Source organism: Procambarus clarkii, chromosome 29 (assembly GCF_040958095.1).
Source record: "Procambarus clarkii isolate CNS0578487 chromosome 29, FALCON_Pclarkii_2.0, whole genome shotgun sequence".
NCBI lineage: Eukaryota > Metazoa > Arthropoda > Malacostraca > Decapoda > Cambaridae > Procambarus > Procambarus clarkii.
Window position 1 is genome coordinate 20,795,924 of NC_091178.1, and position 72,089 is coordinate 20,868,012.

General features: G+C 42.6%; 1 protein-coding gene across 1 annotated transcript; it reads left to right on the forward strand.

The window, feature by feature from the left end:
- The first annotated feature begins 13,381 nt into the window (after positions 1 to 13,381).
- LOC123765118 (clumping factor A-like) lies at positions 13,382 to 49,275 on the forward strand. The gene is made up of 24 exons (XM_069333060.1): positions 13,382 to 13,507; positions 14,316 to 14,483; positions 14,697 to 14,751; positions 15,777 to 15,983; positions 16,218 to 16,379; positions 16,434 to 16,577; positions 17,172 to 17,279; positions 17,316 to 17,441; positions 17,730 to 17,873; positions 18,000 to 18,125; positions 18,252 to 18,377; positions 18,972 to 19,079; positions 19,170 to 19,277; positions 19,368 to 19,493; positions 19,945 to 20,069; positions 20,310 to 20,348; positions 20,809 to 21,150; positions 21,361 to 21,850; positions 26,474 to 26,574; positions 46,841 to 46,946; positions 47,103 to 47,387; positions 47,688 to 47,918; positions 48,191 to 48,517; positions 48,731 to 49,275. Exons 1-24 carry the CDS (start codon positions 13,382 to 13,384, stop codon positions 49,273 to 49,275), a joined length of 4,425 nt encoding a protein of 1,474 aa, XP_069189161.1.
- The last annotated feature ends 22,814 nt before the right edge of the window (positions 49,276 to 72,089 follow it).

A 72,089-nucleotide genomic window follows, 5' to 3' on the forward strand; every position in this document is an offset into this window, starting at 1 on the left:
GAAATCATCGATAGATACAGCGATAGCAGGTGGCTAGATATCTGCGAGGCACTACACATTAAGAAGTCGACACCAGCAATCAACAGCCAATTAATGCACAACTATATTCTACCCACTTCAAGACTCCACACCAATATAGAAGCATCAAGCAATATGGGCCAATAGGCCCTTTGCAATTACTTCCATTCTTCCCTTTAACTTACAAAATATTATACCCATTGTTTCGTGTTTTGTCTTGTGTAGAAAGTTTGTATTCACCTCATCCAAAACTGTGGTAACATATCACCTCACCCAAATGCAGGTATATAAAATCGAAGATGTTTAAGCTCTGTTCAGTTATAGTTGTGTCTGTGTAAACTAAAGTCTTTGAAAATGTAATAAGTTTTACGAAATGCGCTCAAGTGTCGCGTCAGACTAGAAATATAAATGAATTTTGGAGAATTGATTTTTCAGTTACCATCAACAGTGAAGAAAAATATAAGAAACATTGAGAAAATTCGTGTTAGAATTATTAATCTTACTTTTTCGGTCATATTTAATAATATATATATATATATATATATATATATATATATATATATATATATATATATATATATATATATATATATATATATATATATATATATATATATATATATATATATATATATGCACAGACTACCCTATTCCAGTAGCTGAAGTTTATAACTTTTTAGACACTCAACCCACCAGGGGTCTCGAACACTGGCCAACAAGGTGGCAGTTGCACGCTGTATCCACTACACCATACTTCAAAGCCATAAAGAGAGGTAGGAATTCTGGGGTATTTAACCAACCAGAACTCCAATCCTCTCCCAGGCAATGAGATAGTGTGGGACCCCCGGTGCTCTTTCATCGGGCCCTGTTATATGTGAAAAATATTAGAGGGGCTGGTGCCAAACCTGCACACAGAAATAACATCACATGAGACCAGAAGACATGGCAGGAAGTGCAGAATACCCCCGTTGAAAAGCAGAGGTGCAACAGATACTCTGAGAGAGAACTCTATCAACATCAGAGGCCCGAGACTGTTCAACACGCTTCCACTACACATAAGGGGCATAACTGGCCGACCCCTCACAGTGTTCAAGAGAGAACTGGATAAGCATCTCCAAAGGATACCTGATCAATCAGGCTGTGACTCATATGTCAGGCTGCGAGCAGCCGAGTCCAACAGCCTGGTTGATCAGTCCGGCAACCAGAAGGCCTGGTCGACGACCGGGCCGCGGGGACGCTAAGCCCTGGAAGCACCTCAAGGTAACCTCAAGGTAACCTCAAGGTAAGGTAAAGATAAGAAAATACAAGGTGTGTTAGATTTATATCAGTAAGGGGTCAGGTGAAGACAAGTAGATCTATACAAACAGGACAAGAATAAAGGAAAAGGTAAGGCGTTAAAGAAAAAGAGGCAAAAATAGGGAACGAAGCACATACAAAGATTAATCAGGTGTTGTTGGGCATAGCATGTTGAGCAGTGTCTTCTATGTTGGCATCTTCATGTTCTTCACTTATTATAAAAAAAAATATATTAAGTGTAGTACTTTCCACAGTTTTTTATTTCTTTTTCTTTACCTCGAACAAAGATGACCTTTGAAAAACTCTTCTTCCAATTAAACCCAAGATGCTAAAATACTAGTCAGAGTGATAGAAGCCCTAAACAAGAAAATAATCAATACAGAAGCTGCCACGTATGAGCCAATAGCCCCCTCTCCCATTTCCTTGATTCTTATGTTCTTATGTTCCTCTGATGCAAGTTGTCTTCAAATTTCTAATTCCAATCAAGAATAGCCCAGTTAAGAACGCATTTTTTCCCCGACATGATTGTATGACTGTTCCTGCTGTGAGCCGAAGGATGCCTTAAATTTTCTCCAGGACTTGTTTGTGGCCTTAGCTACCACCCGGCAACAATAACCAAACCATTGCAGATCAAAACGCTTTATCACATTTTGTAGGTGATGAATATAGTATTCTTATAGAGGAGGTATAGTATGCGACTGCTAAAGACGTTGGCTTTTCTGTTCACGTCTCCTTAAAGTAAGGTATTCCATTTATATGTTCCTAGTTCTGAGTGGGAGGATGGCTTGAATCAAACCCATTTTGTTTTATTAGATTCTTCACCTTGATCTGTTGGGACAGCCACTGCTGTGAAGATAGCCTAGTTTTGTAGCGAAACAACATATCCCAATCTCTCTCTCTCTCTCTCTCTCTCTCTCTCTCTCTCTCTCTCATATGGCATAAATTTGATTGTATGAAGAGGAATGACACGAGGCACAAATAAATCACTGGGAAATATTTACGTTTGGAGGTAAAATGTGGCTGACGAGGATGAGGCTGCGTCTCCCAAGGTAACACATGCAGATACTTGCCACACACACGTATACTCTATATAGATGGGGGGCCACATAGGTTTACATATATGGGGCTACACCCGGAGTTAACAGTCTCATTCATAGGTCATACTCAGAGTTGCTCATAAATTCTTTACACAGAGAATAACTGATGACATTGACTGTCACTCACTTTAGCATTTAAATAACATAATAACAAAAGGTGTCAAATATGAGTAAATAAGCAATGTTTTGGGTATCATGTAGGAGGAAGAGGAGTTACCTTCGTGTCAAACATGGAAGAGTTTGGCCACAAACATGTTGAAGATAATTCACACCTGGATTCAATCACTCTACACATATGTCACACTTGGATTGAAATGAAAAATAAAAACATGTTTTAAAGAATACACTGGCTGTATACTCACACAAGTAACTAGACAGTTCACACGAAGAGTTAAAGTCGACCACCAGGCTGTTTGTGTCGCACGGATTATTAGTCTTATTGATCCTAGTGCCGATCAGGTCCAGTTCTGTGAGGTTATACGCAACTACGCTCATACAGCTGTTTTCTATGGTGATCCCCACAACCACACGGGTAAGGTTATTTGTTCCGCACACTGTAATAATAAAGGAGGTGATATAAAAACATTTATTTATAATAAACTACCTTAGGTGTTTAGGTTCTTTGGATTTCGGATTTGATGTCCAAAAGGCTTGGAATGGATGTGCACACAATAAATGAATATAAAATTGTAATATATTGTACAGCCTCCAGCTGTATACATTGTAAGCCTCCCTTTCAGAGTTTTTTCTTAAACTGTTGTGTAATATTGTAACTTAAAACAGAGTCAAGTTTGAACATACCAGTACTGGGATGGGGCGAAAAGCATTGCCAATTGCAATGGCTTTGTGGAACGGAATTTAATTGAGTCTGCGCTAATTAGTCAATGTCCAAATCTTCTCAATGTTAGTACTGGTATGTACAAACTTGACCCTGTTTTAAGTTACAATATTACACAACAGTTTAAGAAAAAACTCTGAAAGGGAGGCTTACAATGTCTCATTGCAATTTTATATTCATTTATTGTGTGTTCATGAGGCTTTTCTTTAACCTTTCATCCTTATTCTCTGACCGCTTAATCCTCTTTGACCTTTCCTGTTTCTGGTAATCCTCTCCCTAGAGATGGGTTGGTCAGGTTCCAGGTGTTGGCCTGCATCCTCTCTCTCTTTCTCTAGTCAGTCTGGTGTTGACAAAGGCTCTAACAGACCGAAACGTTCACCTCTCTTTCCCATTTCTTTGTGGTTTTTCCGCATTATATATATATATATATATATATATATATATATATATATATATATATATATACATATATATATATATATATATATATATATATATATATATATATATATATATATATATATATATCTGCAGGTAATTCAGCCTACAGTTATAACTCTATAAACTTCAGCATAAGTAAGTGATAACCAATCACCCTAGCAGTCCTAGAACAAATATATATATATATATATATATATATATATAATAATAATAGGGAAGGGAGCTAGCTATCAAAGAGGTCACTGATAGTCTGACAAGCGAGCTAAACATCTGGTACCTGGATGATGGCACTCTAGCTGGAACTCCGGAAACCATTTTGGGGGATATAAGGAAAATCCAGGAGCAGGGAGCAGCCTTAGGCCTCATTCTCAATGCATCCAAATGTGAAATAATCTCCCGCAACCCAGACATCACTGGGCAAATACAAAATGCTCTTCCAGACATTCTCGTTGTCGAGCCACCGGACTGCACTCTCTTGGGTGCCCCCATTGGCCCACGAGCAATCGAGGAGGTCCTGGCTGCAAAAATCACTGACCTAAAGAGAATGCAGGACAGGATTGACAAGATTGATGCCCATGATGCTCTCTTTCTCCTTACAAGATGCCTGTCTCTCCCTAAGTTGACCTACTTTCTGAGATGTTCTCCATCCTACAGCAGCCCTAAGTTAAATGTGTATGACACCCTTCTGAGGTCCATGCTGGTGAAAGTCCTGAACCTGCCATTGGACGACTCTCAGTGGGAGCAAGCAACCCTTCCTGTAAGACTCGGCGGCCTTGGTGTCCGCACAGCCTCCCAAATTGCTCTACCAGCCTTCCTTTCCTCCTCTCATGCATCGCACGACCTCGTCAGAGATATTTTACCTGCAACCCTGAGAGATTCAGCAGGAATACACGATCCTGCTTTCACTGAATGTTCAAATCAGTGGAATGTTCTTGCAGCCCCAGCAACCATTATAGAGCCAACAAAACAACACAAACAGTCCGGCTGGGACCACCCTCTAGTGGAAAAAGTAGCTGATGCCATGCTAAGCGTCGCAACATCAGACAAGGAGAAAGCCCGCCTCAGAGCAGTTCGTGCCCCCCATGCAGGAGACTTCCTCCTGGCAGTACCCATGTCTGCAATGGGCACGCGCCTAGATCCAGAATCCCTTCGTGTAGCAGTGGCCCTCCGCCTTGGTGCCCCAATTCACACTGAATACAAGTGTATTTGCAACAGGGTGGAAGCAGACCAATACGGACTGCATGGGTTGCATTGCGGAAGCACAAAGGGCTGGCATGCAAGACACAACGAGGTCAATGACATCATCAAGAGAAGCCTCGTCTCAGCTGGGTGCCCAGCGGAGAGAGAACCTCGCATCCTAGGGGTCCAAAACCCGGATTTCCCAGCACTTCGCCCTGATGGCATCACCATATACTCATGGAAGGAGGGTAGACAGTTGGTGTGGGACTACACATGTGTATCCACCCTGGCTGACACCTATGTACACTTCGGAGCTGATCAAGCAGGTGGGGCGGCCAACCACAGGGAAACAGCAAAATCACTCAAGTACAGGCGACTGGAAGGTCAATACCTCTTTGTTCCCATAGCGTCTGAGACGCATGGCCCCTGGGGCAAGAGTGCCTTGGGATTTCTCAAGGAATTGGGGTCCAAGCTCATTGACGTCACCAGAGACCCAAGGGCTTCCAGTTTTTTATTTCAGCGTCTCAGTGTGGCGATCCAGAGGGGGAATGCTTGCTGCGTCCTCGGTTCCTGTCCAGAAGCGGAGGAGCTTCAAGAGATCCATAACCTTTAGGCATTTGTCTTGTATGTTTTGTAACCTTTAAATACACAATAAAGGAAATATATATATATATATATATATATATATATATATATATATATATATATATATATATATATATATATATATATATATATATATATATATATATATATATATATGTATGTATATCTATGCAGGTAATCCAGCCTAAAGCTGTAACTCTCTGTAAACTTCAGTACAGGTATTCCTTGGCATAGAAATGATAATTAATCATCCACCTTTCACTGCGTCTTGCATGCTAACGACAATCAAGTACTCTACCAACTTCCTACAAGTAGTCAATAAGAACTTCCTTCCCACATCTGCATGTTCACTACCCTGACATCATCAGGTTCTTCGAGGATCCTCTGTAGCTCTTCCAGGTTGCTGCACCACGAAGTTCTCCTTGGACTCCAGTGATACTCCACTACCGTTTCCACAGACACATGTGAGACTTCACTGCTCCTCTTCTCACATTATGAGGTCCAATTCCTCACTATGGGGCTTGCTATTCCACAGAGTACATCTACCCCTACAGGCTTGAAGTTCCAACCATCAACTTCTACTCTGGCCTCAGAGTACTCCCACCAACTTCTTCCTCAGGACAAACCTGCAACCCATCGATATGCCAATAAAAATGTTCCTCTATAAACACACAAACGAAATAAACCACACAATTAATGTTTCCACCCACCATCTCTCTGTCTCCCGAGTATCGTGGGTGTGGACTCTCCCACGTTTGGGCTGGTCTATCCTTCGCCCGGCCAGGCGGCCCTCGAGACAGCTGGCTGCCAGCACTCAGTTGCCCTCAGGAGCTCGGCGTGGAAAGACAGCCGCTCGTTCCTCAGCTGTCTCTCTCACTTCTACTTTCTTATTTAGGCTTTCTGCCTTAACAAAATGTGTCTAATATATCAACAGACACTTGCTACGATCGCTGGGCACACGATCAACTTTAGGCAATCACTATTAACTAGTCAAATTTGGGCTTACCACAATATTGACTCTTGCCAGGGCACTCCTCGATGACGCCTGACCAGGGCGCTCCCAAGGCTGCCCAAGAAAATCTTACAGGATGGCTTCACAACTCTTCCTGCCGTCCAGGACTTGAGACGACACGTTCCCAGCTTGACTCCACAACTGAAACGTCAGCACACTTCCTTCCTCTTGAAGGTATATCAACTAGGGGTTCCTCTCTAACAGCTCACATGGAGCGCAGCTTCCCCTCACGATGTCTGGTGCTCAAGTGGGGCCAAAGCCCTCCAGACGCGAGCCTCACACTTCCAGCAAACTCTCCACATCTATTGACCAGTCGTTTACTTACATTCTTGATCACTGCCCATATTCTTAAACTGTCTGTTAACTTTACCCAATTGTTTTACGCATGTATCTTCATGTCTATATTTCTTTGACCTCTTATTTAGGTCAGGTCTTGCAGAATAACTCTCAAGGTAGACTCGTTTTTCAGCTACCTGGGATCATAACACCTGCCAACCAGGCCTCTTGCTGCAATATGTACCAGGCATGGTGGGGATGCTTGTAGTTGACACATTTATGTATTATAGGTGCAAGCTTAGCCACTCTCTCCACAAACTCTCCACAAACAAGCCAAAAGCATACTCTCATCACAAGCGGTGGGCAAATGAAGAACTACTATTTAAAGGTGTAATACTTGAATGGGTTGATCACTACAGGTACCTTGGCGTCATTGTCGGCTCTAACAAAGGGAAGAAAGAGGAGCTCAACCAACTCATAGGAACATGCAAAATTCGACTTAGGGCACTGAAAGCAATGACCTGGAATGGACATGGAGCCTCTATTGCTGCCCTTAAAATGATGTACACAGCCTATGTGCGCTCCGCTAGAGGCTATGCTGCACCAGTTTTATGTACCTACTCCCAAAGCGTCATGAAAAGGCTCGAAAACATACAAAATGAATCCATGACAATCATTCTTGGAGTTCCAAGAACTGCCAAATCGTCTAATCTACGAGAGGAGTTGTCCCTCCCCAGTGTTAAAAACAGAATTAAGGAACTGAATGCTAAGCTTGTATTAGGATAGCCAGAGACCCCTATTACAATGATATTGCCAAGAAAAACTGAGTTCTGTGTTACTTACAGGAGGAAACAGGAGAAGCAAAAAATGGCATCACAGATCAGTCTGCTACCTAGAAGAACATCACCTGCTCGAGCAAGAACGTGAGCTACTGCCTGTAGAGGTTACCTCCCTGCGAGGATGACTCATGCAGGATTATCATTAATGAAATGGCATGGAAAAAATCCAACATGATATAACAAGAAATGAGGCACAAGTATCTCGGGGAAATTTATAAAGAAGCCGGAGATGACCTACATCAATCTGTCAATGGCAGGGCTGGTGCAGCACACACTGTAATTAGGAATAATGCCTTTCGAGGCAGAAATGAAGAGAAAGTACGTATTGAGAACTCTGCCTCTTCAACGCAAGCAGAGCTAACTGCCATTGTTATGGCGTTAAGATTCCTTGAACGAAACACTAATTGCGCAGTGATCTGCACTGACTCAAAAGCAGCGCTTCAAAGCCTAAGTAAATATCGGGCCGAAAGTCTTGCGATAGTCGCTGAAATTACGAGAGCTGCGAGGGTACTAATCAACCAGGGAAGAGTCAAGTTTCTGTGGATCCCTTCCCATGTTGGAATATGTGGGAATGAACGAGCAGATGTGCTGGCTGCTGAAGGCGCTCAAGGAGACCATATTGAATACTTCATACCCAAGTCTCTTCTACAAATTAGAGGTATTGTCAGGCTACATCACTGTGACACGGTAACTAAGGAAAGGAGGATAGCAGCACAAATCAGCGAATCTGTATGATGGTACAAGATGGTTGCAGCTGGCAATCCCAATCATTATGGACGAAGAGGAGGAAGCTGCAGGAGAGAATCAATAAAAGCAAGAATCCGTCTTGGATACAAATATCCGTGGAGATTCGGAATGGAAACGACAGATGATCAGCAGAGTTGCAGAATCTGTGGTGAGAGTGACGGACACCGCCTTGACCACTATCTATGTGAATGTGAACACCTGAGAGACATTAGATATATGTGTAGAATAATAAACCCCTCATTGTTTGAGTTTGGAAAACACTATTTATCAAATATTTATACTGTTCTTAAAAGATTTCCTCATTTGGCACCCGCAAGATACCATAAGATTTTAAGGGTTAACAAATGTTAATCTTTTTGTTTGATAAGCTGTTCACTTGAGACAGTTAAGCAAGTCCCAGCAGTGTCTGGGTACAAGTGACAGGATGAACAACCCAGCGGGTTTTCTTCCTATTAGGAAGTGTTGTACATGCTGCTATGGCGGTATGTCCACTCACAGGATGAGTGGCGCTGCCCAATAAACTCGCTCCTCGGGGCAAAATTTTAATTTATCATATTCTCCAGACACTGATAAAGTTTCTGAAGAATGGTACCAAAATCCAACTACTGTATTTCTATTATTAGGGCACAAAAGCTAAGATTTATATCACCAAATCTTAATAAAAAGAATACCAGTGCACGCAAAACTTAACGTGAAATGTAAATATCTCTAACATGTGTACAACAAATTAAGTATTAAGGGTCTTAAGCCTATCAGCCTATTAAGTTTGTAGCATAATAACTACAGTACAAGTTGACAGAATAGATTATATTGACGAAGTTGAGTGTCTTAAGTAATTGATTTATTGGATAAATAATAGGAATATCAAATACCAAAAATATCATAATACCTCGAATTTTGACTAGGAACATCAAAAATATTTATTTCTGGGTTGTGCTCATGGGTTCTATTACATAAATCAAGGAAGAGTTTTAGAACAGGACTAGAATTGTGGGATAAATTAAAAACAGGGCTAATAACTGCGTGCAAACACCATCCTGAATCGTACGTAGGGCTCTTCTTACCGAGTACTCAAGAACCTTTGTAGCACAGCTTCTTGGGAATAAATACATGGCGATTTGTGAATCTAGGTCCAGGACACCACTACCAGTCACCACGACAATCTGAGTTGTCGTGGTGACTGAATAATGTTTACTGAATAATTAACTGAAAAACACACCGCTTTTGTTCGAACCACAACGCAATAAATACTTCACCCACGTACTACAAATACAAATAATCTGGAGTTCCACCTGAGCAGCCGTAGGGTGAAGACGTGTCGTCTGACCGCTCCGGCAGTTTGGGGAGGTTGCAGTTTTCGCCAGCAGGGGGTGTGGGGGTCCTCTTACCCTCCCTGACCAGTGTTGTTGCCTGCCTGGCTGCGTGCTGACGTGGCCGTTTTGACATGGGGGGGCCTGGCAATTCCTCCTGTTTTGCGGGTAAATTCCGTGGGCCTGGAATTCTCGTGTAAGGCTGGTTATCCGGCCATTGAGTTAGTTATGTGCGACATGCTTCGTGTCCCGGTGGAAGCTGTGTATGGAGTTGAGGTTGTTACGGCCCACCGGGTGATTGTCAAGTTCATGGGGGAGGAGGAGTATCGGGACTTCCTCCGACGGAACGAAGGGCGTTCGTTGCAGTTGCCGGATGGCGCCGGCTCCGATACGATCTCGAACCGAAGTGGTGCCCTGACATATGTCAGTGTGCATGGTGCGCCCTGGAGTTCCCTGACGACCTTCTCTGGCGCTTCTTCAGGAGGTATGGTGCTGTCAACAGTGTGCGGGTGAACAAGCTTTCCTCGGGGAAGTATGCTGGGAAGCAGATGAACGTCCGTACCTTAGGTATGCGCCTACGGTCGGATATCCCATCTTCTGTCCGGCTGCTGGGTTACTACGTTCGGGTGTATTATGCCCGGCAGCACCGTACTTGTTTCCGGTGTGGCCAGTTAGAGCATCAGGCTGCCGGGTGCTCTGAGGCCCCTGCTGCACCCGTTAATTTATTCCGGGAAGAGGATTTCCCACCGCTTCCTCAGGGCGTGGATTCCGGGGATGAAGAGGAGCAGGTCCCAGTCGCTGCTGATGTGGCCCCCCCTGTGTCACCCGACATGCCCCCGGTGCTTGTTGCCCCTCAGCCGAGTGCGTCTGCGTCTTCCTCGACTCCTGCTGCTGCGCCTGGTCCTGCACCCTCGCCAGGTGTTACGGCTGTGCTGGGTGTTGGGGGGGGGCTGCGGAGCATCCTGTTGTGTGCGGCCCGGTTCCCCATGTGGTTGAGGCTGCTGCAGTACTGCGACGGGCGTTGGTTCGCCCGGTTCGTGAGGCCCGTGGTTCTGGGTCCACCTCCGGCTATGAGGATGTGCGGCCAGTGCCCAAGCGCTCTAGGCGCTCTTCTACTGCTTGGGCTGATGTGGAGGACTACGACGCGGTGGAGCTTCGGGAAATGGTGTGGCGATTCCGGGTGCTTCGTGCTCTACGACGCTGGTGGTGGCTGATGTCCATGTGTCTGCTGTTAACGATGGTTGTGCGTCCGATTTACCTCCTGTTCTTTCTCCTGCAGAAGGTTCTACGCAGTGGGAGGTGGTTGCTCCTACAGACGTGGATGGTGTGGGTCCTGGTGCGAGCCGAGGCATCAAGCTGGTGCTGAAGAAGGATGCCAAGTGTGGGGGGTCCCAGCAGGTACAACGTTTGGTGGTTGACGAGGGGCCCTGTGAGGCAGCCGAGGAGGCTCCCAGTGCGCTGCCCTTTGCCCGGCCTCATGGGCAGGAGCCTCTCCCTCTCATCTTGGCCTCCGGAGTGGCGAATGATGCTAACCATCCGTTGCGTTTTAACATTGATGACCGTGTGCGTCCTGTTCCGTGGTGCCCTTCTACCATCTGGATTCGTCGGGCTCAGTGTTTTATTGTAGGTGTGTCTGAGTTAATGCCTGATCCTCGTACGCTCAATAATGACCCTGTTTCGGAGGACCTTATGTTACTTTGGGAGGCGTATTGCATTCGATTCTCCGCGGAAGAGTGGCCGGACAAGTATGAGATCTTTTCGTAGCCTGTGTGCTTGCTGTGTGTTTGGTGTGTGCTTGGACCTGTGATTTGTTTGAACTGTGTTGTACCTATTGTGCGCCCTTCAGGCTGGTGTTATGTTTGTTCTCTTGATCGTTGTTTTGTTGTATTTTTCATTTGTTTTTGTTGTCGGCCCTTCAGGCCGGTGTTTAGTGTCTTTATATGGATGTGTATTGATTTGTTTTGTGCTGAAGTGTCTTGTTCTGTTTCTTGATGTACTTTGTTGTTTCATTCTCGGTCCTTCAGGCCAGTGCATGTATGTTGTTGTGTTTGTGGCTGTTTTGTTTTCAGGTGTGCGTGGTTTGCTTGTTTATTGTTATTGTTTATTTTGGCCTCGCCTTTTGTTTACGGGGCGGATGGCTTGGTGTGTGTTTTTTGTTAATGTATTGTTTTTATATTGCTTTACCTGTTGTACGTGTTTGTTCTTTATGTTTTGTTTGGACAGTATTGTGTTTCTCCTGTTATGTTTCCTGCTATGCCTCTTGATGTATGTTTTGTTTTTTCTGGAGGTGTTGTTTTGTGATGTTACTCTGATGTATGCTGTATTTTTCATGTTTTTCTTGTGTATGTGTTTTGTTGTGCTATGCTGTCGGCCCTTCTGGCCGGTGGTCTATTGTTTTCCTTTATGTATTCTGTATTTTTATTGTATTTAAATTGCATGCTTTGCATGTAAAAAAAAAAAATTAAAAAAAAATACAAATAATCGCAAAGAGAACCTAAACATCTAACCTATGCATATATTTGCACAATATGCTAATATATTATAATATTAATTTATATTTGAGAAAATTCTAGTTTTGAATGAACAGCATTTAAAAATTTATGAATGCATCTGTGGGGTCGACCGCTGGATGTAATGGACTTGAGTCGAGGATGGGTTGTTCGCTCACATCTTCTGTTCGAACCACAGTTCATTAAACAGCCCGTCCTCTAAACAAAGACCCAAAGTTCATTGGGCCTTTGGAATACTTTTGTTGCAAAAAGATTGCAATTCTTTTGACCATGTTGTGGCCTAGTCGTCTAGAGCATGCATTTGGGAATAGCCAGCGCATAGGTTCGAATCTTCATTATGGCTCCAGTGGATTTTCTCATTTATATATCACTTTTCTGTGATTTCTCCAGCCCGTCCTTGCATACAAAGATCCACGTTGGTTAATCCAGCCGACAATCCAACTGTTTACGAATAAAAAGTGGTTTACACACAACTCACAACTGATGACATCTGAACATTTCCGAAACAAGGGCTTCGCTCACGTCCTCTGTTCGAACCTCAATTCCAAAAATGCTTTACCCACGTACTTCAAATCACCCGGTCCTCCAAACAATGACCCAAAAGGGATTCTGTGCACCCGCCAAATCCCCTGTTTATGAAAGAAAAACGGTTTACACACAACTCACAACTGACGACGTTCGAACAGTTCCACAACAAGTGCTTCACTGACGAATTTCGTTCGAACCACAGCGCTGTAAATGCTTCACCCACATACTACAAATACATATAACTGCCAACAGAACCTAAACACCTAACCTAACCGTAGCCTATATATGCACAATATGCTAATATATTATAATATTAATTTATATTTGAGAAAATTCCTGTTTTGAATGAACAGCATGATCAAATTTATGAATGCGTCTGTGGGGTTGACCGCTGGATGTAATGAACTTGAGACTAGGACGGGTTGCTTCAAATACAAATTATCTCCAACAGTTCCTAAACACCTAACCTAGCCTAAGCTCACCTAACTTAACCTATGCTTAACTATACATGTAATTTTTATGTATAATAATATTAATTTATGAATGAGAACAAACCAGTTTGTAATACACAGTATGTAAACCAGTTTGTAATACACAGTATGTTAAAATTGATGAATGCATCAGGGGAGGACGGCCGCTGCTTTGAACAGCCTACTGTGAGGCCGGATTAGATTTCTGTGCGTAATGTCCTTTATGCTAAATGTGAGGCATGGGCAGTATATTGCTCCTCCAGTTCCAACCTTCATGCACGAAGAAACAGGGCACTACTCGCGACCTTCCTGCCTGCTTCTAGGCACCAGTGGTAGTACCGTATAGGGAGAATCGAACACAACTGCACACTGGGAGAATGGGAGACAACTGAAAGATTTGAGGAGAATTTCTGCTCCCTAACTGACCCAGTCATCCAGTATGCTGAAGTTGACGCCAGGGCGAGGCTGTACCTGGGAACGTGATCGTCCACTGTACTCACAGAGAACTGGGAGAACCCTGATGCTCTGATGACCAGAGCATCTGGGGAGCCGGTCGGCCGAGCGGACAGCACGCTGGAATTATGATCCTGTGGTCCTGGGTTCGATCCCAGGCGCCGGCGAGAAACAATGGGCAGAGTTTCTTTCACCCTATGCCCCTGTTACCTAGCAGTAAAATAGGTACCTGGGTGTTAGTCAGCTGTCACGGGCTGCTTCCTGGTGGTGGAGGCCTGGTCGAGGACCGGGCCGCGGGGACACTAAAAAGCCCCGAAATCATTTCAAGATAACCAGGCAAGAACTCGTCAAACAAATGAATTCCTTCTGTGGGAGGGAATTATCAGTGGAAAGCGCCAAGTCTTTGCGACTATATAGCACCTGGAAGGGATCAGGATAAGGATTTGGGATGGGACGGGGGGAAGGAATGGTGCCCAACCAATTGGACGGTCGGGGATTGATCGCCGCCCTGCATGAAAAGAGACCGTCGCTCTACCGTCCAGCCCAAGTGGTTGGGCATCTTTCTGTGGGTGCCACCAGCTATAAAACACCAATTCCCATTCTTCTTCTTCAATAAATACGAGAACCTTCCCAAATCCGCGGAAATGTGCTACACTCCCAGATTCCAAGCCTGAGCGGGATTCTCCTGTCCCCAGGTCTCACAGATCCATTATCCTGTCTCCATGCAACGGAAGTTTAATGGTTCAATACCACCTGCTATAGTTGGTGGAGACTTCAGACCTCTTACTGGAAAGCTGCGAGTTTCGCTGAGGGATGAGTATCACAGACCATCTGCTCAAATTAGAACATCGTATCAGGCACATGTAACGGCAAGAAACGAAACATCCTTGCAGAATTCATAGCTTGTTTTTTGGCTTCTAGATAATCCTAAGGTTTTAGGATTATCTCCCGTCCAATCTTGACAGAGGTTCTGCAGAGTTCAATATGGCAATTTTCAGCCAGGTATTATTCAACAGGTTGTTAAACTTGTTGTTGTTGAAGATGTTGTAGCTGTTGAGGGTCTTATGATTGTTTAGGGTGTTGTGGTTGTTGAAGGTGCTGAGGTTGATGAAGGTGCTGAGGTTGATGAAGGTGCTGAGGTTGTTGAAGGTGCTGAGGTTGATGAAGGTGCTGAGGTTGATGAAGGTACTGAGGTTGATGAAGGTGCTGAGGTTGATGAAGGTACTGAGGTTGATGAAGGTGCTGAGGTTGATGAAGGTGCTGAGGTTGATGAAGGTGCTGAGGTTGATGAAGGTGCTGAGGTTGATGAAGGTGCTGAGGTTGATGAAGGTACTGAGGTTGATGAAGGTGCTGAGGTTGATGAAGGTACTGAGGTTGATGAAGGTGCTGAGGTTGATGAAGGTACTGAGGTTGATGAAGGTGCTGAGGTTGATGAAGGTGCTGAGGTTGATGAAGGTGCTGAGGTTGATGAAGGTGCTGAGGTTGATGAAGGTACTGAGGTTGATGAAGGTGCTGAGGTTGATGAAGGTGCTGAGGTTGATGAAGGTGCTGAGGTTGATGAAGGTGCTGAGGTTGATGAAGGTGCTGAGGTTGATGAAGGTGCTGAGGTTGATGAAGGTGCTGAGGTTGATGAAGGTACTGAGGTTGATGAAGGTGCTGAGGTTGTTGAAGGTGCTGAGGTTGATGAAGGTGCTGAGGTTGTTGAAGGTGCTGAGGTTGATGAAGGTGCTGAGGTTGTTGAAGGTGCTGAGGTTGATGAAGGTGCTGAGGTTGATGAAGGTGCTGAGGTTGATGAAGGTGCTGAGGTTGATGAAGGTGCTGAGGTTGATGAAGGTGCTGAGGTTGATGAAGGTGCTGAGGTTGATGAAGGTGCTGAGGTTGATGAAGGTGCTGAGGTTGTTTAAGGTCTTGAAATTATTGAAGGTATTGTAGTTATTGGGAGTGTTATGATTGTTGATGTTGTAATTATTTAAGTGTAGTGACTATCGAAGAATGAATTGTGGTTGTTGTAGGGATTGTTGCTGTTGTAGGGGTTGTGGTTGTTGAAGGTGTTGTGTCTGTTGAAGGTGTTGTGTCTGTTGAAGGTGTTGTGGTTGTTGAAGATGTTGTGGCTGTTGAAGGTGTTGTGGTTGTTGAAGGTGTTGTGTCTGTTGAAGGTGTTGTGTCTGTTGAAGGTGTTGTGGTTGTTGAAAGTGTTGAGGGTGTTGAGGTTGTTGAAGGTATTGTGGTTGTTGAGGGTTTTGAGGTTGTTGAGGGTGTTGAGGTTGTTGAAGGTGTTGTGGTTATTAAAGGTGTTGTGGCTGTTGAAGGTGTTGTGCCTGTTGAAGGTATTGTGGCTGTTGAAGGTGTTGTGGCTGTTGAAGGTATTGTGGCTGTTGAAGGTGTTGTGGTTGTTGAAGGTGTTGTGTCTGTTGAAGGTGTTGTGGTTGTTGAAGGTGTTGTGTCTGTTGAAGGTGTTGTGGTTGTTGAAGGTGTTGTGTCTGTTGAAGGTGTTGTGTCGGTTGAAGGTGTTGTGTCTGTTGAAGGTGTTGTGTCTGTTGAAGGTGTTGTGTCTGTTGAAGGTGTTGTGTCTGTTGAAGGTGTTGTGTCTGTTGAAGGTGTTGTGTCTGTTGAAGGTGTTGTGGTTATTAAAGGTGTTGTGTCTGTTGAAGGTGTTGTGGTTGTTGAAGATTTTGTGGTTGTTGAAGATTTTGTGGTTGTTGAAGGTGTTGTGGCTGTTGAAGGTGTTGTGGTTGTTGAAGATGTTGTGTCTGTTGAAGGTGTAGTGGTTGTTGAAGATGTTGTGTCTGTTGAAAGTGTTGTGTCTGTTGGAGGTGTTGTGTCTGTTGAAGGTGTAGTGGTTGTTGAAGATGTTGTGTCTGTTGAAGGTGTAGTGGTTGTTGAAGGTATTGAGGTTGTTAAAGGTGTTGTGTCTGTTGAAGGTGTTGTGATTGTTGAAGGTGTTGTGTATGTTGAAGGTGTTGTGTCGGTTGAAGGTGTTGTGGCTGTTGAAGGTGTTGTGTCTGTTGAAGGTGTTGTGGTTGTTGAAGATGTTGTGTCTGTTGAAAGTGTTGTGTCTGTTGAAGGTGTCGTGTCTGTTGGAGGTGTTGTGTCTGTTGAAGGTGTTGTGGTTGTTGAAGGTGTTGTGGTTGTTGAAGGTATTGAGGTTGTTGAAGGTGTTGTGTCTGTTGAAGGTATTGAGGTTGTTGAAGGTGTTGTGTCGGTTGAAGGTGTTGTGGCTGTTGAAGGTGTTGTGTCTGTTGAAGGTGTTGAGGTTGTTGAAGGTGTTGAGGTTGTTGAAGGTGTTGTGTCTGTTGACGGTGTTGTGTCTGTTGAAGGTGTTGTGGCTGTTGAAGGTGTTGTGTCTGTTGAAGGTGTTGTGTCTGTTGAAGGTGTTGTGGTTGTTGAAGGTGTTGAGGTTGTTGAAGGTGTTGTGTCTGTTGACGGTGTTGTGTCTGTTGAAGGTGTTGTGGCTGTTGAAGGTGTTGTGTCTGTTGAAGGTGTTGTGTCTGTTGAAGGTGTTGTGTCTGTTGAAGGTGTTGTGTCTGTTTAAGGTGTTGTGTCTGTTTAAGGTGTTGTGTCTGTTGAAGGTGTTGTGTCTGTTGAAGATATTGAGGTTGTTGAAAGTGTTGTGGTTGTTGAAGGTGTTGTGTCTGTTGAAGGTGTTGAGGTTGTTGAAGGTGTTGTGTCTGTTAAAGGTGTTGTGTCTGTTGAAGATTTTGTGTCTGTTGAAGATTTTGTGGTTGTTGAAGGTATTGTGTCTGTTGAAGGTATTGAGGTTGTTAAAGGTGTTGTGGTTGTTGAAGGTGTTGTGGTTGTTGAAGGTGTTGTGTCTGTTGAAGGTGTTGTGGCTGTTGAAGATTTTGTGGTTGTTGAAGGTGTTGTGTCTGTTGAAGGTGTTGTGTCTGTTGAAGGTGTTGTGGCTGTTGAAGGTGTTGTGTCTGTTGAAGATTTTGTGGTTGTTGAAGGTGTTGTGGTTGTTGAAGGTGTTGTGTCTGTTAAAGGTGTTGTGTCTGTTGAAGGTGTTGTGGCTGTTGAAGATGTTGTGTCTGTTGAAGGTGTTGTGGTTGTTGAAGGTGTTGTGTCTGTTGAAGGTGTTGTGGTTGTTGAAGGTGTTGTGTCTGTTGAAGGTGTTGTGTCTGTTGAAGGTGTTGAGGCTGTTGAAGGTGTTGTGTCTGTTGAAGGTGTTGTGTCTGTTAAAGGTGTCGTGTCTGTTGAAGGTGTTGTGGCTGTTGAAGGTGATGTGTCTGTTGAAGGTGTTGTGTCTGTTGAAGGTGTTGAGGTTGTTGAAGGTGTTGTGTCTGTTGAAGGTGTTGTGTCTGTTGAAGGTGTTGTGTCTGTTGAAGGTGTTGTGTCTGTTGAAGGTGTTGTGTCTGTTTAAGGTGTTGTGTCTGTTTAAGGTGTTGTGTCTGTTGAAGGTGTTGTGTCTGTTGAAGATATTGAGGTTGTTGAAAGTGTTGTGGTTGTTGAAGGTGTTGTGTCTGTTGAAGGTGTTGTGGTTGTTGAAGGTGGTGTGTCTGTTGAAGGTGTTGTGTCTGTTGAAGGTGTTGTGGTTGTTGAAGGTGTTGTGTCTGTTGAAGGTGTTGAGGTTGTTAAAGGTGTTGAGGTTGTTGAAGGTGTTGTGTCTGTTAAAGGTGTTGTGTCTGTTGAAGATTTTGTGTCTGTTGAAGATTTTGTGGTTGTTGAAGGTATTGTGTCTGTTGAAGGTATTGAGGTTGTTAAAGGTGTTGTGGTTGTTGAAGGTGTTGTGGTTGTTGAAGGTGTTGTGTCTGTTGAAGGTGTTGTGGCTGTTGAAGATTTTGTGGTTGTTGAAGGTGTTGTGTCTGTTGAAGGTATTGAGGTTGTTGAAGGTGTTGTGGTTGTTGAAGGTGTTGTGTCTGTTGAAGGTGTTGTGTCTGTTGAAGGTGTTGTGGCTGTTGAAGATGTTGTGTCTGTTGAAGGTGTTGTGGTTGTTGAAGGTGTTGTGTCTGTTGAAGGTGTTGTGGTTGTTGAAGGTGTTGTGTCTGTTGAAGGTGTTGTGGTTGTTGAAGGTGTTGTGGCTGTTGAAGATTTTGTGGTTGTTGAAGGTGTTGTGTCTGTTGAAGGTATTGAGGTTGTTGAAGGTGTTGTGGTTGTTGAAGGTGTTGTGTCTGTTGAAGGTGTTGTGTCTGTTGAAGGTGTTGTGACTGTTGAAGGTGTTGTGTCTGTTGAAGATTTTGTGGTTGTTGAAGGTGTTGTGGTTGTTGAAGGTGTTGTGTCTGTTAAAGGTGTTGTGTCTGTTGAAGGTGTTGTGGCTGTTGAAGATGTTGTGTCTGTTGAAGGTGTTGTGGTTGTTGAAGGTGTTGTGTCTGTTGAAGGTGTTGTGGTTGTTGAAGGTGTTGTGTCTGTTGAAGGTGTTGTGTCTGTTGAAGGTGTTGAGGCTGTTGAAGGTGTTGTGTCTGTTGAAGGTGTTGTGTCTGTTAAAGGTGTCGTGTCTGTTGAAGGTGTTGTGGCTGTTGAAGGTGATGTGTCTGTTGAAGGTGTTGTGTCTGTTGAAGGTGTTGAGGTTGTTGAAGGTGTTGTGTCTGTTGAAGGTGTTGTGTCTGTTGAAGGTGTTGTGTCTGTTGAAGGTGTTGTGTCTGTTAAAGGTGTCGTGTCTGTTGAAGGTGTTGTGTCTGTTGAAGGTGTTGTGGCTGTTGAAGGTGTTGTGTCTGTTGAAGGTGTTGTGTCTGTTGAAGGTGTTGTGTCTGTTGAAGGTGTTGTGTCTGTTGAAGGTGTTGAGGTTGTTGAAGGTGTTGTGTCTGTTGAAGGTGTTGTGTCTGTTGAAGGTCTTGAGGTTGTTGAAGGTGTTGCGTCTGTTGAAGGTGTCGTGTCTGTTGAAGGTGTTGTGTCTGTTGAAGGTGTTGAGGTTGTTGAAGGTGTTAAGGTTGTTGAAGGTGTTGTGTCTGTTAAAGGTGTTGTGTCTGTTGAAGGTGTTGTGGCTGTTGAAGGTGATGTGTCTGTTGAAGGTGTTGTGTCTGTTGAAGATTTTGTGGTTGTTGAAGGTGTTGTGTCTGTTGAAGGTGTTGTGTCTGTTGAAGGTGTTGTGTCTGTTGAAGATTTTGTGGTTGTTGAAGGTGTTGTGTCTGTTGAAGGTGTTGTGTCTGTTGAAGGTGTTGTGTCTGTTGAAGATTTTGTGGTTGTTGATGTTGTTATGGTTGTTTAAAGTCTTATTGTTTTTGAAGGTATTATTGTTGTTTAATTGTTGTGGGTATTGAAGGTGTTGTCGTTGTTGAAGGTGTTATGGTTGTTAAAATTGTTGTGGTTGTTTAAGGTGTTATGTTGAAAGTATTGTTGTTGTTAAGGGTATTGAGGTTGTTGAAGTTGTGATTGCTTAAGGTGTTGTAGTTGTTAAAGGTGTCGTGGGTGTTGAAGATGTTGTTGCTGTTGCAGGTGTTGTGACTGATGAAAGTGTTGTGATTGATGAACATATTGTGATCGATGATATAGTGATTGTTATTGATCTGGTTGTAGTAGTATACATTATTTTTAGCATTTTTTTCTAGTAGCAGACGATGAGCTCGTCGTAGATTTTGTTATTGGTTTGTTTGTGCTGTTTCGAGCATTGTGGTTGTTATGGCAGGAGCCATATTGCAGGGTTGTAGTAGTTGTATCAGAACCTTTACCTGCTACACCAGTAAGATCCGTGGCACCTGTAATACAATGACATTACTTTATATAATGAGAACCGGTAATTTTGAGTCTTATTTCAGGTGCGGCACCTGGGGTATGTTGAGTGGGCGGTGCAGGATGTGTGGTCTCTGTTGTTGTTATAACTCCAGAAGTCGAGTAGAAGTTAAAGTTAGGTTGTGGGACACAGTGGACGGGATTGGATCTGTTGGCTAATTCACACACTCTGTCAGACCCCCTAAGAGACTGCAAGCTGAACCCTACACACGCCGATTCTGAAACAATAAAACAAATGAGCAAGCTGAAGAAGCGGTCGACTTCTTCACCGATACATTTTTATATCAGTTTTAATACTCTAACCTTCAGACGGGAGCATTATGTCTCACAGATCTAGCTACAGACAAATGCAAGATCAATAATTACTTCCCTTCATATATCTGGAAACCATATTATAAAACTATTTACGTAATTCAGCTACCTTCCGGACACTAGGCATACGACAACAGTCACACTACTTCAATTACACATCAGCTCACTGTAATGAAGCGATGCCTTTGATTCTTCATCGCTTCATAAGACCAGGCATCGGACAATAACACAGACCAGACTTCACATAATAACACAGACCAGGCAACAGTCAGTAACACAGGCCAGACATCACATAGTAACACAGACAAGGCATCAGTCAGTAACACAGAGCAGGCATCACATAGTAACACAGACCAGGCATCAGTCAGTAACACGGATCAGGCATCACATAGTAACACAGACCAGGCATCAGTCAGTAACACAGACCAGGCATCACATAGTAACACAGACCAGGCATCAGTCAGTAACACGGATCAGGCATCATATAGTAACACAGACCAGGCATCAGTCAGTAACACAGACCAGGCATCACATAGTAACACAGACCAGGCATCAGTCAGTAACACAGACCAGGCATCAGTCAGTAACACAGACCAGGCACCACATAGTAACACAGACCAGGCATCAGTCAGTAACACAGACCAGGCATCAGTCAGTAACACAGACCAGGCACCACATAGTAACACAGACCAGGCATCAGTCAGTAACACAGACCAGGCACCACATAGTAACACAGACCAGGCATCAGTCAGTAACACGGATCAGGCATCATATAGTAACACAGACCAGGCATCAGTCAGTAACACAGACCAGGCATCACATAGTAACACAGACCAGGCATCAGTCAGTAACACGGATCAGGCATCATATAGTAACACAGACCAGGCATCAGTCAGTAACACAGACCAGGCATCAGTCAGTAACACAGACCAGGCACCACATAGTAACACAGACCAGGCATCAGTCAGTAACACGGATCAGGCATCATATAGTAACACAGACCAGGCATCAGTCAGTAACACAGACCAGGCATTACGTAGTAACACAGACCAGGCATCAGACAGTAACACAGACCAGGCATCACATAGTAACACAGACCAGGCATTACAATGTATCACAGACCAGGCATTACAATGTATCACAGACCATTCATCAGACAGTAACACAGACCAGGCATCACATAGTAATACAGACCAGGCATTAGACAGTAACACAGACAAGGCCTCACATAGTAACACAGACCAGGCATCACATAGTAACACAAAAAAGGCACCAGGAATCAGACAGGAACACAGACCAGGCTTTAGACAGTAACACAGAGCAGGCATCAGACAGTAATACAGACCAGGAATGAGAGAGTAAAACAGACCAGGCATCAGACAGTAACACAGACCAGGCACCATATAGTAACACAGACCAGGAATCAGACAGTAAAACAGACCAGGCATTAGACAGTAACACAGAACAGGCATCACATAGTAACACATATCAGGAATAAGAAAGTAACACAGACCAGGCGTCATTCAGTAGTACAGATCAGGCATCAGACAGTAACATAGACCAGGCATCAGACAGTAACACAGACTAGGCATCACATAGTAACGCAGACCAGCCATCAAAAAGTAACACACACCGGGCATCACATAGTAACGCAGATCAGGCATCAGACAGTAATACAGACAAAGCATCAGAGAGTAACACAGACCAGGAATCAGACAGAAGCACAGACCAAGCGTCACATAGTAACACAGACCAGGCATCAGACAGTAACACAGATGTTGGAAATTTCCAACACTAAATACAACACTGTTGTATTCTAATTAATTACTACTAATTCTACTAATCACTGCAGTGATTAAAATTAACCCAACGTAGAATTCACATGTACTAATAATTACATCTGTACAGTAAGGCTAGAATTCTTACGTCACCCGACGCCAGTATTGCGTCAGATTCCATTGTAATAAACACATTTATATCCAATGTGCCTGAGAATTGAATTTGATTCTCCATAAACAACGGTGTTCTGTGTGATAATTAATTACAGATAAACTGATCTCCAACTAAAGCCAAATAGAGCGTTTATAGTTATAGCTGTTATCTAGTAATAAAATTAACGTCACGAGTGTATTCCCTGGAGAGACATTAGTTCTTCTCCATTGTTCGTTTACTATCATAGAACTGGCAAATAATAATATTTGACTCTTCCAAATAATAAACCCGTCCTAACCCGAGCATTTCAAGCACAACCGCGAGAAATGATAATATCCATAATAAATAATTTGGTTAATAAACGCGGGACGCGGAGCGGGGCGGAAGAAGACGCCAGTCCACGTGTTGAAACGCTCACGAGTAGGCGTGTTCACGGGGTGCTCACGAGGAGACGCCATTACCCAGCCACCAGGGTAAACGCTATCAAATCTCCAGAAGAAAGTCGCCACTGTGAGGTGTGAAGAACCTTGCAGACAATACCTTCACTTGCTGTCAGTGTCATTTACGGAACCTGTTCAATTTGGTTCTATGTAGCTCCATGTGACCGGCCAGTGGAGCGCGTCAGTATCTAGGATAGACAAGTCTAGAGCCTAGGACGCGACCTTCGGCAAGCTTTAACTTACACAGTGCCCATATTAGCTAAGTACCTTATCCTTGTTTGATGCATCAGATCGGGGGTGGGTTTATAGCTGGGTAGCTTGTCGTGACGACGTATAACAACTAAAAATCACAGGTCATTATCTTTCTCCTTTTATTAATATCCATTTATTGAACATAGAAATCCAGTAGTTTAATCTGTTGCTACTGGAAACAATAGTTTTTGCAGCGTGTGCGAAGAATTCTCCGAGCTGTCATTTCCCATGTTAATCAACTCCCAGTGTTCCATGACGAGTCCAGGAGAATCAGAGGAAGCGTCGTGACTAACTTCTAAGGAATCGTCATTAACCTAAGAATCTCTTTTGTATTCCTCGAATTTATTATCTGTACGCTTTTACATGCAGAACTCTGTTCATTGGATTAACATGTTTTTATTATAATCATTATTATACATATTCATAATCTATGTTCCCCTTAATGATAACGATAATGATTTCATAAGTATTCATAGGATTAGATTATTATACATTGGATTAGTGAACGAACCACACTAGTTCCTGGACGTACTGAGTTCCAGTAATACCCCCCCAATGTAGGTGTTTGAGGCTTTGATTCATTTAATTATACAGCCCATTAATTATTTCAATGATCATATTCTCTAGTATTTTATCCATAGTTACTGGTTCATCTAGAATGTTCTAATGATCACATTTTCTCAGTTTCCCTCTTTACTATAAAAGTGGGTGGTCCTTCGTAATTGAATTTACTATATTAATATTTAAATAATTAGAGTCAAGCCCCAAATGTCCCACATTATGGTCTTTCGAACCGGATAGGCTTAAATTTATAATTACAAATATTAATCATTAATAACTAATCCTTGTGTGATGCAAGCTTGACTAACTATTTAATTAATTGTGTCAACCAACAGTGTAACACATCAGTTAGTCTAAGGGGCCATATCACCAGGATATAAAAAATTGTTGTAGGGTATTCATAATTTATTATCCTGATACATGTGAAAGGTGCTGCACCTAGGCCAAGTTTCAGCATCTCAGCCTAAATAGAGACGGAGAAAAAAAACAAAAACAAAAAAAAAAGACGAATTTTTCAACCATGTTCAAAAAATTTCACAGCCCACAATTGTGAACCAAAATCATTTATACGACACTCAGCTATGACCTTACTATATAATAAAGATTTGCATGTCACATTATTATCCCAGATGTATTTAGTGCAATAATACAGATTTTATAAAAGTTTCCCAAAAACGTATGCAACAAAATGAGGTGTATCATTATTTATAAAATCAATAAATCTACGTAGATAAGAATAATGACATGCGTTTATAGAGGCGTAAACTCTACATATAATGTGCAAGTTTCATGTAAATAGAATAATAAATATAGGCTGTGAAATTTTATCTAGTTGTAAAAGTTGGAGTTGCGTAGCGCGCTCTCAAAGTTTATTCAACCTGCGGTCACTCGTGACTGGTGATTTACGCATTGCGGCCAGCTCGTATGGAGAGCTCGCATGCATCTAGCTGTCAATGCTTCTCTCTTGTTCGTTTGGTAAGTCATATTGCAGTACAAATAGCTAAAAATAGCATGTTCTGGGAGATATTGTGTGAGCGCGTCAGCATACATCCTCTCTCCATGAGAGACACGCAGTCACTGACTGCACCACCCTCGTGTCAGACCATATGTTGTGTTGCCATATGTGTTAGTTTATATTCATTTTATGCATAACATGTTATTTTCAACGCTATTACGAAAAATAAGACATCTACAACGTAAGATACAATACCCCGCGGCGTACTCACGGCGCGAGGACCAGATTCACGAAAGTTGCAGCGGGAAATTTGACTCTAATTACGTTATTTTTCAAGATATCATTAAACGGTTTGGACCACAGTGTTGCCAGAACGTTGTAGTATTTTTCGTAATTTTTCGTAAATATTCCATTTTTCATCGGATTTTCGGGTGATATGGCCCCTAAGTCACACCAACATATTGCTACTTTCACCTCATGTATAAGGTAGCTTTAGTGGGTCATAGCCAATTACCCACAACACTTAGACCTATACCTCACACAGAAGTGAGAATCTTTAGGTCACCAGGAGCAACAGCTCATAATTTTTATAACAACTCCACACTAACACCTGCGTTAGAGTGGCCTCACCATCTAACCATTATATACTTAGGTGGTAATGACATTCATCCCACTCGTCATCCAGCTGAGGTGATCAAACACCTTAAAGCCATAATTTCTTCTTCCAAGCTCATCAGTAATTCGGTAGTATTCACATTAGTGGAACCTCGCCAACCAAGTCAAGATAATCGTTGGGGAGTAACCCCAGAATACTACCAGAGAGCTGCTAAGTACATAAATTTCAGGCTGAAAAAACGAGTGAGATTGGATGCCACTTATATCCAATTTACAGCCAGACCTTATAGACAGAACCTGACTAGAGATGGTGTACACTTGTCAGGTGAGTCTAGGTTGCATGTGGTTGACAAGCTAATCAACACCATCAACTATCACAAACGGCTGTGGCTAGCAAGCCAAACATAACTGTACATAATTGTTTCACTTGTGTGTGCAAGTGCACTCTTATAAAACCAAAAAAAAAAAAAAATACAGCACAATTATATTCACCTTACTGCACCACAATAATCTTTACCAATATTATTAGGTAGAATTTAGGCTGAGATTGTGCTGAATTTGGTACAAGTCCAGACTAAATAAATTTATAGTTCTTAGTTAGGAATTATCACGACTAGATCTAAGCTAGTCAGTAGTGTATGCATTATACTATTTGTGCTGACCCTAAACAGGGTGGGATTAAACTTTGAGATAACTCTGATTGGAGTGTCTCCATAATATTTCTTTGTATTCACTATTTTGTGTATTGCTGGATAATCTCCATTAACTCTGATGGTGATATAGAAGAGCTAACCGGACGAGAACTAATGGTGAAGTTCAGACAGTGCACAAAATACCTAGCTACTTGTTGTTAGGTAGGTACATTTAACCTCAAGTGAGGTAAAGTATAAATTAGCCACCTTAAATTAGGCTACATTTAATGTTACTTGTCCACTAATGAACAAGTACCCAAGCTTCATTAGTAATACATATACTGATCCCATGAAGTTCGGACCTAAGCCCAACATGACTACTCCTGAGCAATTAAGGAGAACCTACATTGGCCTTAAAGGTCATTTGACCAGATTAATTAACAAGGCTGAGGGCTTATCTAAAGATACTCCCATTAACTCTTATCACTTAGAGACATCAGTTAGAGTGGCTGATCTGAAATTTGATCAAGTCAAATCTACAAGTCGATCTTATCTTGATCTACTAAATACTGTAGAAATTGATCCTGAGGAAGTAAGTCAAATTGTACACGACATCTCCCAGTACGAAGAGGAGACTCAAGATATAATTATATAATAATCTAGATATAATTTAGATATAATAATCTAAATTAGCAAAACAATCTGGATCCAATACCAGTAACTCAGGGTCTCAATTCAATAACCAACTACCAGAGATTCGTTTACCTACCTTAGACTTACCTACATTTTCAGGATTGGATACAGAAAATTGGGACAATTTTTGGACTTCCTTTGAAGTTCACATCTATAAGAAGCCGTCTCTAGACAAGGTTTCTAAATTTTCATACCTACTTAGTCTTCTCAAAGGAGAGGCTAAAAAGGTCATACATAACCTTACTCTTGATGAGAGTAATTATGAGGAAGCTATAAAACTCTTGAAGTTGAACTATTGCAACAAAGAGTTAAGTATAGCTACCTTCTATTATCAATTACTAGATCTGAATGCACCAAATAGTAGACCAGAGTCACTTCAAAGCTTCAGACTAGAAGTAGAGTCTCTAGTACAGGCCTTAGGTACTAAAGTTAATATACCTGCTTCAGAATGGTCTATCAAGTTACTATTGCAGAGGAAATTACCTCGAAATGTCTTGACAGAGCTCTGCTCACATTATAATACCGAGTTTCTCACTCTTGACCAAATATTCGAGGGATTGAGGATAACGGTTAACAGGCTGAAGACTCATGATAAAATTAAACCTGAGTCCAAACCAACTAATACTGACTCTTCAGTCAAACCTAAACAGACTTTGAATAAGTCGAATAAATATAAATCCAAAACTACTCCATCCACTGGGAAAAGGAGTGGAAATGTAGGTACATATTCGGTGTCTCCTTCTGAGATAACCAATGACTTGTCTACTAAAGAGACCAAGTCTATTAACCAGAGAAAGTGTCTGTTCTGCAATCAGGGACACACCACTTATCAATGCTCTGTTTATCCTACTTATAATGTTAGGGTTAAAAGGTTGCAAGAATTACACAAGTGCACCAAGTGCATGGGCTCTCATGATCCCAAAAAATGTGTAGTGCAGCTACGCTCCTGCAACCGATGCAACCAAGGTGTACACCACTACGCCTTATGTAGAAAATCTTCTACACCAACTATGACCACTGAGGAGAATTCCACGAATTCTACCGCAGTGCAATATTGCAAAGTGCATCAAGAAGTAAATGTACTTGCTACTGAGTCAGGCAATAATACCACTCTGCCTACAGCTCAACTTAGACTAATAAACCGAAGATCTAGAATTAACACTAGAGGTCTTTTTGACCAGGGTTCACAGAAAACCTTCATTACACAACAGTTGGTAGATGAGTTAAATTTAAAACCTGCCAAAAGTGTGAGGTTAAATATTTCTGGTTTCTTGTCAAATAGTGGACCTCGTGACTACAAAGTAGTTAAGTTATTAGTGAGACTCGAATCTTCTACTAGTCCAATACACGCGGTAGTAGTGGATAAACTTCCTACAGACTTACAAGTCACTGGGTTAGCTCGCACTGCGAGACATCTTAGACGAAACCGCATGAGGCTAGCAGATTATAAAATAAATTCTGACTGCCTCACAGATGTTGGAATACTTATAGGCGCGGATCATTATTACAAGTTTATAACTGGATGCACTAGACAACACGGAATGAATTTGTTGTCGTCCGCAGGAGGCAAATTGCTTACAGGACCGGTGCTTTTCAGACATAATCCGACGTCCACAAACCAACAATCTAATAACATAACAGTGGCGTGACTAGGCTTGGAACAGTCACCCCTACGTTTCAGGTAAATATCTGAGGATATTGAGTCTGACCCACCAATACATCGTCTGTGGGATTTAGACACTTTAGGCATCATCCCTGAACAACCAAGTCCTGATGATACGTGGACTTACCAGCAATACCTGGATACAGTTGTCTATGAAAATAAACAATACTGGGTAAGACTCCCATGGAAGTTGGATCATCCACAACTTCCAGTAAATTATTTTGTGGCAGCCTCACAATTACAGTCTCAATTAACACGACTACAGAAGCAGCCAGACAAACTGAACATGTATCATCAACTCATCCAACAACAACTTAACCGTAAATTTATTGAGGTTGTTGATAACGATGACCGAAAAATAGGTCATTATTTACCTCATCACGCTGTAGTGAAAGACTCATTGACAACACCTATTCGTATTGTCTTTAACTGTAGTGCTAAAGTAAAGCCAAGCAGTGTGTCTTTAAATGAATGTCTCCAAACGGGACCTAGCCTAACACAAAGGCTACATGATGTGCTGTTACGATTTCGCACTGGTATTTTCGCCTATACAGCTGATATCAGCAAAGCTTTTCTCCGAGTAGGTTTACAGGAGGAGGACAGTGAAGTTATCACATATCGTTTTGCCTCAGTATTATTTGGAGCTACGTCCTCACCGTTTCTTTTGCAAGCAACATTAGACACACATTTGAGGAAATCAAACAGCCCCTATAAGGCAGACATTAGCGATAACTTGTATGTCGACAATTTCCAGGGGACAACTAATGATCAAACTGATCTGGTAGAAATCTACCATGAGGCTAACCGTGAACTATTAGGAACCAATATGCCACTACAGTCATGGGCCTCAAATAATGAATTACTCAACCAGGTAATCGAGAAAGAATTTCTAGGTTATCAGGTACCCAATCAATTAAAGTTTCTAGGCGTGGAATGGAACACCAGTACTGACGAGATGAATGTCAAGTCAGTACAAACTGATAACTCAACCCTTACCATGAGAACACTGCTCTCGTTTGTCAGTCAACCATTTGACCCTTTAGGCCTACTTAGTCCTATATTAATAAGGGGCAAACTCCTAATGCAGGAGTGCTGGCAGAAACATATGGGATGGGATGATCCGTTACCAAGTGAGTTACAAACTAAATGGCAGATACTCTCAACGGATTTTAATCAGTTAGGCGTTTTGAAATTTCCTCGTAATGCTTCAGGACCAAACTTACCCACCAATTTGCACGTTTTCTGCGATGCCTCTGGCAAAGCATACGGCGCAGTAACCTACTTAGTTAATAGTGCACAATCAATTTTGCTCACATCTAAAGCAAGAGTTGCTCCCATTAAGAAGAGATCTTTACCTCAAATGGAGTTGACTGCATTGCTGGTGGGAGTAAGATTGGCTCATTGCCTGACAAAGACACTCAATAATATCCACTTTGGTGAGATTGTAGTGTGGTCAGACAACGAGGCAGTCTTACAATGGGTAAGAAACAACAACAACAAAACTCCCTATGTCAGTAATCGTGTCAGGGAGATTCATGAGTTATCTGCTGGATATAAATTTAGACATGTTCCTACTAAGGACAATCCTGCAGATTATTTATCTCGAGGGTTAACACTAAAACAACTTATCAAGTCTTCGCTGTGGTTCAATGGACCTTCATGGCTTGTTGGTGGTCAGTGGCCCAAACAAAAGCCACAAGTCATAGTGACCAATATCACCACTCCCATGAAAGAACCAGAACCTCATCGAATCTTAGCCATTGATCCTCACAATTATTCTAACTTAAGCAAGTTATTAAGAGTAACTGCACATGTGTTTGATTTTCTTGCTAAGATAGGAATTCGACATAAGTTTCCCAATCTTATCCTCTACTGGATCAAACGTGCACAACAAGAGACATATGGAAGCGAATATGAAAATCTTCCAGATAAATTAACTAAGTCTCTAGGTATCTGGTATGATGCCAACACTCATAATATACTAAGATGTGGAGGACGTTTGCTTCCTGCAAAAATTGATTTGGACACAAAGAATCCAATTCTTCTACCTCGTCACCACATCATCACTAAACTTCTTGTTTTACATCACCATCAATATGGTACCTTACATGGTGGAGTATTAGATACTCTCACCGACCTTAGACAAAAGTACTGGCTTCCTCAAGGTCGTCAGACAGTTAAGTCAATTATTAAATCTTGAGTAATCTGTAAAAGATACGATGCTAGAGTATGTCCTTACCCAGGACCTCCACCACTCCCTGAGGAAAGAGTGGTTCATCTTCGTCCTTTCGAAACCACTGGTGTTGACTACACAGGAGCCTTACTTCTCACTGGCAACCCAGATAATATACCAGTGAAAGCATACATTTGTCTCTTTACGTGTGCTACAACCAGAGGCGTACATTTAGAAGTCACTTCAGACATGAGTGCTGAAGCCTTCATCCAGGCCTTCCGCAGATTTGCAGCTCGCAGATCTTGTCCCAAATTAATGATATCGGACAATGGTTCCAATTTTGTGGCAGGAGAAGCTTGTTTACGAGAAGTCTGGAACCACCCAGAAGTACAGTCGGTCCTACAGAGACGACAATGTCACTGGAAATTCATAGCACCGAGAGCCCCTTGGCAAGGTGGGTTCTATGAGCGAATGGTAGGCACAGTCAAGAAGTGTCTAAGGAAAACTTTACACAGACAAAAGGTCAGTTACTCCGAACTCCAAACTATTGTTGTGGAAATCGAGGCGCGAGTCAATAACCGCCCAATAACCTACCTGTCTGATGATTTCACCCAGAGAGAACCTCTGAGTCCCTCACACTTGATCCATGGAGGTCTACTGAGCCCTCTCATCCCTTTAGCCGAAGAGGACCCCGTAGACCCGTCACATGTGACCAGAGGTGACTTGGTGGAAAGCTACCAGCATCTCTCCAGAGTTATTAACAGGTGGAATGAGGTGTGGACTCGAGAGTACCTCACAGCTCTACGAGAGTACCACTACGGAGCTTCGAGTCCTTACAATAAAGTGCAATTAAAACCAGGGGACCTAGTACTAGTCGACAGTGATGGACCAAGGTCAGAGTGGCCCATAGGCAAAATTGTTGCCATTCATCCAGATCATCAAGGTATACAATAATACAATAATAAGACAATACTGAGGGTAGTGAAAGTTTTATGCCGAGGCAACACTACTCTAAAAACTTTAGAGAAGCTGGTTCTCCTTGAATTGGCTGAGCGAGAACATCAGCCAGGTCCAGTTTCCCCAGTAATTTCCGAGGATAGTAATTCTGATCCTCAGAGCAACCGCCCCACTAGAGCTGCTGCTCAACAATGTAGGCGGAATCTGCAAGCCTATTACAACTCTGAACAAGAGTAATTCCTTTTACACCCAATTTAGATAACTATGATGATACTGCGGGGTGATGTCAAGTAACAAACCATTACAAGTCACTATGACCCAGGACATTCCCATCACAGTAGATTCTGTTGTTTAAATTGTGTGATTTAAATCTTTAATTATTGTGTAGGCTATAAATAACATTATTTATCTAGAGTACTTGAGAGTTTACAGACTAGAGAATTGTAACATACACATTACATGTCATAGCGACACCAATCTCAGAGTTATTGTAAACTTTCTTAATTATTAGCTTTAGGTAATTCATAATAACATGTTTCATTTGACATGAAATTAGCAAGACCTAAGTTTCTTGCAAGTCCTTGACATACGGGACATTCGTTATGTGTGTACTAACCTACTAACATACTAATATACTAATATTAATACCAACTTCGGGATAGGTGTCAGTACTCCACATTACACTACGACCCTAGAATCCTCCCCCCGGAGTTATGTTGGAAATTTCCAACACTGTTGTATTCTCATTAATTACTACTAATTCTACTAATCACTGTAGTGATTAAAATTAACCCAACGTAGAATTCACATGTACTAATAATTACATCTGTACAGTAAGGCTAGAATTCTTACGTCACCCGACGCCAGTATTGCGTCAGATTCCATTGTAATAAACACATTTATATCCAATGTGCCTGAGAATTGAATTTGATTCTCCATAAACAACGGTGTTCTGTGTGATAATTAATTACAGATAAACTGATCTCCAACTAAAGCCAAATAGAGCGTTTATAGTTATAGCTGTTATCTAGTAATAAAATTAACGTCACGAGTGAATGCCCTGGAGAGACATTAGTTCTTCTCCATTGTTCGTTTACTATCATAGAACTGGCAAATAATAATATTTGACTCTTCCAAATAATAAACCCGTCCTAACCCGAGCATTTCAAGCACAACCGCGAGAAATGATAATATCCATAATAAATAATTTGGTTAATAAACGCGGGACACAGAGCAGGGCGGAAGAAGACGCCAGTCCACGTGTTGAAACGCTCACGAGTAGGCGTGTTCACGGGGTGCTCACGAGGAGACGCCATTACCCAGCCACCAGGGTAAACGCTATCAAATCTCCAGAAGAAAGTCGCCACTGTGAGGTGTGAAGAACCTTGCAGACAATACCTTCACTTGCTGTCAGTGTCATTTACGGAACCTGTTCAATTTGGTTCTATGTAGCTCCATGTGACCGGCCAGTGGAGAGCGTCACTATCTAGGATAGACAAGTCTAGAGCCTAGGACGCGACCTTCGGCAAGCTTTAACTTACACAGTGCCCATATTAGCTAAGTACCTTATCCTTGTTTGATGCATTTTGATGCATCAGATCGGGGGTGGGTTTATAGCTGGGTAGCTTGTCGTGACGACGTATAACAACTAAAAATCACAGGTCATTATCTTTCTCCTTTTATTAATATCCATTTATTGAACATAGAAATCCAGTAGTTTAATCTGTTGCTACTGGAAACAATTGTTTTTGCAGCGTGTGCGAAGAATTCTCCGAGCTGTCATTTCCCATGTTAATCAACTCCCAGTGTTCCATGACGAGTCCAGGAGAATCAGAGGAAGTGTCGTGACTAACTTCTAAGGAATCGTCATTAACCTAAGAATCTCTTTTGTATTCCTCGAATTTATTATCTTTACTCTTTTACATGCAGAACTCTGTTCATTGGATTAACATGTGTTTATTATAATCATTATTATACATATTCATAATCTATGTTCCCCTTAATGATAACGATAATGATTTCATAAGTATTCATAGGATTAGATTATTATACATTGGATTAGTGAACGAACCACACTAGTTCCTGGACGTACTGACTTCCAGTAATACCCCCCCAATGTAGGTGTTTGAGGCTTTGATTCATTTAATTATACAGCCCATTAATTATTTCAATGATCATATTCTCTAGTATTTTATCCATAGTTACTGGTTCATCTAGAATGTTCTAATGATCACATTTTCTCAGTTTCCCTCTTTACTATAAAAGTGGGTGGTCCTTCGTAATTGAATTTACTATATTAATATTTAAATAATTAGAGTCAAGCCCCAAATGTCCCACAACAGACCAGGCATCACATAGTAACACAGAGCAGGCATCACATAGTAACACACACTCAAGGCGTCACATAGTAACACAGACCAGGCGTTACATACTATCACAAACAAGGTATCACATAGTAACACAGACCGGGCTTCAGGGGGCATATCATTATAAATCGTTATAAATTAAAAGTTGTTCAATTTGCTTATAAATTTATTTATGAAATGGTTATAGAAAGGGCTGCAACTGGTCCAAGTTTCACCATCACACCCTAAACAGAAAAGGAGAAAATAAATACACAACGTATTATGCAACGAATGTTCAACATTCTCAAATAATATCAGGGAACACATATGTCAACTAAAATGTCTACTATGTGCTGTAGAAGCACAAACTCTTGTAATAATTGTAATATGTATGTGCAATATATTTATATGTAATTTTTTTTTTTTTTTTTTCAATTTTTTTTCTTCTTTTTTTTGGCCAATTTTTTTTTTCGTTTGTTATCAAGGGATTTGCATGAAACTTGCACACCTTGCTCAATGGATGCCTATCTGCAAGGGTGCCAATTATGAACGATATCTGTCGAAGTCAAGCTCAGCTACAGGTGGCCGAACTTGGATCTTTATTTTACTCTGGAAAGTAATTTACACCTTCAAAGTATTTCAGAGCTTTCATTTATTAATCAATTTACATGCAAAGTACACCTTATATGTGGCGTTTGTGCTTCTACAGAATGTAGTAGACATTTTAGTCCAAAGTCTATTTGTTGATTTTAAAAAAATTTATAAATATCATATATTGCATATTTTTTAGAAGGGTAACTTTGAATAATTATATTATTGCACTAAACACTTTTTTGATAAATCTGATCACTAGAATCCTTTATTATGTGCTAAATTTAATATCTGAGTGTTATAGAAATGATTTTAGTTGACACATGTGTTCCCTGAAACTATTTGAAAATTCGTTGCATAATTCGTTGTGTATTTTTTTCTCCTTTTCTGTTTAGGGTGTGATGGTGAAACTTGGACCAGTTGCAGCCCTTTCTATAACCATTTTATAAATAAATTTATAAGCAAATTGACCCACTTTTAATTTTACAACGATATGCCACCTTCACATAATAAAAAAGACGAGGCATCACATGGTAACACAGAGCAGGCGTAACATATAAACACAGACCAGGCGTAACATAGAAACACAGACTAGACATCACATAGTAACACAGACCAAGCATCGCACAGTAACACAGACCTGGTATCACATAGTAACACAGACCAGGCATCAGACACTAACACAAAACAGACATCAGACAGTAACACAGACCAGACATCATATAGTAACACAGACCAGACATCATATAGTAACACCGACCAGACATCAGATAGTAACACAGTCCAGGCGTCAGTCAGTAACATAGACCAGGCATCACTTACTAATACTGACACGGCATCATATAGTAACACAGAGCATGTATCAAAAAGAAACACAGAGCAGGCATCACATAGTAATACAGACCAGGAATCAGACAGTAACACAGACCAGGCATTACATAGTAACACAGACCAGGCGTCACATAGTAAAACAGACCAGGCATCACATGGTAACCGACCACGCGTAACATATAAACACAGACCAGGCGTCACATAGTAACACAGACTAGGCATCACATAGTAACACAGGTCAGCCATCACATAGTAACACAGACCAAGTGTCACATAGTAACACAGACCTGGTATCACATAGTAACACAGACCAGGCATCAGACTGAAAGACAGTTCAGGCGTCAGTCAGTAACATACACCAGTCATCACTTAGTAATACTGACAAGGAATCACATAGTAACACAGAGCAGGCATCAGAAAGAAACACATAACAGGCATCAGACAGTAACACAGAGCAAGCATCTGACAGTAACATAGACCAGGCATCAGACAGTAACACAGACAAGGCATCAGACAGTAACACAGACCAGGCATAACATAGTAACACAGACGAGTTGACACATAGTAACACAGACCAGGTATAACAAAGTAACACACACCAGGCATCAATAAGTATCACAGACCATGCATCAGACAGTAACACAGACCAGGCATCAGACAGTAATAAAGTCCAGGCATCACATAACAACACCGGCCAGGCATCTCATAGTAACACAGATAAGGCATCACATAGTAACACAGTCCTGGCATCACATATTAACACAGACCAGGCATCAGACAGAAACACAGATTAGGCCTCAGGCAGTAACACAGACCAGGTATCAGACAGTAACACAGACCAGGCATCAGACAGTTCAACTGACCAGGCATTACATAGTAACACAGCCCAGGCATTACATAGTAACATAGATCAGGCATTACATAGTAACACAGACCAAGCATCAGACAGTAACACAGACCAGGCGTTACATAGTAACACAGAGCAGGCATCACATAGTAACACAGACTAGGTGTCACATAGTAACACAGACCAGGCATCAGACACTAACACAAACCAAACATCAGACAATAACACAGACCAGACATCACTTAGTAACACAGACCAGACATCAGACAGTAACACAGTCCAGGCGTCAGTCAGTAACATAGACCAGGCATCACTTAGTAATACTGACAAGGCATCACATAGTAAAACAGAGCAGGCATCAGACAGAAACACAGAGCAGGCATCAGACTGTAACATACACTCCATCAGACAGATGCATGGTGTCTGTTTTACAGTATAATGCCTGGTCTGTGTTACTATGTAATGCCTGGTCTGTGTTACTATGTAATGTCTGCTCTGTGTTACTGTATGATGCCTGATCTGTGTTACTATGTAATGCCTGGTCTGTGTTGTTATGTGATGCCTGAACTGTGTTACTGTCTGATGCCTGATCTGTGTTACTGTCTGATGCCTGGTCTGTGTTACTGTCTGATGCCTGGTATGTATTATTATGTGATTCATCATACCAGACATCACATAGTAACACAGACCAGGCATCACATAGTAACACAGACCAGGAATCACGTAGTAATATAGACCAAGCATCACATTGTAACACAGACCAGGCATCCCATAGTAACACAGACCAGGCGTAACAGATAAAAACAGACCAGGCGTCACATAGTTACAAACACCAGGGGTTACATAGTACCACAGACCAAGCATCACATAGTAACACATGCCAGGAATCGGTCAGTAACACAGACCAGGCATCACATAGTAACACAGACCAGGCATCACATAGTAACACAGACCAGGCATCACATAGTAACTCAGACCAGGTATCGGAATGTAACACAGACCAGGCATCACATAATAATACAGACCAAGCATCAGAGAGTAACGCAGTTCAGGCATCACATAACAACTCAGACCAGGCATCATATAGTAACACAGACCAGGCATTACATAGTAAACACAGACCAGGCATCATATAGTAAAACAGATCAGGCTTTACATAGAAACATAAATCAGGCATCAGGCAGTAACACAGATGCCTGGCATGTGTTACTGTGTAATGCTTGGTCTGTGGTACTATGTAACGCCTGGTGTTTGTTACTATGTGACGCCTGGTTTGTTTTTATCTGTTACGCTTGGTCTGTGGTACTATGCGATGCCTGGTCTGTGTTACAATATGATGTTTGGCCTCTGTTACTATAAATGCCTGGTCTGTGTTACAATGTTATGCCTGGTTTGTGTTAATATGTGATGCCTGGTATGATGCATCACATAATAATACAGACCAGGCATCAGACAGTAACACAAATCAGGAATCTGCCAGTAACACAATTCAGGCATCACATAACAACACAGACCAGGCATTACATAGTAACACAGACCAGTCATTACATAGTAACACAGACCAGGCATCATACAGAAACACGGATCAGGCATTACATAATAACACAGACCAGGCATTACGTAGTAACACAGACCAGTCATCATACAGTAACACAGACCAGGCATCATACAGTAACACAGAGCAGGCATTACATAATAACACAGACCAGGCATTGCATAGTAACACAGACCAGGCATAATACAGTAGCACAGAACAGGCATTACATAGAAACACAGACAAGACATCAGGCAGTAACACAGACCAGGCATCAGACAGTAACTCAGACCAGACATCACAGAGTAATACAGACCAGGCATGAGAAAGTAACACACACCAGGCATTTTAAAGTAACTCAGACGTGGCGTAACTTAGTAACACAGACCAGGCATCAGACTATATCACAGACCAGGCATTGTACAGTATCAAAGACCAGGCCTCAGACTGTATCCCAGACTCTGCATCAGACTGTATCACAGACCTCGCATCATATAGAAACACAGACCAGGCATCAGACAGTAACTCAGACCAGACATCAGACAATAACACAGACAAGACATCAGACAGTAACACAGATCAGGCATAAGACAGTAACACAGACAAGGCATCTTACAGTAACACAGACCAGGCATCAGACATTAACCCAGACCAGGCGTTACATAATAACACAGACCAGGCATCACATAGTACCACAGACCAAGCATCATATAGTAACACATGCCAGGCATAGGACAGTAACACAGACCAGGCATCACATAGTAACTCAGACCAGGTATCGGAATGTAACATAGACCAGGCATCACATTATAATACAGACCAGGCATCAGAGAGTAACATAGATCAGGCAATAGACAGTAACACAGTTCAGGCATTACATAACAACACAGACCAGGCATAAAATAGTAACACAGACCAGGCATCACATAGTAAAAAAGACCAGGCATCATAGAGAAACACAGAACGGGCAACACATAGTAACACAGACCAGGCATCAGACAGTAACACAGACCAGACATCACAAATTAACACAAACCAGGCATCAAACAGTAACACAGACCAGGTCACAGACAGTAATACAGACCAGGCATCAGTCAGTAACACAGACCAGGAATCAGACAGTAGCACAGAACAGGCATCACATAGTAACAAAGAACACAGAGAACACATAGTAACACAGACCAGGTATAACATAGAAACACACACCAGGCATCAATAAGTAACACAGACCAGGCATCAGACAGTAACACAGACCAGGCATCACAAAGAAAAACAAACCAACCATCAGACAGTAACACTGACCAGGCATGAGAGAGTAATACAGTCCAGGCATCACATAACAACACAGGCCAGGCATCACATAGTAACACAGATCAGGCATCACATAGTAACACAATCCTGGCATCACATATTAACGCAGACCAGGCATCAGACAGAAACACAGACTAGGCCTCAGGCAGTAACATAGACCAGGCGTCATATAGTAATACAGACCAGGTATCAGACAGTAACACAGACCAGGTATCAGACAGTAACACAGACCAGGCATCAGACAGTAACACAGACCAGGCATCAGACAGTACAACTGACCAGGCATTACATAATAACATAGATCAGGCATTACATAGTAACACAGACCAAGCATCAGACAGTAACACTGACCAGGCGTTACATAGTAACACAGAGCAGGCATCACATATTAACACAGACCAGGTGTCATATAGTAACTCAGAACTGGTGTCACATAGTAACACAGACCAGGCATCAGACAGTAACACAGTCCAGGTGTCAGTCAATAACATAGACCAGGCATCACTTAGTAATACTGACAAGGCATCACATAATAAAACAGAGCAGGCATCAGACAGTAACACACACACCATCAGACAGATGCATGGTGTCTGTTTTACGGTATAATGCCTGGTCTGTGTTACTATGTAATGCCTGGTCTGTGTTACTATGTAATGTCTGCTCTGTGTTACTGTATGATGCCTGATCTGTGTTACTATGTAATGCCTGGTCTGTGTTACTATGTGATACCTGGTCTGTGTTACTGTCTGATGCCTGGTCTGTATTATTATGTGATTCATCATACCAGGCATCACATAGTAACACAGACCAGGTATCACATAGTAACACATACCAGGAATCACGTAGTAACACAGACCAAGCATCACATTGTAACACAGACCAGGCATCCCATAGTAACACACACCAGGCGTAACAGATAAAAACAGACCAGGCGTCACATAGTTACGAACACCAGGGGTTACATAATACCACAGACCAAGCATCACATAGTAACGCATGCCATGCATCGGACAGTAACACAGACCAGGCATCACATAGTAACACAGACCAGGCATCACATAGTTACACAGACCAGGCATCACGTAGTAACTCAGACCAGGTATCGGAATGTAACACAGACCAGGCCTCACATAATAATACAGACCAGGCATCATATAGTAACAGACCAGGCATTACATAGTAAACACAGACCAGGCATCATTCAGTAACACAGATCAGGCTTTACATAGAAACACAAATCAGGCATCAGGCAGTAACACAGATGCCTGGCATGTGTTATTGTGTAATGCTTCCTCTGTGGTTCTATGTAACGCCTGGTGATTGTTACTATGTGACGCCTGGTCTGTTTTTATCTGTTACGCCTGGTCTGTTTTTATCTGTTACGCCTGGTCTGTGTTACTATGCGATTCCTGGTCTGGGTTACAATATGATGTTTGGCCTCTGTTACTATAAATGCCTGGTCTGTGTTACAATGTTACGCCTGGTTTGTGTTACTATGTGATGCCTGGTATGATGCATCACATAATAATACAGACCAGGCATTACATAGTAACACAGACCAGTCATTACATAGTAACACAGACCAGGCATCATACAGAAACACGGAGCAGGCATTACATAGTAACACAGACCAGGCATTACGTAGTAACACAGACCAGGCATCATACAGTAACACAGAGCAGGCATTACATAGTAACACAGACCAGGCATTACATTGTAACACAGACCAGGCATAATACAGTAGCACAGAACAGGCATTACATAGAAACACAGACAAGACATCAGGCAGTAACACAGACCAGGCATTAGACAGTAACTCAGAATAGGCATCACATAGTAACACAGACCAGACATTACATAGTAACAAAGACCAGGCATCAGACAGTAACTCAGACCAGACATCACAGAGTAATACAGACCAGGCATGAGAAAGTAACACACACCAGGCATTTTAAAGTAACTCAGACGTGGCGTAACTTAGTAACACAGACCAAGCATCAGACTATATCACAGACCAGGCATCGGACAGTATCAAAGACCAGGCCTCAGACTGTATCCCAGAATATGCATCAGACTGTATCACAGACCTCGCATCATATAGAAACACAGACCAGGCATCAGACAGTAACTCAGACCAGACATCAGACAATAACACAGACAAGACATCAGACAGTAACACAGAGCAGGCATAAGACAGTAACACAGACCAGGCATCTTACAGTAACACAGAGCAGGCATAAGACATTAACCCAGACCAGGCGTTACATAATAACACAGAGCAGGCATCACATAGTAACACAGAACAAGCATCACATTGTAACACAGACCAGGCATCGTACAGTAACACAGACCAGGCATCACATAGTAACTCAGACCAGGTATCGGAATGTAACATAGACCAGGCATCACATAATAATACAGACCAGGCATCAGAGAGTAACATAGATCAGGCAATAGACAGTAACACAGTTCAGGCATCACATAACAACACAGACCAGGCATCACATAGTAACACAGACCAGGCATCACATAGTAAAAAAGACCAGGCATCATAGAGTAATACAGAACGGGCAACACATAGTAACACAGACTAGGCATCAGACAGTAACACTGACCAGACATCACATAATAACACAAACCAGGCATCAAACAGTAACACAGACCAGGCATCAGACAGTAATACAGACCAGGCATCAAAGAGTAACACAGACCAAGCATCAGACAGTAACACAGAACAGGCCTCATACAGTAACACATGCACCAGCCATCAGACATTAACACAGACCAGGAATCAGACAATAACACAGACCAGGCATCAGTCTGTAACACAGACCAGAAATCAGACAGTAATTAAGACCAGGCATCACATGGTAACACAAAAAAGGCATCACATAGTAACACAGACCAGGCATCACATAGGAACATAGACCAGGCGTCACATAGCAACAAAGACCAGGTGTCACATACTAACTGTTACGGACCCGAGTCCAGCGTCGTAGCACGGAGCAGTGACGACAACGCCATCTGTGAGTCCGCTCCCGAAACCCCCCTCCAAATGGACGACGCCATCTAGTGAGGACGGGATATACCGGCCACAGGGGCTGGATTCCAGTCTTAATCAGCTCGTAACATAGCCGCTGCTGACCTCTGGTAAGGTGTCGCTTAGACAGCAACGCCATCTATGAAGTGGATAGGTGGGCGTTTGTGTCTAAGCCTGTAAGTGAGGTGCCCTAGAGCGTCCCTATTACTAATGACGTGTCTGATTACAGAGTCGACCTGGGACTGCTGTATTGGACGATGGGGCAGTCTACCCAAGGCAGCCAAGGTCTCTCCACGAGTTTGCTGAAGAAGCTGTGAGTCAGCCCCGGACGAACACTGCTGAGAGTGTTAGCCTGCCTGTAACGTGGCAGTATCAGGGATCGCCTTATCTGGGGCTGGCTGGTGGAAGAGACTAGTATTATAGTCTGTGGGTTGGTTGGTGTTGTCGTGTTGTTCCTCCTTCTCTACGGACAACCCAACCCACAACTCGGTAGAGTGCTTACACTTCACTAGGAGATCACACTAGGCGCTTCTGGCTCTTGGAGAGGGGCTCCACGTCACATGTTTAGGGGATGCGGCTCCAACACTCAGCCTCGTTGTCACGTGCACACACCCACTCGAGCCGCTGTGACTCCCCACTCTCTCCTTAGGTGATATGATCTCCTCAATCCCCTTTTGACTTATTAGTATTACCTTTTACCCTGTCCACGGCAGTGGTTCTTGGTTCTTTCTCTCTCTCTCTCTCCTTCTTTACTACCTCCTGGGAAGCCTCACTAGGACAAGGGCAAACACCAGCAAATTGGGATACATTTACTGGACAAAGTACATACACGATACATACACACATATAATAATAATGAATCCTATACTCTATAATATCACAATCAGGTTGCACTCCAACACCAGCAGAACTCTATTATCAGCTTATCAAGTGGTATCCTATCTCCTGGTTCACCACCTGATACTATCAACCTCCTCAAGTTGATCAAGTCTACATACACTGTTGTACCATCAGCAAGAGAATATATATATATATATCTATAAATGTGTACAAAGGAAACCAGCATTTGAATGCAATAACATATATCAGTATAAATGTTCCTTGATACACAACAATGATCAATCGATCACTCTATCACTCCTAGAACACATACATCTGTAGATAATCAAGCCTACGACTGCAACTCTAAACTTCAGTATAAAACACTCCTTGACATAAGAATGCAAACAATCACTCACCTCTCACTGCGTCTTGCACACTAATGACAACCAAACACTATCAACTCCCTACAAGTAATCCACCATAACTTCCCTTCCACCTCTGGAAGTTCACTACCCTAATATCTTTAGGTTCTTCCGGGCTTCACTACCAGGATCCTCTGCAGCTCCTTCAGGCTGCTATCATGAAGTTTCCTTGAGCAACTACGGTGCTTCACCCTTCTGCTAGGTTCCTCCACAGCTCTCTTGGCTGCTACACCATGAAGGTTCCTCGAGCAACTATGGCGCTTCACCACCTCTACAGAAGCATGTGACACTCCTCTTCACTGCTTCTTCTCCCAGCTCGAGGTCCTCTGCTTCACTACCTTGGAGTCTCATCAATTACCTCATCTAGGCTGGCTTCGAAGTTCTCAGCAACTTCTTCCCCAAAGACAAACCTGCAACCCATCGACACTCCAATAAAATGTTTCCCCTTTAACACATAAACAAAAATAACCACACAATATGCTTGCCTCAAACCTCTATCTGTCCTCTACATACAGTGGGAGTGGACTCCCCCGTTTTGGGCGGGTCCATACTCCACCTCGCCCGGCGGCGGTCCTCACTCACTCAGGGAGGGGCCTTCGCCGTCGGGAGCTCTCAGTCACCTGCCAGCGCTCAGAGGGGACGGACGCCGCTCCGTGTTCCTCCCTCTTCACTCTCTTATTTTAGGCTTTCTGCCTTATTAAAACATGTCTAACTTATAAATAAACATTGCTACTGTCGCTGGGCACACGACCAACTACAAGCAATCACTATGAACTGGCGTATACCGTGCTTACCACAGATCGTCTGGTCGAGGGCGCTATCCCTCTGACAGAGCTTGGTCAAGGCGCTTCCACGGCCCACAATAATGTCTCTGGCCGGCTTGATACTCTCTTCTTCGACCAGGACTTGAGACCACAACGTTCCCAGCTCAGTTCCACAGCTGGCACGTCTACACACTTCTCTTCTCTTGGAGATATATCACTAGGGGTTCCCTTCTGACGGGAGCTCGAACGGAGCGCTGCTTTCCCCTGCGATGTCTGGCACTCAAGTGAGGTCAAAGCCCCTCCAGAAGCGAGCCTCACGCCTCCAGCAAAATGTCCACATCTCCTAGCCAGTCATTTATCTGTTTTCTTCTTCATTGCCCATAATCTTAAATTGTTATACATATCCAAGCAACTATTTTACATATGTGTTATCGCCTCAATATTTGCTAGACCTTCTAATCAGGTCAGGCTTGATGAATAACTCTCAAAGAGGGAGACTCGTTTCTCCTGCAGGCTGAGATCATAACACTAGCCACTGTGGTGCTGAGAGAGGAGAGTGATCAGCGGAATCACACGAGGCTCCTGCCTAGGGCTCGCAACCCTAGTATCGGTCGTGGAGTGTCCTACACAGCGGAGCTGATCGGAACCTGCCAGCTACAGGTTGGATTGTGGTTGAAGGCCTCCACGACGGAGAACCCAGTGGGATTGTGATTTGGCTGGCCTGTGGCCAGGGTAGATTCGCCGAGAGAATCCAAGAGGATTCATCGTGGGCCGAAGAAGAGAACCAGGGCTACTCAAAGTGCGCACCGTGGAGCATCCTGTGTCTTCAGAGGAAAACAACTCTGTACATTAAAGTGTATTTATAACCCCGTGTGACTGTTTATATATTTATTTATGGTGGTGGTTAATATATATATATATATATATATATATATATATATATATATATATATATATATATATATATAGGGATAGGGATATATCCCTATATATATATAGGGATCCCTATATATATATATAGGGATATAGGGATAGGGAGGGATAGGCATACGAAAGGCAACTGAGGTAGCACTTCCAGCATTCTTATCCTCATGTACAGCAGCCAACGAATTGGTAGGGCAGATCCTACCAGAGCGTATGAGAGAGACAGCGGGAACTCATGATCAAACGTTCATCGAAGCAGCCAGACAATGGGACACCATTGCACACCCTCAACCCCGACCACAAATCCCAAAAGACCACAAGCAGGCCCACTGGGATAGCCCCATAATGGAAAAGACTGTCACAGCAATGATTGACAACGCTGATGCTGAAAACAAAGCCCGCCTCCTAGCGGTAACAGCACCCCACGCCGGGGATTTCTTATTTGCTGTGCCCAATGCAGCCCTGGGAACTCGCCTCAGTCATGACGCTCTCCGCATTGGAGTTGCCCTTCGCCTTGCCGCCCCCATCCTCACCGAACATAGGTGCATCTGCGGAACTGCGATGGCAGACCAATATGGTCGTCATGGTCTGGTATGTCGTAAATCACAGGGTAAAATTGCAAGACATGAAGAAGTCAACGACATCATCAAGAGGAGCCTCGCCACAGCCCGCTGCCCGGCACAAAGAGAACCACACTTATCCAGACCTAACGACCCTCAGAAGCGCCCTGATGGGGTCACCTTGCTACCTTGGAAGGATGGTAAGCAAGTGGTATGGGACTACACTTGCGCTGCCACACTGGCCAGTACCTACCTCCACTACAGCACACGTGAAAGCGGTGGTGCTGCTTCTTTCAGGGAATCGCAGAAAATTATTAAATATAGAGGTCTAGCACACTGCTACAACTTTGTTCCGATCGGCCACAACTTTGACACAACCACAACACCACCACTGCTACAACTTTGTTCCGATCGACCCTCGGTTCGTGGGGAAAATGTGCATTGAAGTTCCTGAAGGAATTGGGGGACAAATTGATCAGCGCTACAAAAGACCAGAGAGCAAAAAGTTTCTTGTTCCAGCGCCTCAGTGTTGCGATTCAGAGGGGAAATGCCTGTTGCGTCTTGGGCACTAGTCCAACTTCAGAGGAATTCGAAGAAGTGTTTGACTTGCAACAATGATCGAACCCGTCTGTGACATTCATCAATGTTTCCCATTGTTGTGTTTTTCAAGAGATCCATAACCTTTAAGCATCTTTTTGCATTATTATTTTTGTATCAACCCATGTATATCTTGTAACCATCAAATGCATAATAAAGCACAAAAAATATTTAAGGAAGGGGGTGGTAGGAGAAAAGCACACAGAAACTGTATTGGAGGGGATCTAAACATTCCCTCTAATGCGTTATGCGTGGTTTCCTCCGAGGCTATGGGTCCCCCTTCTTCCAGCTAGAGGTGGTACTCCCTTCCTATATATATATATATATATATATATATATATATATATATATATATATATATATATATATATATATATATATATATATATATATATATATAAATCAGAGCATGTGTATCCCTCCCCCTTTAATTTAACTTGCGTTACGGAACACATCCCTTGAAAGCCTCTACTAGCTTGGGGCCGGATTCCCAAATTCTAATAACACCAGAAAAGAACCCGGTTACGACCCAGTAGGGCCGTAACAGTAACACACATCAGGCATCACATAGTAACACAGACCTGGCATCACATAGTAACACCGACCAGGCGTCACATAGTAACATAGACCAGGCATCACATAGTAACAAAGACCAGGCGAAACATATAAACACAGACCTCGCATCACATAGTAACACAGTAACATAGACGAGGCATCAGACAGAAACACAGACCAGGCATCACGTAGTAACACAGACCAAATAACAGACAGTAACACAAAACAGGCATCAAATAGTAACTCAGAACAGGCATCAGACAGTAACACAGACCAGGCATCAGACAGTAATACAGACCAGGCACCAGATAGTAACACAGACCAGGCATCACACAGTAAGACAGAGCAGACATTACATAGAAACACAGACCAGGCATCAGGCAGTAACACAGATGCCTGGCAATTGTTACTTTGTGATGCTTGGTCTGTGGTACTATGTAATGCCTGGTGTTTGTTAATATGTGATGCCTGGTCCGTTTTTATCTGTTAAGCTTGGTCTGTGTTACTATGGGATGCCTTGTCTGTGTTACAATATGATGCTTGGTCTGTGTTACTATGTGATGCCTGGTCTGTGTTACTAAGTGACGCCTGGTCTGTGTTACTATGTGATGCCTGGTATGATGAATCACATAAAGATACAGACCAGGCATCAGACAGTAACACAGATCAGGCATCAGACAGTAACACTGTTCAGGCATCACATAACAACACAGACCAGGTATCACATAGTAACACAGACCAGGCATTACAAAGTAACACAGACCAGGCATCATACAGTAACACAGAGCAGACATTACATAGTAACACAGACCAGGCATTACATAATAACACAGACCAGACATTATACCGTAAAACAGACCAGACGTTATACCGTAAAACAGAACAGACATTACATACAAAACACAGACCTGACATTACATAGTAACACAGACCAGGCATCGTACAGAAACACATAGAGCAAGCATTACATAATAACACAGTCCAGGCATTACACAGTAACACAGACCAGGCATCATACAGTAACACAGAGCTGGCATTACATAGTAACACAGACCAGGTATTACATTGTAACACAGACCAGGCATCATACAGTAGCACAGAAGAGGCATTACATAGAAACACAGACAAGGCATCAGGCAGTAACACAAACCAGGCATCAGACAGTAGATCAAACCAGGCATCACATTGTAACACAGACCAGACATTACAAAGTAACAAAGACCAGGCATCAGGCAGCAAGACAAACCAGGCATCAGACAGTAACTCAGACCAGGCATCAGACAGTAACAGAGATCAGGCATTAGACAGTAACAGAGATCAGGCATAAGACAGTAACTCAGACCAGGCCTCAGACTGTATCACAGACCAGGCATCATATAGAAAACAGACCAAGCATCAGACAGTAACTCAGACCAGGCATCAGACAATAACACAGACAAGACATCAGACAGTAACACAGAGCATGCATAGGACAGTAACACAGACCAGGCATCAAACAGTAACACAGACCAGGCATCAGACAGTAACACAGACCAGGCATTAGACAGTAACACAGACCAGGCATAAGACAATAACACAGACCAGTCATCAAATAGGAACACAGACCAAGCATCAGACAGTAACACAGGCAAGGCATCACATAGTAACACAGACCAGGCATCACATAGTAACACAGACCAGGCATCACATAGTAACACAGACCAGGCATCAGACAGTAACACAGACCAGGCATCTCGTAGTAAGACAGACCAGGCATCAGACAGTAAAACAGACCAGGCATCAGACAGTAACACAGACCAGGCATCAGATAATAACACAGACAAGACATCAGACAGTAACACAGACCAGGCATCAGGCAGTAACACAAACAAGCCATCAGATAGTAACACAGACCAGGCATCAGACAGTAATACACATGAGGCATGAGACAGTAACACAGAACAGGCATAAGAAATTAAGACAGACCAGGCATCACACAGTAACACCGACCAGGCATCACATAGTAACACAGACCAGGCATCAGACAATAGGACAAACTAGGCGTCAGACAGTAACTCAGTCCAGGCATCACATAACAACACAGACCAAACATTACATAATACCACACACCTGGCATCAGACAGAAACACTGACCAGCCATCAGACTGTACCACAGACCAGGCATCACATAGTAATTCAGACCAGACATCAGACAGTAACACACACAAGGCACAAGACAGAAAGACAGACCAGGCATCACATAGTAACAGAGACCAGGCATTACATAGTAACAGAGACCAGGCATTACATAGTAACACAGACCAGGAATCACATAGTAACGTAGACCAGGCATCAGATTGTAACACAGACCAGGCATCAGACAGTAACACAGACCAAGCATCAGACGGAAACTCAGACCAGGCATCACATAGTAACACAGCCCAGGCATTACATAGTAACACAGACCAGGCATCAGACAGTAACACAGTCCAGGCATCACATAACAACACAGACCAGGCATCAGACAGTAATACAGACCAGGCATCGGACAGTAACACAGATCAGGCATCGGACAGTAACATTGACCATTTGTCACATAGTAACACAGACCAGGTATCAGACAGTAACACAGAACAGACATCAGTCTGCATCAGAGACCAGGAATTACATAGTAACACAGACTAGGCATCACATACTAACACAGACCAGGCATCACATAGTAACACTGACCAGGCATCTCATAGTAACACAGACCAAGCATCAGACTGTAAATACAGAACAGGCTTCAGATAGTAACAAAGAGAAGGCATCAGACAGTAACACAGACCAGGCATCAGTCAGTAACACAGACCAGGCATCAGACAGTAATACTGACCAAGCATCACATAGTAATACAGACCTGACCTCACATAGTAACACAGACCAGACATCACATAGTAACACAGACCAGGCGTCATATAGGAACACAGACCAAGCATCACATTGTAACACAGACTAGGAAATACATAGTAACACAGACCAGGCGTAAAATAAAAACACAGACCAGGCATCACATAGTAACACAGAACAGGCATCGGACAATAACACAGACCAGGAATCACATTGTAACACAGACCAGGCAACAGACAGTAACACATATACAGTAACACAGTCCAGGCATCATATAACAACACAGACCTGGCATCACATAGTAACACAGACCAGGCATCACGTAGTAAAACAGACGGGGCATCAGACAGTAACACAGACCAGACATTAGATCGTAACACAAGCCAGGCATCAGACAGTATCACACAGTAACACAGACAAGCCATCAGATAGTAACACAGCCAAGACATCAGACAGTAACACAGACCAGGCATTAGACAGTAACACAGACCTGGTATCACATAGTAACACAGACCAGACATCAGACAGTAATACACACCAGGAATAAAACAGTAACACAGACCAGGCGTCAGACAGTAACACAGACCAGGCATCAGAGAGTAACACAGACAAAGCATCAGACAGTAACACAGACCAGGAATCAGACAATAACACAGACCAGGCATCAGTCTGTAACACAGACCAGAAATCAGACAGTAATTCAGACCAGGCATCACATGTTAACAAAGACCAGGCATCACATAGTAACACAGACCAGGCGTCACATAGTAACACAGACCAGGCGTCACATAGTAACACAGACCAGGCGTCACATAGTAACACACACCAGGCATCACATAATAACACAGACCAGGCGAAACATATAAACACAGATCAGGCATCACATAGAAACACAGACCAGGCATCACATAGTAACAGAGACCATACTTCCCATAATAACATAGACCAGGCATCATGTAGTAACACATAGTAACACAGACCAGGCATCAGACAGTAACACAGACCAGGCATCAGACAGTAACACAGAACAGGCATCAAATAGTAACTCAGAAAAGGCATCAGACAGTAACACAGACCAGGCATCAGACAGTAACATAGAGCAGGCGTCAAACAGTAACTCAGACCAGGCATCAGACAGCTAGACAGACCAGGAATCACATAGTAATACAGACCAGGCATTACATAGAAACACAAACCAAGCATCAGACAGTAACACAGACCAGGCATCAAATAGTAATTGAGACCAACCATCAGGCAGTAACACACACCAGGAACAAGACAGAAAGACAGGCCAGGCATCACATAGTAACACAGACCAAGCATCAGACCGTATCAAGGTATCACCCAGACAAGGTATCACATAGTAACACATACCAGGCTCCACCTAGTATCACAGGCCAGGTACCACGCATCACACAGTAACACAGACCAGGTATCACGCATCACACAGTAACACAGACCAGGCATCGAACAGTAACACAGATAAGGCCTCACATAGTAACACAGACCAGACATCAGAGAGTAACACAGACCAGGCATAAGACAGTAACACAGACAAGGCATCACTTAGTAAAACCGACCAGGCATCAGACTGTAACTTAGACCAGACATTACATAGTAACACAAGCCAGGCATCAGACATTATCACACACCAGGCATCAGACAGTAACACAGACAAGCCATCAGATAGTAACACAGACCAGGCATCAGACAGTAACACAGACCAGGCATCAGGCAGTAACACAGATCAGGCATCAGACAGTAGGACAGAACAGGCATCTGACAGTAAGACAGACCAGGCATCAGACAGTAACACAGACCAGGCGTCACATTGTAACGCAGACCAGGCATCAGACAGTAACACAGAACGGGCAGCCCATAGTAACACAGATCAAGCTTCAGACAGTAACACAAACAAGGCGTCAGACCGTAACAAAGAACAGGCGTCGCATAGTAACACAAACTAGGCATCAGACATTAACACAGACCAGACATCACATAGTAACACAAACTAGGCATCAGACAGTAACACAGACTAGGCATCAGACAGTAATACAAACCAGTCATCAGAGAGTAACACAGACAAAGCATCAGACAGTAACACAGACCAGGCATCAGACAGTAACACAGACCAGGCATCAGTCTGTAACACAGACCAGAAATCAGACAGTAATTCAGACCAGGCATCACATAGTATCACAGACCAGGCATCACATAGTAGCGCAGACCAGGCGTCACATAGTAACACAGACCAGGCATCAGTCTGTAACACAGACCAGAAATCAGACAGTAATTCAGACCAGGCATCACATAGTATCACAGACCAGGTGTCACATAGTAACACAGACCAGGCGTCACATAGTAACACAAACCAGGCATCACATGGTAACACACACCAGGCATCTCATAGTAACACAGACCAGGCATCAGAAAGTAACACAGACCAGGCTTCACGTAATAACACATACCAGGCATCTCCAGTAACAAAGACCAGGAATCACATAGTAACACAGACCTGGCATCACAAAGTAACACAGACCTGGCATCTCATAGTAACACAGACCAGGCATCACAAAGTAACACAGACCTGGCATCTCATAGTAACACACACCAGGCATCTCATAGTAACACAGACCAGGCATCACAAAGTAACACAGACCAGGCATCTCATAGTAACACAGACCAGGCGTCAGACAGTAACACAGACCAGGCGTCAGACAGTAACACAGACCAGGCGTCAGACAGTAACACAGACCAGGCATCACATAGTAACACAGACCAGGCATCACATAGTAACACAGACCAGGCATCACATAGTAAGAAAGACCAGGCATCTCATAATAACACAGACCAGGCATCTCATAGTAACCAAGACCAGGCGTCAGACAGTAACACAGACCAGGCGTCAGACAGTAACACAGACCAGGAATCAGATAGTAACACAGACCAGGCATCACATAGTAACGCAGACCAGGCATCACATAGTAAGAAAGACCAGGCATCTCATAATAACACAGACCAGGCATCTCATAGTAACACAGACCAGGCGTCAGACAGTAACACAGACCAGGCATCACATAGTAACACAGACCAGGCGTCTCATAGTAACACAGACCAGGCATCAGACAGTAACACACACCAGGCATCAGACAGTAACACACACCAGGCATCAGACAGTAACACACACCAGGCATCACATAGTAACACAGACCAAGCACCAGGCAGTAACACAGAACAGGCTTCAGACAGTAACAAAGACTAGGCATCACATAGTAACACAGACCGGGCGTCACGTAGTAACACAGACCAGGCATCATACAGTAACACTGACCAGGCCTCATATAGTAACACAGACCAGGCATCACATATTAACACAGACCATTCATCACACAGTAACACTGACCAGGCGTGACATAGTAACATAGACCACGCGTCACTCAGTAACACAGACCACTCCTCATTCAGTAACACAGACCTGGCATCAGACTGTAACACAGATTAGGCATCACGTAGTAATACAGACCTGGTGTCACGTAGTAACACAGACCAGGCATCATATAGTAACACAGACCAGGCGTCACATAGTAACACAGACCAGGCATCGTATAGTAACACAGATTAGGCATCACGTAGTAACTAAGTCCAAGCATCTCATAGTACCACAGATAAGGCATCGGACAGTAACACAGACCAGGCATCACATAGTAACACAGACAAGACATCAATTAGTAACACAGACCTGGCATCACATAGTAACACAGACCAGGCATCAAACAGTAAGACAGACCAGGCATCACATAGTAACACAGACCAGGAATCACATAGGTACACAGACCAGGCATCAGTCAGTAACAAAGACCAGGCATCACATAGTAACACAGACCAGGCATCACAGAGTAACAGATACCAGGATTCATATAGTAACACAGACCAGGCGTCATATAGTAACTAAGACCAGACATAACATTGTAACAAAGACCAGGCATCGCCAGTAACAAAAACCAGGCATCGGTCAGTAATAAAGACCAGGCATCACATAGTAATACAGACCAGGCATCAGACAGTAACACAGATCTGGCATCTCATAGTAACACAGACCAGGCATCTCAAAATAATACAGACTAGGCATCACATAGTAGCACAGTCAAGGCATCACATAGTAACATAGTGTAGGCATCACATAGGCACACAGACCAGGCATCAGTCAGTAATACAGACTAGGCATCTCATAGTAATACAGATAGACTAGGCATCACATAGTAACATAGACCAGGCATCTCATAGTAACACAGACCAGGCATCTCATAGTAACACAGACCAGGCATCTCATAGTAACACAGACCAGGCATCACAAAGTAACACTGACCAGGCATCTCATAGTAACACAGACCAGGCGTCAGACAGTAACACAGACCAGGCATCACATAGTAACACAGACCTAGCATCTAATAGAAACACTGACCAGGCGTCAGACAGTAACACAGACCAGGCATCACATAGTAACACAGACCAAGCGTCAGACAGTAACACAGACCAGTCATCACATAGTAACACAGACGTGGCTTCTCAAAGTAACACAGACCAGGCATCACAAAGTAAGACAGACCAGGCATAACATAGTAACATAGACCAGGCGTCAGACGGTAACACAGATCAGGCATCACATAATAACACAGACCAGCGACACATAGTAACATAGACCAGGCGTCAGACAGTAACACAGATCAAGCATCAGACAGTAACACAGACCAGACATCTCATAGTAACACAGACCAGGCATCAGACAGTAACACACACCAGGCATCAGACAGTAACACACACCAGGCATCAGACAGTAACACACACCAGGCATCAGAGAGTAACACACACCAGGCATCAGACAGTAACACACACCAGGCATCAGACAGTAACACACACCAGGCATCAGACAGTAACACACACCAGGCATCAGACAGTAACACACACCAGGCATCAGACAGTAACACACACCAGGCATCAGACAGTAACACACACCAGGCATCAGACAGTAACACACACCAAGCATCAGACAGTAACACACACCAGGCATCAGACAGTAACACACACCAGGCATCAGACAGTAACACAGACCAGGCATCATATTTAAACAGGAAGCATTGCTTCAGTGAGGCATAAAGGCTCGATATTAGACAGCAATAAAGAAATGTTATCAAATGAACATTGCCTTGTCTTGATTTCGAAAACATTATCTATTGTTTTATCATAGTTTAATTTAATTAGCCTCAATATAAAACAATCAGCAAGCACACACTTCAAAGAACCTGTACGTCAGTATTTATTTATAAAAAATAATGGGTTTGAGGAAGAAGTAATGTCTAAGTCACAGATAAATAAATTTGAAAAGGAAGAACGTTGGTTTAGTTAGAGTAGAGAAGACAAGAGTGAGGCAGACAGGGGCCCCATGAGGAGAGTGCCACTTTGGCTGCAGATGGCGGCACAGGTGATGGCGGAGGACACAGAGGCTGTCTTGATCACTGTCCCACAGCGTTGGTTCGTTGCAGTGCGATTGTAGTTATCTAACGAGGCTGAAGCGAGTACTAGCGAGGCCTCCGCCACCACCACCACCACAATCAGCAGCAACACACTCCCCGACATGTTCTTTGTTGACACAAATCCTGTGTGAAGCAAATATTACATATTAACACAATATACTTGAAAAAATATATGTCGTTTATCACGGAACATTTATAAATACAAAAATTTCCTGGGTGTACCTTTCTTAAGTAATTTGTCTACAATCTCTGTAATCTAAAACTATCATACCAAGGCTTCTTGTTGGAAATTCTCAAAATGTCGAATAACGTCTTATATTTCTTGCAAATGGCTGTTACTGTCAAGAGAATATAAGAAAAATGCAGTTGTCTGTCTACAATATGGCCCAGGTAAAGCAAGAGCCATTTCTAGCATTTGTTTCACTTTAAAATTACTCAGTTTAATACTTCAGTGATGCTCTTTGGCGTTTTCTCCGATAACCTACGACTGTTGCGAACCATTGTTTGTTCCAGATAACAGAGGTGGAGTTATGAGCCATTGTTTGTTCCAATCATAAGCGGCAGTGTATATATATATATACCCATTGTTTGACCCAATCATTAGCAGTGGTGTTATGAGTTGTTGTTTGTTCCAATCACCACCGGCGGTGGTATGAGCCATTGTTTGTTCCAATCATCAGTGGCGGTGTTAGGAGCCATTGTTTGTGCCAATCATAAGCGCCGGTGGTATGACCCATTGTTTGTTCCAATCACCAGCGGTCATGATATAAGACTTTGTTTGCTCCAATCATCAGCGACGGTGTTATGAGTCATTGTTTGTTCCAATCAGCAGCGGTGTTATGAGTCATTGTTCCAATCATCAGCGGCGGTGTTAGGAGCCAATAATCTTACTCTTTTGATCATCTCTAACTACAAGAAAGACTGCTACCAAAATATACTAATATTAGAACACACGACCTAGCTAAGAGCCTTCGTGAGAAGAAGTCGTCAAGAGAGGTGGTGACAAGTCGCCAATATACGTTATTTTTAAAAAAGACGAATATCTCGCAAAAATGAACCTCATCCTCTCCGACTAAGTAAATTACATAGGGTTACGAGGGACTTTACCTCGAAATTGAAAATGAAGGCAAACAAATTGAAATTGTGAATGCCAAGAAATCTAGACTACACGTGTCAAAGCTTATCGGGGAATACAAACCAGGTTATGCATATGGGAATGTCAAGACCCACAAACCCAGTAACCCACGTCGGTCAATCATCAGCCAGATACCCACACACAAACATACAGACTGGCTAAGCGACTCAACTGCCAGCTGACTCCTTATGTGCCTTGTGCTTTCAGTCTGAATTCTCCAAAAAAAATTTGTTGACTTATTGAGGGGAGCACGGGCCACGGGGACGAGAGCCTCTGTGGATGTGGAGTCGCTGTTTACCAACTTGCCTGTGGACGAAACAATCAGGATGATGATGGACAGAGTGTATCGGGATCCAGCTTGTACCCCTCTAGACACACCAGAGAGCATACTGAGGAAGTTACTCGAAGCTTGCACTAAAGAGTCTTGCACTTGCACTTGCACTTGCACTTGCCCTTCTCGAGTCCCGATGGGCACATGTATAAACAAGTAGATGGTGTCGCCACGGGTTCTCCCAATAGGTGTCCTGTTCGCGAATTTTTACATGGGTACCATTGAGCAGAGGGTCTTAGTTGACATGGACTTAAAACCTGCCATATACATCAGGTATGTTGACGACATATTTATGCAGGTACCTGATGTCGGTCGTTTGCAGCAGTTCAAGGAAGCATTCCAGCAAAATTCGGTGTTAAGTTTCACTTACGAGAGGGAGAGTGATGGAAAACCGCCCTCTCTAGATGTAACAGTTACAGAAAGGAATGGAGGCTTTCTTACTGCAGTCTACACTAAGGAAACGAACATAGGAATGTGCCTTAATGCTAATAGTAACTGTCCAGACAGGAATAAGTGTAGGCAACAACTACGTCGACCGAGCTCTCATTCACAGCTTTGGTTGGAAGTAGGTCGACGAAAAACTCGGTAGTAAGACAGATCCTAGTCAATAATAGCTTCTCTAGCGGTTATGTTAAGGACGCCATTAAAAGAAAGGTGATACGTCATGCAATCCATGAAGAAGCAGCGAACACAACGCCCGTACACCCTATCAGTTTGTTTTACAGGAACTTTTTTTCCACGGCTAGTAAAACGGAGGAAAGCGTCCTGAAAGATATTATTGATAAGAACGTTAGCCCTACAGACACCAATCAGAAGATACAATTAACAATTGACTACAAAAACAATTGGACAACCAACTTGATTATGAAGAACTCACGAGACACCAAGCAAAACGCCTTACGAGAGACTAATGTAGTCTATGCCTTCACATGCCTACTTCGGGACTGTAAGCCTAAAAAGCTCAGTATATTGGCAAGACAGCAACGACTCTCTCCAGGCAATTAACAATGCACAAGCAACAGGGGTCCATCAAGGAGCATAAAATCTCCTCAAACAACCAGATCATCACCAGAGGCATCTTGACAAGTAGCACTGAAATAATCGTATAACGACAGCAGCAACCCTTTCTCGCACTTGCTTATGGTCAATATTGGCTTATTTAATAAGTCCATATGTGACATACTAATTGATTGTGAATATTTTAGTTTACCTTGAAAAGCTTCACAGAAAACACCGACCTCACCTAACCTTCTTAGTATGTTCAGATAAGCATCTTATTGCTTCTTATTTACAATTATTACTTAACCTATCAACGGTATAGGTTAAGTAATAATTGTAAATAAGAAGCAATAAGATGCTTATCTTAACATACTAAGGTTAGGTGAGGTCGGTGTTTTCTATGAAGCTTTTCAAGGTAAATTAAAATATTCACAATCAATTAGTATGTCACATATGAACTTATTAAATAAGCCAATATTGACTGTGCACAAGTGCGAGAACGGGTTGACAGCAGACGACTGGACAGTGATCTATCTATGAAATATCTATGCCCAAGTTGACCACCGAGGGCTGTCGGATCTTGGATAAATAGCCTCACGACTACCAAGAGTGTGGTCTAGTGGTTAAAGTACCAGGTACGCCAAGGGGCATAGTGCTCTTGGCTGACTGGGTTCGAATCCTTTTGGGGTGTTTAGTTGTCAGTTATACAAATATATATGAGTGTCAGACCACGGAGGAAGAATTGACGCAGGAAATTTCCATAAATACTTTCGTATATTAATACATCTTGAGAAGGAAGGAATCATCTCCAATCCTTCTGAAGATATATTAATATATGAAAGTACATAAGGAAATTCCTGTTTCAATTCTTCCTCCGTGGTCTGACACTGTCACATTTTTCATCAAGTGTTAATTTTCGTGATTTACACACACACACACACATACACACACACACACACACACACACACACACACACTGTTACGGACTCGAGTCCATCGTCGAAGCAGGGACGACAACGCCATCTGTGAGTCTCCTCCCGACACCCCCTCCAAATGGACGACGCAATCTAGTGGTGACAGGATATGCCGGCAATAGGAGCTGGATTCCTGTCTTAATTGACTAGTGGAGTAGCCGCTGCTGACCTCTGGTGAGGTAGTGCTTAGACAGTGAACGCCATCTATGGAGTGAAGAGGTGGACGTTTCTGTCTAAGCTTGTGAGTGATGTTCCCTAGAGCGTCCCAGTATTAATGACGTGTCTGGTTTATATAAATGAGGTACAATAAGCACTTATTTCTTAGCAAATGGGCCGAAAAAGCACTAACTCTTGAAGTAGGTGGGCGTTTTTGTAAGTGATGTTTCCTGGTGGCCCCAGGTCGTGTCCCCAGTACTGATGACGTGTCTGGTTTCAGAGTCGACCTGGGACTGCAGTGTTGGACGATGGGGCAATCTACCCAAGGCAGCCAAGGTCTCTTCACCAGTCTGCTTTGAAGAAGCTTTGAGCCACCCCCGGACGAACTCTGTTGAGAGTACAATAGCCTGCCTGATAAGTGGCAGTGTCGGGAATCGCCTTATCCGGGGTTGGCTGGAGGAAGAGACCACCCACTGGGGTGCTGTATGAGGAGAGTGACTAGCGAGTCACACGAGGCTCCTGGCTAGGGCTCGCAACCCTAGTATCGGTCGTGGAGTGGCTTATACAGCGGAGCTGATCGGTACCTGCCAGCTACAGGCTGGATTGTGGCTGAAGGCCTCCACGACGATGCATCCAGTGGGACTGTGATTTGGCTGGCCTGTGGCGAGGGTAGATTCGGGGTAGTCAGCATGGATTCATCGTGGGCCACGGAAGAAGGAACCAGGGCTACCCAGAGTGAGCATCGCCGAATATCCAGTGTCTTCGGAGGAAGACGGAACTGTATATAAGTGTAGTTATAATCCCCGTGTGTGACCTGTTATATATATATATGGTGGTGGCAAATATATTTGAAGGGAAATTCTCATAATCTAGTGTACTTGTATACCTCCCCCGTTAATTTTACTTGTGTTACGGAGCTCACCCCTTGAAAGCCTCTACTAACTTGGGGCCGGATTCCCAAAACTCTACTACCATCAGAGAAGAACCCGGTTGCATCCCAGTAGGGCCGTAACACACACACACACACACACACACACACACACACACACACACACACACACACACACACACACACACACACACACATTATATATATATATATATATATATATATATATATATATATATATATATATATATATATATATATATATATATGTCGTACCTAGTAGCCAGAACGCACTTCTTGGCCTACTATGCAAGGCCCGATTTGCCTAATAAGCCAAGTTTTCCTGCATTAATATATTTTCTCTAAATTTTTTCTTATGAAATGATAAAGCTACCCATTTCATTATGTATGAGGTCAATTTTTTTTTATTGGAGTTAAAATTAACGTAGATATATGACCGAACCTAACCAACCCTACCTAACCTAACCTATCTTCATAGGTTAGGTTCGGTTAGGCAGCCGAAAAAGTTAGGTTAGGTTAGGTTAGGTAGGTTAGGTAGTCGAAAAACAGTTAATTCATGAAAACTTGGCTTATTTGGCAAATTGGGCCTTGCATAGTAGGCTGAGAAGTGCGTTCTGGCTACTAGGTGCGACATATATATATATATATATATATATATATATATATATATATATATAATGTATATATATATATATATATATATATATATATATATATATATATATATATATGTATATGTATATATATATATATATATATATATATATATATATATATATATATATATATATATATATATATATATATATATATATATATATATATAAATTAATATAGGGGGTACCACCTCTGGTGCAATTATAGGGACCCACAGCCTCAGAGAAGGGAACACAAAGCATTCAGGGAAAAACTTGCCATTTAACTCTGAATACGTAAGAGTGTTCGCTTCTCCTACCACCCCTCCTTTTTTATGGTGTACACTTTATTATGCAAGGTTATACAGTTGCATATTTGATTTTATACAAAAAATTAACATTAAGAGTACACAAAAAAGTTCGCTTCCTAGAGGCTGTAGATTTCCTCGAACTCCTCCGACGCCGGGCAGGAACCGAGGATGCAGCGAGCATTCCCCCTCTGGATTGCGACACTGAGGCGCTGAAAGAGAAAACTTGCTGCTCTAGGGTCTCTTGTGGTGTCAATGAGCTTGGAACCAAGATCCTTAAGAAACCTTGCACTCTCTCCCCATGGGCCTAGGGTCTCAGACCCTATTGGAACGAAGTTGTACCGATGATCTAATTGCCTGTACTTGGCTGACTTGTCTGTTTCTCTGCGTGTCGCCGCGGCTCCTGCTGTGCTGGCAGAGAGGTTGATGTATGTGGTTGCCAGGGTGGATACACAAGTATAGTCCCATGCCAACTGTCTGCCACCCTTCCACGGTCGCAGTGTGATTCCGTCTGGTCGGCCGGCAAAGCTAACAGAGTCATGGTTCAGTAGGTTGCGGGGCTCTCTCTCCGCTGGACACTGAGCAGAGGCAAGGCTTCTTATGTATATATATATATATATATATATATATATATATATATATATATATATATATATATATATATATATATATATATATATATATATATATATATATATATAAGGTTATAGGGAGAGCCTTCTCAGCCATTACCCTGAGACATCTTGGCCTCACCGTACCAAGACTCAACCATATTCACCGTGAATACACCAAGCAGACGTGGGAGTGGCCGGAAGTGCCTACGGTGTACCATCTATGTGAAAACTTATCAAAACAGGTGGGCTTGGCAGTGTGGAGTGATGGAGGCTGGAGTGAGGGGCCAGGATGGACCCTGCAGGCTTCCCATAGTGAGGGGAGGTGGGGGGTGAGTGAGGGGTGTTGTGTGGTCAGGAGAGAGAGGTGGGGGTTACGAGTGTGCCAAATAGTGTTTTGTGTTTTTCTTTTTTGCAAGTTTTGTTGAACAAGTTACGTTGTCAGCGATAATTGGCGCTACATGTCTATCATATTGTTAGTACATCACACGTGCAGTGAGTCAGATTACAAGTGTGTGATTCATTCATTATTGTGCAGTGATATACGAGGGAATTATACCAGTGTTAGTGTCGCCCTGACTCCCGCCCCCACCCAGCGCCCAGGCCGGGAAGTACCTGCTCTCCCCCTCCTACCCACCCCACCACGTCGCCTCCTCACCCAAGAGGCCACCTTGCCACCCACCCTTAGAAGCCGGGAGGCTCCCATGTGTGTCTACGACACCCACTCACCCAATGTATACCCACATATTGTGTAGTGGGTGTATACCCACACTTTGTATAGAGGTGGTATATGTATTACCACTCATCTGAGTAGTAAGTGCCACGGCCAGCTGATCATCCCCCCAGCCTCCAACCGCCGCCCACCCTCCAGTCTCCACCCGCCGTCCACCCTCCCGCCCAGCGCCCGCCCAGCGCCCGCCCATGTCGCAGCTCTCAACAGATAGCCAGGCTTCTCCAAGCCAAGATGAGCCATCAAGCAGGGATAGACACGGTAGATGTCAGACGTGTGACAGGGTATGCTATATCCGGTTGAGGGACGATAATGTGCGCATTCATTCCAACAACGGAGTCAGGTGTTTGGGTCCTGAGCGCCCTCCCAGGGAGAACACCAATCAACAGCCCACACCGCCCGTAAGGCAAAACACCTCCAAGACCTTCATTCCCACAGAAAATTTATTAGAAGCTATCAAAGCAACATCGGCCAGAACCTTGCAGCACATCCCTAAAGCAGCCCGCCCCCATGCAGCAGCCAAATTACCTGCCCTCCTGAGAAAGGTCAACGACTCTCCTGGAACGACCCAAGCATGGCACAACCTCCTAATGTTTGGCAACATATGTCTAGCCACCCCTGCAAGGAGAGATAAAACCTTAGCTGCCTCAGTCATCAAAGCTATAAATGATTTTCCCAGGGAGGACAACCAGGTGCGCCTTCCCACTCGCGCGAGAAACACCCACGGCAGGAAGAGCAACAGTGGCATATCCGAGACATCAAAAATCAGAACATCAGTCACCAAGAAAATAGAAGAAGGAAACACTATTGGCGCAATACGAGTCATCACCAGTGAGGACTCAATTGCCGACAGAGATGCCGCAACAGCTCAAGCCCTAAGGGAGAAACACCCACCCAGGGCTCCGCGTGAGGACGACATTGAACAAGTGGGGGCTACCGGAGCAGAACCTCTCTGGGTGGCTGAATCTGTGGTCCATAAAGCAGCCATGTCCTTCCCAACAGGATCAGCAGGTGGGTTCACAGGACTAAAACCCAACCACCTCAAGCAAATGCTCAACCCTGCACTGGGTGACATTGCAAAGAACCTCTTGGTGGAACTAACCAGATTCACCAACACATGTTTAGCTGGCAACATACCAGCGTCCATAAGACCTATCTTTTTTAGGGCATCTCTCTGTGCTCTAAAGAAAAAGGATGGAGGGATCAGGCCAATAGCTGTGGGCAATTCTCTCCGGCGTCTCGTCGCAAAGGCAGCTGCAAGAACAGTTAGTGATGCAGCGGCCAACATGCTGAAGCCAAAACAGCTCGGGTTTGGCATTCCACAAGGGTGTGAGGCGGCAGCCCATGCAGCTCGAGCCTTCATCGCCAACATCACAGACGAAAAGGCCCTTATCAAGCTAGATTTCAAAAATGCCTTCAATTTGGTGCGGAGGGATGCTGTACTCCGTGCGGTTCATAGTCATTTCCCTTCCCTCTACCCTTTTGTACAGTCATGCTACAGTATGGATCTTAAGCTACTTTTTGGCGAACATGAAATTGACTCGCGAGAAGGCGTCCAACAGGGTGACCCCCTTGCTCCTCTCCTTTTCTGCTTAGTCATCAAACAAGTCACAGAGGTCCTGTCCAGTGAGCTTAACATCTGGTTCTTGGATGATGGTACTCTAGCTGGTTCCCAAGACTCAATCCTGGAGGACATCAGAAAAATCCAGGAGCAAGGTGCAGTTTTAGGCCTCACCCTGAACCCTTCTAAATGTGAAATAATATGTTCCAACCAGGGCATCGTAGAGAGAATAGAGGGTCTTCTGCCAAATATCCATAAAACTAAACCTGAAGACAGCACACTCCTAGGAGCTCCCCTGGGGTTGAAAGCCATCGATGAGGTCCTTGATAAGAAAATCGCCGACCTTAAGAGGATGGATGGGAGGATTGAGGATATTGATGCTCATGATGCACTCTACCTCATCACCAGATGTCTGTCCCTCCCCAGGTTAACCTACTTTCTGAGGTGTTCACCATCTTACAGCAGCCAAAAACTAAGTGAGTATGACCGGTTACTGAAATCAATGCTAGAAAAAGCCCTTAACCTCTCTCTTGATGACCTACAGTGGAAACAAGCCTCTCTTCCCGTAAGACTTGGGGGGCCTCAGAGTTCGAACAGCTACGCAAATCGCTGTTCCAGCCTTCCTGTCCTCCTTATCAGCATCCGACGACCTTGTGAAGGAAATTCTACCTGCCCACCTACATCAGCTGGCAGGTGTACATGATCCCAATTTTACACGCTGTGCCACAGAGTGGGCCTCTCGTGCAGGCCAATCACCTCAACCACCATCCCCAAAAGCCTACAAGCAATCCAGCTGGGATGGCCCCATTGTAGACCAAGTTGCTGCAGAGTGCCTGGGTGCTGCAACAACACAACACGACATTGCTCGCCTCACAGCAGTAGCGGCACCACATGCAGGGGATTTCCTGTTAGCAACCCCAATGTCGGCAACTGGCACGCGTCTCACACCACATGCCCTCCGAATTCCTGTGGCCCTCCGCCTTGCTGCCCCAATCCACACCAGATATAGGTGTATTTGCGGCGAGGTGGTGGCTGACAGGTACGGCCACCATGGCCTACTCTGCCAAAGCACAGGGGGATGGCACTCGAGGCACAGTGAAGTTATCGACATCATCAAGAGGAGCCTCACCACAGCTGGATGCCCAGCTGAAAGAGAGCCCCGTTACCTAACGCCCCGTAACTCTGATGCTCTTATTGGTCGCCCGGATGGTATCACAGTGAACCCCTGGAAGAATGGCAAGCAGTTGGTATGGGACTACACGTGCGTATCAACCCTGGCTAACACCTACATTAACCTCAGTGTTGCACAACCAGGTGGCGCTGCCACCCACAGGGAAGCAGCCAAATCCCGTAAGTATAGAGAACTGGATCACCACTACAATTTTGTCCCCATTGCTTCTGAGACACTCGGCGCCTGGGGTAAAAGTGCTACCAGTTTTTTGAAGGAACTGGGTTCTAGGCTCATTGAAACAACAAGGGACCCAAGAGCTGCAAGCTTTCTTTTCCAGCGCCTCAGTGTGGCGATACAGAGGGGAAATGCGCACTGCCTCCAGGGTTCCTGCCCACCATCTGAGGAGCTGGAGGAACTCGACAACCTATGATAACCATCTTTGTAACCCATATGTGACTCCTTTTTTGTATCAGTTCAAATAAAGTAAATATATATGTGTACATACAAAAGAATGGGGTGGTAGGAGAAGATAATATTAGTGTTCAGTGAGAAACCACAAGGTCTCTTCTGAATACTTTTTATTTTCTTCTCCAAGGCTATGGATCCCACATTGGCACCAGAGGTAGTACCCTCACAAACTTTATATATATATATATATATATATATATATATATATATATATATATATATATATATATATATATATATATATATATATATATATATATATATATATATATATATATATATATATATATATATATATATATATATATATATATATATATATATATATCGTACCTAGTAGCCAGAAACGTCGTACTCAGTCTACTATGCAAGGCCCAATTGGCCTAATAAGCCAAGTTTTCCTGAATCTATATATTTTTCAATATTTTATTCCTATGAAATGATACAGCTATTCATTTCTTTATCTATGAGTTAAGTTCTTTTAATTTGAGGTAAAACTAACGTAGATATATGCCTGAACCTAACCAACCCTACCTAACCTAAACTCATATTACTAAGTTAATAATTTATGTTCTTAACATATTATAATAATAATATTTCAAATAAACCAATTGGAAAGAATATTTTGGAAATAAAGAAAATCACTCGGCCTATTAGGCAAATTTGGCCTTGCATAGTAGGCCGAGAAGTGCGTTCTGGCTACTAGGTACGACATATATATATATATATATATATATATATATATATATATATATATATATATATATATATATATATATATGTATATATATATATATATATATATATATATATACATATATATATATATATATATATATATATATATATATATATATATATATATATATATGTCGTACCTAATAGCCAGAACGCACTTCTCAGCCTACTATTCAAGGCCCGATTTGCCTAATAAGCCAAGTTTTCATGAATTAATGTTTTTTCGTCTACCTAACCTACCTAACCTAACCTAACCTAGCTTTTTTTGGCTACCTAACCTAACCTTACCTATAAATATAGGTTAGGTTAGGTTAGGTAGGGTTGGTTAGGTTCGGTCATATATCTACGTTAATTTTAACTCCAATAAAAAAAATTGACCTCATACATAGAGAAAAGGGTTGTTTTATCATTTCATAAGAAAAAAATTATAGTAAATATATTAATTCAGGAAAACTTGGCTTATTAGGCAAATCGGGCCTTGAATAGTAGGCTGAGAAGTGAGTTCTGGCTACTAGGTACGACATATATATATATATATATATATATATATATATATATATATATATATATATATATATATATATATATATATATATATGTCGTACCTAGTAGCCAGAACGCACTTCTCAGCCTACTATGCAAGGCCCAATTTGCCTAATAAGCCAAGTTTTCATGAATTAATGGTTTTTCGTCTACCTAACCTACCTAACCTAACCTAACCTAACGTTTTCGGCTACCTAACCTAACCTAACCTATAAAGATAGGTTAGGTTAGGTTAGGTAGGGTTGGTTAGGTTCGGTCATATATCTACGTTAATTTTAACTCCAATAAAAAAAAATTGGCCTCATACATAATGAAATGGGTAGATTTATCATGTCATAAGAAAAAAATTAGAGAAAATACATTAATTCAGGAAAACTTGGCTTATTAGGCAAATTGGGCCTTGCATAGTAGGCTGAGAAGTGCGTTCTGGCTACTAGGTACGACATATATATATATATATATATATATATATATATATATATATATATATATATATATATATATATATATATGCGAACAAGCCTGAATGGTCCCCAGGACATATGCAACTGAAAACTCACACCCCAGAAGTGACTCGAACCCATACTCCCAGAAGCAACGCAACTGGTATGTACAAGACGCCTTAATCCACTTGACCATCACGACCGGACAAAATGAGGTGATAGCCGAGGCTATATGAACCACCCCACCGCCGGCACTCGGATAGTTATCTTGGGCATAGCATTTTACCAAATCACCTCATTCTTTGGGGCACACGTGAGGAACACAAATGCGAACAAGCCTGAATGGTCCCCAGGACATATGCAACTGAAAACTCACACCCCAGAAGTGACTCGAACCCATACTCCCAGAAGCAACGCAACTGGTATGTACAAGACGCCTTAATCCACTTGACCATCACGACCGGACAAAATGAGGTGATAGCCGAGGCTATATGAACCACCCCACCGCCGGCACTCGGATAGTTATCTAGGGCATAGCATTTTACCAAATCACCTCATTCTTTGGGGCACACGTGAGGAACACAAATACGAACAAGCCTGAATGGTCCCCAGGACATATGCAACTGAAAACTCACACCCCAGAAGTGACTCGAACCCATACTCCCAGAAGCAACGCAACTGGTATGTACAAGACGCCTTAATCCACTTGACCATCACGACCGGACAAAATGAGGTGATAGCCGAGGCTATATGAACCACCCCACCGCCGGCACTCGGATAGTTATCTTGGGCATAGCATTTTACCAAATCACCTCATTCTTTGGGGCACACGTGAGGAACACAAATGCGAACAAGCCTGAATGGTCCCCAGGACATATGCAACTGAAAACTCACACCCCAGAAGTGACTCGAACCCATACTCCCAGAAGCAACGCAACTGGTATGTACAAGACGCCTTAATCCACTTGACCATCACGACCGGACAAAATGAGGTGATAGCCGAGGCTATATGAACCACCCCACCGCCGGCACTCGGATAGTTATCTTGGGCATAGCATTTTACCAAATCACCTCATTCTTTGGGGCACACGTGAGGAACACAAATGCGAACAAGCCTGAATGGTCCCCAGGACATATGCAACTGAAAACTCACACCCCAGAAGTGACTCGAACCCATACTCCCAGAAGCAACGCAACTGGTATGTACAAGACGCCTTAATCCACTTGACCATCACGACCAGACAAAATGAGGTGATAGCCGAGGCTATATGAACCACCCCACCGCCGGCACTCGGATAGTTATCTTGGGCATAGCATTTTACCAAATCACCTCATTCTTTGGGGCACACGTGAGGAACACAAATGCGAACAAGCCTGAATGGTCCCCAGGACATATGCAACTGAAAACTCACACCCCAGAAGTGACTCGAACCCATACTCCCAGAAGCAACGCAACTGGTATGTACAAGACGCCTTAATCCACTTGACCATCACGACCGGACAAAATGAGGTGATAGCCGAGGCTATATGAACCACCCCACCGCCGGCACTCGGATAGTTATCTTGGGCATAGCATTTTACCAAATCACCTCATTCTTTGGGGCACACGTGAGGAACACAAATGCGAACAAGCCTGAATGGTCCCCAGGACATATGCAACTGAAAACTCACACCCCAGAAGTGACTCGAACCCATACTCCCAGAAGCAACGCAACTGGTATGTACAAGACGCCTTAATCCACTTGACCATCACGACCGGACAAAATGACCATTCAGGCTAGTTCGCATTTGTGTATATATATATATATATATATATATATATATATATATATATATATATATATATATATATATATATATATATATATATATATTGGTGTATACTGGCAGCCGGTTTTCTTTCAAACATGTTTCATTGAATATGACCGCATATTCTGTATTAATTATTTTCTGGTGTAGGGCTTCTATCCCTCTAACTATTTTCTTAGCATCAGGGCTTAGCTGGGATAGGAGTTCTCCAAAACTCATTTTCGTAATTTTAAGGTGAAGAAAATAAGTGAATTACTATAGAATGTATTACACTTATTTACAGAATTTGCACAACGTTTCGAACTTTATGGTTCATTCTCAATGAAGAGATCTTACAATGCTGGTTGATTTTATACCCGCACTGAGTCAGGTGATAAGACAATAAAGGTGAAAACATGGGGGGATACATAAGGGATAAATGTGGGGTGAAACATAAGAACATAAGAATAGAGGTAACTGCAGAAGGCTTATTGGCCCATACGAGGCAGCTCCTACCTGCATACAAAGATTAATCCAGTGTATTTGGCCTGTTATGTTGGACATTGTCTTCTGTGTTGGCATCGTTATGTTCTGGTCTTGTCCTTACTCTCATGGTGGGTAGAGTAAATAGTTCCGTGATTTGGGTGTTCATGGTAGGTTGTTCTATTCTTATGTGAATTGCTTCAAGAATTTGTAATCTTCTTGCATCTTGGGTTTTTGTCTATTATGCAGGTATTTTTGTTCAACATTTCTCTTGTTAGGGTGATGTCATGGGCTTGTCTCATGTGATTCCTAGGGGCTCCGGATTGAAGATGGCATGTCAAACGCCTCGTCAGCTTGGTCGACGTCATACCTATGTACCTAGTTTGAAGGTTACATCCTTCGTGGGGGCAAGTGTACATGTATTCAACGCTTGACTGCTGTAGAGGGTTCTCCGTAGGCTTCGGGCTGTTTTTGATAAGGAGTTCGGAAGTCTTCTTGGTTTTGTAGAATATTATCAGGTTTATGTTTTGGTTAGGAGTAGTGCTTTTTACTCCTTTATGGATTATTTCTTTCATTATTCTTTCCTCTTTTATATGTTCACTGTGCATGGTTGATTTGTAATATAATTTTATTGGAGGTATTATGGTTTCTGTTCTAGGTTCTGGATTATACCAACGGTCCAAGTGTCTTCTTATAGCAGCGTTTATTTCCGCGTTGCTATATCCGTTGTTCACCAATACCTGAGTTACTCTTTCAAACTCTCTACTCACGCTGCTCCATTCAGAGCAGTGGGTAAGCGCTCGACGAATATAAGCATTGAGAACACTGGCTTTGTATCTTTGGGGGCACCCACTTATACCGTTCAGGCATAATCCTATGTTGGTGGGCTTGGTATATACGTTGGTGCTTAAAGAGGTTCCTGTTTTGTGTGTATATATATATATATATATATATATATATATATATATATATATATATATATATATATATATATATATATATATATATATATATGTCGTACCTAGTAGCCAGAACTCCATTCTCAGCCTACTATGCAAGGCCCGATTTGCCTAATAAGCCAAGTTTTCATGAATTAATGTTTTTTCGTCTACCTAAACTACCTAACCTAACCTAACCTAGCTTTTTTTGGCTACCTAACCTAACCTTACCTATATATATAGGTTAGGTTAGGTTAGGTAGGGTTGGTTAGGTTCGGTCATATATCTACGTTAATTTTAACTCCAATAAAAAAAATTGACCTCATACATAGTGAAAAGGGTAGCTTTATCATTTCATAAGAAAAAAATTATAGTAAATACATTAATTCAGGAAAACTTGGCTTATTAGGCAAATCGGGCCTTGAATAGTAGGCTGAGAAGTGAGTTCTGGCTACTAGGTACGACATATATATATATATATATATATATATATATATATATATATATATAAATATATATATATATATATATATATATATATATATATATATATATATATATATATATATATATATATATATATATATATATATATATATGTTGTACCTAGTAGCCAGAACGTCGTACTCGGCCTACTATGCAAGGCCCAATTTGCCTAATAAGCCAAATTTTCCTGAATTTATATATTTTCCTAATTTTTTCTTATGAAATGATAAATCTGTCCATTTCATTGTGTGTATGTTCATTTGTTTTAATTTGAGTTAAAACTAACGTGGATATATGATCGAAACTAACCAACCCTACCTAACCTAACCTAAACTAACACAACTAAGTCAATAACTTATGTTCTTAATATAATATAATAATAATAATTAAAATAAACTAATTGGAAATAATTTATTGAAAATAATCACTCTGTCTATTATGCAAATCGGGCTTTGCATAGTAGGCCAAGAAGTGCGTTCTGGCTAATAGGTACGACACACACACACACACACACACACACACATATATATATATATATATATATATATATATATATATATATATATATATATATATATATATTTATATATATATATATATATATATATATATATATATATATAATATATATATATATATATATATATATATATATATATATATATAGATATATATATATATATATATATATATATATATATATACATATATATATATATATATATATATATATATATATATATATATATATATATATATATATATATATATATATATATATATATAATAGGGGTACCACCTCTTGTGCAGTTGTAGGGACCCACATCCTCAAAGAAGAAAATAAAGAGTAGTCAGAGAAGACTTTTTCCAAAGTTCCAAATAATCATGTGAGAAGGATATTTAGTTAACAATAATGTTTATACTCAGGGCTTTTCTTACCTCGGTTCTGTCTTCCCTGCCAGACGTAAGATGAATCTTGTTTCTCATAGAGCACTCAGACTCTGAGCTTGTTGATTATTAAATATAAGATTGACCTAGTTATCAGCTATTCTTTGAATGGTTAATGTAAGTAGAAATGTAGGTCGGTGAAGATCTGTAAGAATTGTGGTGTACAATTAGCTAGGTACCCTTCCCGGCAGCATACTTAAGAGAGCGGAGTAGGCTGTTCTCGCTCCTCTCTGGTCTGGCGGGTATGGTGTTTACACTCTCCCTTGTTGGCTCTGTACTCCTCCTCCTTCTCTCTCCCCTTACCTTATCCTGGGTCTCAGTTCTACAAGTTAAGTACCTTATATGTACCGTGTTACTGGCAAGGTGTGTAGTTAGTTCTGGTGTAGTCTAAGCTAGTGTTTATATCCCTAAGATTACTCTAGGGTGTTTTAGTGAAACCACGTGTGCTCAAGTTTACCCAGGCTACCTAGAGCCTTTACAAGTGTCCTTCTCCAAGTAGTCTTTACCCTATTTTGCAATTGTAAACCTTGCATCCTGCTTAAGTGGACCAAGGTGTTTAACGTAAGGTAGAGTGGTAAAGTGGTTTACTGAAGTTTGTGTATGTGGGGGGTTATTAGAAGGTTTAATAAATAAGAAATAAGCTAGGAGTATCATTTCATCCTGTTGAAGTGGAGTAGATGACCTAACGTAGACAACAGAAGTTAGTCTAGCCAAGCAAGTATT

Bases quoted from the DNA above. Each gene is read 5' to 3' on its own strand.
- LOC123765118 (XM_069333060.1), top strand. From the start codon at position 13,382: ATGTCCTTTATGCTAAATGTGAGGCATGGGCAGTATATTGCTCCTCCA. The intron at 18,378-18,971 runs GTGTTGTGGCTG...TGTCTGTTGAAG, and splicing joins AGGTGTTGTGTCTGTTGAAG to GTGTTGTGTCTGTTGAAGGT. The intron at 47,919-48,190 runs GTAACAGAGATC...ACAATAACACAG, and splicing joins CAGAGATCAGGCATTAGACA to ACCAGTCATCAAATAGGAAC.